This window comes from Cheilinus undulatus, linkage group 3, assembly GCF_018320785.1.
Source record: "Cheilinus undulatus linkage group 3, ASM1832078v1, whole genome shotgun sequence".
Classification (NCBI taxonomy): domain Eukaryota; kingdom Metazoa; phylum Chordata; class Actinopteri; order Labriformes; family Labridae; genus Cheilinus; species Cheilinus undulatus.
Genome location: NC_054867.1, coordinates 22978818 through 23050906, shown reverse-complemented (window position 1 = coordinate 23050906; position 72089 = coordinate 22978818). Strand labels below are relative to the sequence as shown.

The window sequence follows — 72089 nt, the reverse complement described above, 5'->3', positions numbered from 1 at the left end:
AAACAAATGTGTGGACACTCACTGACCACTTTATTAGGTACACCTTGCTGGTACCAGGTTGGACCCCCTCTTGCCTTCAGAACTGCCATAGCATAGTTTCAACAAGGTGTTGGAAACACTCCTCATAGATTTTGGTCCATACTAACATGATGGCATCATGCAGTTGCTGCAGATGTGTCAGCTGCACATCCATGATGCCAGAATGGTGGATAAAAAGCTTTTTTGATGAGCAATGACAAAGATGATGGCTGACAACTTATGATGATACTGTGGACCCGCTGACAAAAGCTCATTGTATGAGGAACATGTTTGAAGAGGAGGAGGATGGTCATAATTTTGATTTGGTTGTTTGATTATTTAAAAAATTATTAACAAAAATTAGGGCAAGGGCAAGGGCAAAGGCAAAGCGATTCTTTACAGTTAAAGCCGAGGGTCTGAGCTTTCAAAAGCGTCATATTATTATGGCTATATCTGCTACAGAGGCTGAGATACAAAGATTTAGTAGACAACACGGATGACAACACTTTGGTTTTAAAGGGCATCTTGTGGATTAGAGAAACAATTGCAGGTAATCTCTTTGATTCCACTTTCTACTCTTTGTTATCTCAACTCCTAAACATTAAGCAACAGTTAAATACATATTGACTTTACTCAGAAGGAAACCTAAACAACAAAATAACAGAATACCAGACACTGTTTTCAAGTCTAATGTATTCAGATTAAGTGGTCTCCTTAATTTGTTTAGACTGCTACAGTAATTGACTGCTACTTTTTAATTTTAGGGAAAGAACAAACCAACTGCTTTGTCAGCAACCAGTAACCCCCTTGAGGACTGTCAAGACCGAATCACCCAGTAATTACAGAAGCAGAGTGTTTGGCTTGTAGAGTTTGTGAAGAACAGCTTGTAAAGAAGAATGAAATAATTCACTGATGAATCAGTCTCAGCACACTGATTTTTCAGTGATTTCTGACCAAAAGTAAAAAAATCTGCTTCTTTTCAAGGCTTTCAGTGCCCATGAAAAGTATTTAACCACTTGGATGTTTTACCCTTTTATTAATTTAAAAAATCAATCATGGTCAATGTAATCTGCCTTTCTGACAAAAAAAACAACAACATTAATGTCAACGTGAGAACAGATTTCTACAAAGTCATGAATTTTGAAGTGATTAAACCCAGCCAGTTGGTACTAGAAGTCTCACAATTAGTGAACTAAGGATCACACGAGTGCAGTGAATGTGTTTAAAGTGATTGTTGTATACAGACACCTGTCTGGAAGGTCCAGTCCCTGGTTGATTAGTATTCCTGGCTACCGTTATGCCATGAAGACAAAAGAACACTCCAAGAAACTCAGGGACAAGGTTATTGAAAAGTTTAAGTCAGGGGATGGGTACAAAAATGTTTCCAAGGCACTGAACATCCCCCAGTGTTCAGTTAAATCCATCAAGAAATGAAGGAATATGGCGCATGTGTACATCTGCTTAGATCAGGCCGTCCTCAAAAACTGAGTGACCATGCAAGAAGGAGACTCCAAGACAACTTTGACTACTCCGGAGGAGTTACAAACTTCACCAGCTGAGATGGGAGAGACTCTGCATACAACAACTGTTGCCTGTGACTAATCCCGTAGTTTGTGAGATCAGGAAGGTGTGCAGTAGTATGTTGGCAAGCGAGCAGAAATGGATAAGGAACAGAGACTTCTGAATGACAAGTTCTGCTTTTTTCGTACAGTCTTGAAGTCTGAAGTTGGAATTTTTTTGGACATTATCTGTCAGTGTTTTGGGTTTTTGCCATGAATAAACATTTGCATAAAGAAATTCCACTCGTGTTAATAGCGGTATTTAAATATTTAGAAATATTCCTGTGTGGTACATTTAGAACAGATGAAAATAGTGTGATTAATTTGTGATTAATCATGAGTTAACTATGAAAGTTGTGAGATTAATCATGATTCAAAATGTTAATCTCTTGACAGCCCAAGTTTAAAGACAAGGTGAATGTTTTGGAGTTGCTGAGTCAAAGCCTAAACCTCAATTCAGTAGAGAGTTTGTGGACTTGAAAGAGGCTGTTCATGCCTGGTCTCTGTGCGACCGGAGAGTTTTACGAAGAAGAATGGAGTACAATGCAGTATCCAGATGTGCAAGCCTAATTGAGACTTATCCACACAGACTCAGTACTGTGATTGCAGCCAAAGGTGCATCTACTAAATACTGACTTGAAGGGGTTGAATATTTATGCAGTCACTTCAACTACATATTTTTATCTAATTGACATTACCTTGTAGAGATATCAGTTTTACTTTGTAGTTAAAAAAAGAAACACACAGATGAAAAGTTCAGAAGAATTTTAACATGCTGAAAACCTTGTAAATCATTAATGTCATTTTGAATAAATAAATGGTTACTGAATAAGGGTAGAGAGCCTAGATTAGCCAACTCATTGTATGAATAAGGCTATAAAGGAGGTCTCATCTCTCATTTTTCTGTCTTCTGACATTTTTTTGGTTTTGTGGTACAGCTGCAGCGTAAGAACTGGGTCAGCAGAGAATTATATCAGGGGCATCCAGGATACAAGGTTAAAGCAATTATGTTTAATGAAAACCTGTGGAAGATATTGCCTCTGACCAAATTGAAACCTTCTCAGGGAATATGAAAAAGAAAGCTAATATTCCTACATTGAATTGTTTCAAAATGGTCTCACAACTTATTCTCAGACTACATAAAACCTGTGGTGTATCACCTTTTGCATGAATGTACGGTCATTTAAAAAACAAGACAAATACATTAAAATATGCAGAAATAATGGGATAACAAAGGAACGAGAAGTATTCACTTTGGTGTAAGTTTTAGTTTCAAGGGTGTTATTTCCAATCCATCACTCAAAAATGGACCAAGGGAGACTGATGGAGTTGTCAATATGTGTGTTAAGTTTAATTTCACATTTAGGAGAGCAATGACTGATTTAGTCCTGTTTTTATTTCCCAAACTGGTGAGACGTCAAAGCTTAATGTAAAGGGAGCATATTAATGATGGTGCCACTGGGCTCAAGGGTTGTTATTCTGACATTTGAAGTTCTGTTTGGGTTGATTAAAGGTTTAATAAAAAGAGAAGACCGAGTGATCTGTGGCGAGGACTGACACTGCATCTTTACAAACCTTATGGTTTATTTAGAGCTTTTGAAACCAAAGTGCAAACTCATTAAAGTTATAAAGATGAGCGAGAGCAGCAACTTGGCATCCACTGGACGTTTTCTTTTTTTTCTTCCTTAATCTTGAGTGTGACTTTTTAGCCCTGAGGATGGGCTGAGCTGGCTGTTTTTCCAGCACTTTCTCTCCCTCTGTACTCCATCCCTTTGCTCAGAGCATGAAGAAAGTTCAAAGAAGGAATTTGAAAACAGACACCAGTCCTAAGACATTTCCTGATCTGCTGAAGAGTTGAGAGGTTCTGTGCTCTTTGACTTGTGGTACCTAGTAGAGCCACAGTTTTTATTCTTTTATTTAACCTTTATTTAACCAACTAAGACCCACTGACATAAAGACTTCTTTTACATGGGTGACCTGGCCTAGAGATGAGCAGCACACCTCAATTAAGCACATTTAACACAATTATTATATTAAACACAATTAAACGCTCTACCTTAGGTCAGACAGAGATAATAAATAATTGTTTAACAAATATTTTTTTCCTGGGTCTGTGTTGATTGCACAGTTTAATTAATAATATTAATCAGTCATTTAATTTCAGTTATTTATTTCCATAAATCTTGGTGGATGGTAAATGCTCAAATCTCATGTTTGATATAATCTAAATTAGGGATGGGAACCGAGAACCAGTTCCCGTTGAGAACCGGTTCTAATTGGCTTGATCCATCGACATCATTTACTCTTTATCTTAACAATTCCCTTATTGATGCCTCACCTCTGTGTGCCATAAAACACAGGCCTGGCATGTGACAGCCAGCTGAACAGAGAAACTGAGAAAATAAGCATTTACCGGGCTATACAGTATCTCCGCAAGGTGTTTATAAAACACATTTACAAGCACTTGTCGGCGTGCATGCATATGCACAACAAGCGGAGCGCATGCATCTGCAGCGCCTCATCTAATCCTTTATCCAAATGCTTCGAGTCTGAGAGGGACCCAACTGCAGTCAAGATGGCCGACATAGGCGTCACTATACATCCAATCCATGCCGGAAGTCCCAAGCGGAAGTTTCTTCTTCGTGTTGGACTCAGCTGCCAGTGTTTTTCAGTCTTTTTCACGCCTAAGCCTAACCCTTGGTACTAGATCTCAAATATTTCACCTGCCCCACTGCCTTACCCTGAACCTAACCACTCAGGTTAGGTAAGCCTTTTAATGCCTAAGGTACTCTTGTCGAGTCTAGAATAAAACAGGTTTATAAAAGACGCGTACAGGAGCGGGAGAAGTAAATTATACAAGTAAAACAGGTTAAATCATGTCAGGGGATCAAATGAAGTTTCTCTTTTTCTTCTTTCAATGATGCAGATGTGCCGCCGCCGCCGCCGCCAAATCTCTCTGTTATGATGCTTTTAATGGCCCATAGGCCACTGTCACTGATAGATTTAGGAAATGTATTTCACGTTGAACAAATTCTAGCATCTAGCTGGCTGTTAATTTTCAGTGAAGGTAGTGACATCAGCTAACAACACACTGTATTAGGATAAGCTGCTCAGTGATTTTATATCATTGTGACGTTATGGGGGCATGATAATTCACATAGCACCTGGTGATGTCATGGGGATATATATTTTGCCCTTCCCAAAGTTAAACCGTTAATGTCTAAATCCAAAATTCAGTCGCACATAAGTCTCAGTGTGCTTGTATGTTTACAGCAACCTTATTCTGACATATCTAGTGTGTTTTGACACAAATTTTGGATTTCGCTATACAGGGACTTTGCTGTATTCAGCTATATGATGAGTGGCGTATGAGGTCACACTGTGTCCACTTTTTTCTGTGAATACTTATCTGAAATTAATGTTATTTTGACAGGCTGATTTTAAAACAGTTTATGTTTTTAAAGAAGACATGCAGGTTCATCACTTCTCATGTGATCTGTTCAGTCTGTCCTGCCCCCGTCTGGAGGGCTAAAGGGACGTGTTACTCAGATAATGCCAGAGCTGAACAAATTGTCCTGTTGATAAATTCCCAGTGATGATGTGTGCTGTGTATTTTGATGAAACACTAAAAGAGGCGTTCATGTGGACACCTATCAGGCATCAAGACTTTTGATGCTTAAAAATCACTGCCTGTGTGTTTAAAGAATTGCCTCTCTCAGTCACTCCATATGCGCCTAGAATGTTATTCTCAACTAAAATGAATAGTAGCGGAGTGTCAACAGCGACACTTCCACCTTACACTGTAATGACTGATGTCATAATAATGCATGCAAAAGGTCTACAATTTAATGAATGATCATTTCAGAATCACTTTTTCTCAGTTGAGACTGCTCCTTTAATTCATTAATCCCTCCTCAAGGCAGGAGATTAGAGACTTTGACAAATCTGCAGCTTGTGGATGGAGAAGTGCTCTACCAGAGTGCAGTGCTGTAAAGCAAGGCCATCCATTGTGTTTATTTTGATTAGATTACATTGAAATGAAACCAGGCTACCAGAGAGATACCCATTTTAAACTGTGTAAAGCACTTTGAATGACGGTATAAATGGTGCCTTATAAATAAACGTGTATTGCCCACACAGCAGACTGTTCACTCACAAGTTTGTATTGTTATTTAAAGCGGAGTTATGCTAGTCCAGCAGCTCAGCAGTCACTGCCTCATGCCTATGTAGAGAAAGTAACATTTAATGCCTGTTTTTGAAATGCTTTACTGCCCAAACTTTTTGTCAGATTTTTACTACATGATGTAAACATTTATTTATTTCTGAAATGGTGTTGGATTGATGTGGTCGTATGAATAGTGGCATAAACATTTTTTATGCCTTTTCTCAGGGGATAGTTGAAGCCGAAGGGGGAGGGCATTTTCAGGAGACAACAGCCTGTACTTACATCTGTTACCTCCTGTTTATTTAACAAGATGTCTAACAAAGTCGTAGGATAATCTGAATTAAACTATTTCTACTTTCAATTTAACTTTATTTCTTGGGAACAAGAAAATAAAATCTCTAAAAAAAAGCAGATGCTGGACTGATGCACTGATTGTAATATCTTTGGCCAATTCTGATTTACACTCTAAGAAATGAAATGTTGATTTTACTTAACTAAGTAATGTCAACCAGTTAAAATAAAAAAGCAAAACACTATTAATGTGAACAACACAAATTAAGTAAATCTGACTTAATTATCTTACTTTAAAGCTACATGATATTACTAAATTGCATAACCACAACAACATTATGTTGGATTTATGGAGACTACATTAAGTTAACTTAATATGATCGAGTTCAACTAACTTAACACAAATGAGCATTATTAATGTGGTAGCTTTGTGTTAATGCAACACCTTTGTTGCACTGGTTAAATCACAAAGTTAAATTAATAAATTTAAATTGCATGGCTGCACAGTGCACTGAAAAAAATGTTTCGTCGATCCTACTTGATTTTATTAATTTTAGCAGTTGCACAAAAGAAACTTGCTTCGATTCCACAAATGTTTTCATGTTACCATTTCATCTAAGGTGGACTAACTTGTGCAGTCATTTGCAGCAATGACTGTCAGTCATCCACTACATCAGTAGGTGAAGTTTCACCAATGTCAATGTGCCATCTACCATTCATTGACAGTAACTAAAGTAACATTGCTCCCTAAAGGTGGGACCTCTTTAACTGAGACAGCAACTTCTCTCATGGTGCACTTTATTTAAATAAAGTTTCCGAGAATGGGTCATAGTAGAGGATCTTTGCATGCGTGTTTGATTTAAGTGAGATGGTTATGTTCATTTTAATCTCCTGTGTTTTGTAGCCTTGAAATCTCTTACTATTAAGTTATTCCAACGAAACCTTGTTAAGTTTTCTGTAAAAACTTAAAAGTTACATTAATTTTAACACAACAAAGGTACTGTTTTTTCCTGTTAAACCTGCTCATACTGAACTTTGGGCTGATACAGACTTCCTTTTATTCAGCACAGAAAAAAACAAATACTTTCTGAAACATTTTTAAGTTAAGTTCATCAAAACATAGTAACACACGTTGCCATGGCTCACAGGATTGCATACTCTCTTCTCCTTTCCTGTCTACGATGATACAACTGTTGTCTAATGAGGAAGCTCATAAGGTGAACTCAGGCTGGCAATATGTACTGCTCTTCCTGCTGGCGCTGTAGGTAGTAGTAAATCAACAAAAACTGAGCTCCTGAGAGCGACCCATTCTTTCACAAATGTTTGCAGAAACAGTCACTGCTCATGTGTGTTAATCTGAGGGTGGTACGAATTGGTCAGATTGAAGAGGACCAGTGTTCACTAATTTGAGCAGAGAGGGCTGAAAATCACCTGATTCCAGTCATCAGCAGTCTCACAAAGCACCCTCACTCAAGGGTAAACTGAATAGATTTTTCGGTAAATGGAAGACGTCAATGTCACCGTGACTCTATGTCTGTCCTGTTCACCTTATAACTCAGCAGTGTCATGATAAGTGAGCAATCTCCGCCTCCCTAGACTTGTTTACTGACAGGTTACATGATCAGAGGTGGTGAATAGCTTTCCATGAAATCAGTTTCCAAATAAATTAAATCTTGTGAAAATCTATTCATTGTAAAATGACCGCTCTTCATATAAAACAGGGTAGTGCTTTGCAAAGTATTTGCAGAATCATCATTGCAGAATGACATTACTAAGGCTGGTTTTATCCAACTAAAGAACAGCTTTGAGACTATTCTTAAATTAAATTAATGAACATATTTATGCCATATGTTTTGTCGTCATAAACATTCACACCTCTATCTCTCATATGTGCTCTCTCACGACTCTTATTTTTACAATGACCAGTTAAACCAGTCGCCAAAATCAACTGCCAGCTCCCAAATCCATTAGCATAATTATAACATGCAGGGCTTTTTGGAAAGAGCGTGCGACTCCTTCCAAAAGCGTTGTCACACTGCCTCACTTGTGGGATTCATCTTCAGTCACACTCAAGTCGCCTCCCATCTGCTCACTGAATTCTACAAACTGTGTCAGTGGGAGAACTTCTAATCCTCTTCCTCATGAAATTGCCCAACACTTTTCTAAAGGACTCTTATGTCTGTTGGCCTCTTTCCTCTCCAGCTCCATATCCTTTCTGCTGCATTTATGTAACAGAGCCTTTGAATAATCAGTGTTTGCCTGATAATGCACCTGCACATTGTGACCTTCAGGTCCTGCTGTAAATTGGATTTCATGGTTGAGAAGTGACGACAGGGGATTGTTTGATAGAGAGCTGATTACTTCCACTAGTTTGACTCCCATCCCTGCAATTTGTAATTAGTCTGGAAGAGATAGGTGCTATTACAATGACTGTTTGTTTCCAAGTGTATATTTGTTTGATTCACTTAGTTTAATTACTTACAATATTTTAAGTTCAACGTGAAGGTTTAGTCTGTTTTCACTTACTCTCTTGAGTTAAGTAGAAGTGCATCAAAAGTAGGAAATGACTAAAAAGATACACATTACATGTTTAAAATCATGATTTCATTGCTAGGTGAGATGAGCAAATTTACTGGAATAATAGAAATAATTACAAATTTTAAATTCAGGCACTTCAAAAATAGCTAATTAACAAGTACATTGTATGTTACCTTATATTTCTATTCCATTACATCTGAGAGGTTTCGCTGTTTAGCTAAAAACAAATGCAAAACCTTAAACAACTCTGAGAATGTTGATTCCCGTACCACGCTGTGGTCTCACACCCCTCACATTCATGATCCACTCCCCAGACACACACCTGCTCCTTCTTCTTGCTGTCAGGCAGTGCAACACACTACTCCACCTGATCTTCTATCTGTCCTTACATGACAGTGGCAAAACAGTAACAGATAGGAGTCTTTCAGAATCAACAGCATCTTAATAAAAGGTTTTTGGTTTTGTTTTGGTTTTTTTTTGCATGTCAAACTGATTTGTTTTCATGCTGATACTTTGCTTCCTTCCGACACTTTCACTGTCTGAGCAGGAACAAACAGAGTGAGCAGGTGGTGCTTAGAAGACGGCCCCACAGGTGACGGGATTGGGTGAGCCGACTGCTATTGAAAAAGTTCAGGTGATAGGCTGTTGTTTCTTCTTTTAAGGCTAGTGACTGGTCATTTAAACAAAAACAAAACCATACAGGCAGGCCTGAAAGTGCACAGACGCACAAGGAAAATGCCTGGAGTGTATCCAGTGTGTTGTCCTAATAGGATGATAGAAGAGATCCTGTTCAGGCTCTCAAGTATCAGTTGCTCTTTAGTCAGAAATTTTCTTTAAAATGCAGTCTCCAAATGAGTGAACTGCATCATTGCGTATTGTCCATGATGCAAACCAGTACAAGGTTTTCCTCTTATAATTGTTACTTTTATTTCATCTAACTTGTTTTTGTTAATGAACTAATCCCAACGTGACTGGAATAAAAATCTTTTGTAATGGGGCGCAGATGGCTTACCAGTTAGATCGCACATTATGCACGCAGACAGCCTTTGGCTTCTTTCCTGCATGTCATTCCCCACTCTCTCCCCCTTACTTCCACTCCACCCACTGTCCTCCTCAATGAAGAAAGGTATAAAAAACCCTAAAAGTCAAGTAATACCCTGGTATAGGAAATCTGATTTACAAAAATCCATCAGGTTCTTTGATGTTTAACAGTAAACTTGAAGTGAAATAACAGATTGTTTTACTACATTTTTAATGATTGAAAAGTGTTAGGATTCCAGATCTTTGCATCTGTTTGTACTTAGAAACAGAAGCTCTTTGAGTTAAAAGTAAAAGAATGACTCTACTCATAAACCAAAGCACTGGACAAAATATGACCTGATGATCAGCATTTTAGACCAATCCATCCAACAAGAGTTTACACAGTGCTTAAAAAACCCGTCAGAGTGTTGATGAACCTAGAAAAGGCATATTATCTCCCAAATCTGGAGGCTTTATATTCTAGGTTCGAAGGAAATAGCGAAGGAATTTTATGTTATCCTTTTTTAAGTTGTTAGATATATTTCAAGGACAAAACCAAAGTGGGATGTACGAATAAATCACTAGTTTTTACATGGGCACAACACAGACTTTTCTTTCATTTTAAGGAAACAAAGATTTCTTTATTTACAGCTCACAGAGTATTTCTCAGTAGCAAACAAACTTTGATGAGTGCTATACCCTATCATTCAATGAACTATCATCATAAACAGCAACAATAGTCAGTTTCACATATCATGTTCATTGCCCATAAATTCCTTTATAAAATGTCATCTTTTACCCAAATTGTTTTACTAATATTTTTTTTAATTTGTAAACAAGCCTGTCCTGCCAGGCATCTGTCCTTCCCAACATCTGCTGCAGTAAAAAGTAATCCTCACTCATCAATGCCCTCAATTTAGCTTCAAAATCCAAAACATTGCATCTAATGTAATTGTTTTACTCAATTGAGGCCAATTTCCATCAGTGAGAAAGCTTTTCCACAGCCACTAAACAGACATTTATAATGTATTCCCGAAATGAAGAGCCCAATCAGCAGCTCCCCCCGGCCTGATGCTTCAATCTGTTTCCCAATCTCATTTCTCATTTATCTCACTCTAACCCAGCAAACCTGGAGCACTGAAGTGCAGTTTGACATTTGTCCTTCGAATCTGCTGTGGGCAATGAAGTAGGAGAAGAGTGTTTTGGCATGCATCCCATTCCCATTTCAATCCCCTAAACTCCTTACAACGCCCTTCATTTGTCTTCTTCCTGGTTTAAGCTGTGCTTTTAGAACACACTTAAAATTGAGTGAGTTTCTGTACCACAGAGTGTAAGGCATCCTTAAGATTCCCTGATGTCTCCTTAAGTCTCAGTAAAAAAAGAACAAGTCATGTCTATTGTCACTCTATTTGTTCTCTCAGTTCAGTGATTTTTGTATACTGTAACTTTAAAATCGCTTACATTCTGCATGTTCTACAAGTGTAATCCGTACTGATAAATGTGATGTGGCAGAGTAAAGGAGGCTGAAGCGTTGAGAATGTACATCTCCTGGGCCAAAACAAAGATCCAGGCATTTGGGGATGCCTTGGACACTGCCATCTAATCTGTTTCTGTGAATGTTTAGCGTATGTAGAGCAGTTCACCTACCTTGGCTGAGTAATCCATTGATCCGCTGACTGCGAGGCTGAGATCAACTGCAGACTTGGACTTTGGCAGCAGGCGATGGCTTTGCTGAGCAAGACAGTGTGGGTCCGGGTGGATACCTGGAGAGATGGTGCAAGAACCTGGCACAGGACTGGAGGATGGCCATCAGGAGGCCAGAACAATACTAGGGTTCTGTATCATTGGGGTTTTTATGGTGCTGGTGCCTAAACGGTGCCTTAATCGATACTTTTCTGAGAAAAAAGTGGGTTGAAAGTCAGTGGGTGAATAAAAGCTGTCTGGGTGTTGTAAATGTTTTGCAGAAATATCTTTAAAAGATGCAAGTCGAACATGGGATAAGAAAATTAAACTGGGGTAACTTAACATATAACGTATTTCATTTGGGGTGGTAGGGCTTAGCATTGGGGTGGTGGGGTATCCAAAGGAAGCATCATTATCTGTGCTATAATTGGGACTGGTTGGCAGGGGCGTAGCACGGGGGGAAAAAGGGTACTGATTACCCGGACCTACAGTATTGAGGGGCCCTTGAGGAGCCTGCAAGGAAAAGTTTGTTTTTATCTATTTTTTTCTTAGAAATAAGTATCACTATTGATACAAAAACGACAAAATGAATTGGTCAACAGACTGAAATTTGTATCAAATAGAGTCAAATAAATACTAGGGGGGCCACTGCCCCTCCCTCAAAATGTCCAAATGGTATAGTCCAGCGCTGAAAATAATGCAAGTGAATTCAGTTTAACCATAGTAAAAATATTGCTCAAAAATAAGGAAATTATGCTTCAAAAATACATTAAAATGTATATATAAATTTGTTGCTTGGCTAGCCAGTTTTGGGGGGGGCTTGGTAATAGTCTTTCTGGGGCCCAAAATCACTAGCTACGCTCCTGCTGGTAGGTATCAGATGTGTTGGTAGCGGCACCATATCAGTACTGAATTTTGATACCCATCCCTAAGCAGTACAGGACCAAGGTTGACTGACCTGATATTAGCTTGTATTCTGGGTGTTTTTTGTTCGGATCTTTTTGTTTCCTTAACATTTATTTCCAAAGGTCATGGCACTTTAGGGATATGCATTTGTTGTATGCTTGTAAATCAAAGTCAAATACTGTGGTGAAATAGCTTTTAAAACTTTTATAATCATAATGGATGCTCAAAGCAAGGTCTCTCTGCATGGCTACAGCCAAAAAAAATCAATGTGATTGCCTCCATCTGTAAAGCTGGCTGAAAGGCAGCAGTTCATTCTGTTATCAAAGCCAAACAGCTAAACATTTCCCTGCTTTTAGCTTCATCCTGTATATACTGTATTCTTTATCATTTATAAGTCTGCTCAGGCTTGGTTTTTCTTTTATTTTCCCTTTTCTCTTATAGCTGCTATTCAGCAATTCCAAAAATCCATCACCTTGGGTGTCAAGGGGCTCCAACAACTACTTTTTGTCCAATGATGAACTTTATTTACAACAGTCTAATAATGGATGGATATGGGCCAGATTACATATGCTGCTTTGTTTGACATTAGCAGTTGGGGAGAAAGTTTAAGTCTGCAGAGAGAGTTAAAGCTGTGTTAAAAGGATAAACATCTTCTCCTCATGGAGAAGTATCATTTAAAAACAGGAACAGAGGCTCTTAATGTGGATACTGTCGTGTTCATGAATACTCCTGTTGTTTGTGCTTCATCCACCATCTTCATTATATTTGCATGTTTCCCATCATCAAAGTCTATGAACAGATGAGTGCCCGAAATATCAAAGAGAATTTGCAACAGTTTTCATGCTGTGAGTCGAATATGAGTTAGAGAATAAAACAGCAGCATAAAAACAGTGAACAGAGCAGCATTTGAATATTACATCAAGGTTATTTCTTTCTTCAGCACCGTGTATTTGAGTGATTGTGACACTGATGAACACACGTGCATTCTTTTTTTTCCAAGGAAATGATGAATGTAAAAATCAAACCTTTAAAGGGTTGCAGTTTGATCAGTGAGAATATAAGTTTTTCTCCCACAGTCTAGATGGTGGTAGTTAAGCTCTGGGCTGTTGTGGCTGACTCTGAGTAGCATAAACCTTGTCCCTGACAGTTTAATGATAAAGAGAAAATAAAGACAGTTTGTATTGTGTTTGACAAGGCTACTCTTGACAGAGACAACAAGAAAAAACTGAAATAAATCAAGCATAAAGTCACTCATATGTAAAAATGTGAAGATGTCCAAAGGCGCAGTGATGCACACACACACTATCTTGTGTCCGAGCACATGCCAAACTCTCCCATGCAGACTCTGTAGTGTTATCACACCAGACACATGGCGAGTGCTCGACTGTTTGCAGGGCCCTTGGGTGAAAAGAGCCCTGATCCAACATTGTCATAGCTTCTGTAGTGCTGCAGGAGTTATAAAAGCAACTGGAATATGGATGAGTGGGAGACTGCCGTGATTGAAATGTGCTAAAGCGAGTCGGTGCCTTTGTGCTACCCTCCGAGGTGTGGGAGCGGAGGAGGAGGAGGGAGAGAAAGTAGGGCAGAGAGGAACAGACAACAAGGTGGCGCTTATACTTTGCTGGTCTGGGCATGAAAACCAGTTGCCCTCAAGCACTGGTTCCCAATCAGATTATTTTACCTTATTTGCAATGCTGCATGGCAAAGCCTTATCCTCAGCACTGTGTAGTGTAACAATCTCTTTCCTCTTGTTTGCTAAAAAATAAAAAAATGATGAACCATCCTGGGTTCATTACAAAGTCATACTAACGTAGTTTTCCCTCTGTCTCTTTCAGGGAACATCTGAGTACTCAGATTGAGGCTTCTGAGAAATGAGCTTCCAATGTAAGTCCTTTGCCTGACCTCAGCACTGAAGTGGTAATGTTGCTTTTAAATTAATTAAACTGACACAAAGTTCTAGTAGAGAGCAAAAAAGCTGCACACTAACCTTTAACTTCCCTCCTCTGGCTAACCAGCAGGGACAGGACTCACCTCTGACTTCATTTATTAGCAGCTAATTGCTATTCCCTGCAAACACGCTGATGGGACTTCAAAGGAGGACTCACTGCAGGACACACCAGTCAAATTCAAATTTCAAACACAACCCATCCTTCAGTGCTACGCTACAGAGTTGACACTTCTAGTTTTAGTTTGTCATCCTCAGTCCAAGGAAGGCTTGGGGTGCTATTAATAATGGATGAGGATGTAAGACTTTTCAGCAACTTTTACAGAAGCATCTGTGCTTGCAGTTAAAACTAGCAGGACAGGCTCGCTCTGGAGGCAGTGTGGTTGGTCAGTGCCCCAAGTCATAAACATGGGTCGAACCAACAATTCTTTAGAGAGAGTACTTAACCATTAGTTCAAGACACACAGTGCCATAATCACGTCAATGACTTTGTATCAGCTACCTCTCATCTGTCAGTGAACAACTCAGAATTTGATGGCTTTTGTTCCTAGAAAATGGAAATAAAGTTGTACGTACTTGGCAAAGGGTTATACTCACATATAAAAACTCAACCAAAGTGGCAAGGCTCATTTATGCTCTACATTTGAAATGCATACAGATACAGACGGACCTTTCTGTCTGCACTCTGTATTTATTTTGTTTGTTCGTCCGTTCTCGATGCTTACAAATATTGACCAAAAGTTGCAATACCACCACCAATCATGGGGGCAGTGCTGAGTCATCTGACCATGGCTCAATCCAGAGAAGCAAAACAAAACAAAGAAGAATCGTTTGAAAAAGGGCAGAACTTAATTGAGTTTCCCGAGGAAATATCTCCAAATATTGAGTGAGTCAATGATATAAGCTTACCTGAGCACAAAGACGGACAGCTACAAGAGCACACCTGGACCATTCTTTCTAAAGTCTATGGGATGGACAGAGCAGCATCAAAGTAGTTGTGTAGCTCCAGATATCTTCTCTCTCCCCATGTGTCCTGTCTCTATTCAGCGGTCCTATCCAATTAAGACAAAATGCCTGAAAAATATGAATTAAAAAAAGTATGAGGGCAATTATGGTTGTAACGTTTTCAGATTTAATTTCATATGTGAGTATAGCATTAATGACATGTAAAGAGGAACGAAGGCTGGCAGAGCTAGCTGCAAACATATGCCGGACTCAACTCGGCATACCAGGCTCACATCATATACCCACTGACACAATGACCTGTGATGAATTTAACTGTTTTCTTAACATTTTCTCCACTTTAGACTAGTCGGTAAAATGCCATTTAAATGCATGTTTAGCTGAACAGGGAAATAATCACCTTGGAACACTGCTACTGAAAACAGTGCTGTGCTTTAGCAGAAGCTTTAGACTGAACAAATAAGTTGTTCATTTCAGTGAGAGTACAGGGAACATGGCATTGTATTTACAGATCAGTTCACATTGTTTCTGCAAGGCTATATTATGTAAATTGAGGTCTTTGACTTGTAAATATCAGTGAGCACAAGCTTTACAAATTAATGCTACAAACATAAAAAACGTATACACTGTAGAGTTTGAAGTAGAAAAGTGAAACTGCATGTTACTGCATACGATTCATTACTAGGATTATGTCTACAAGCATGACCTTTTTTACATGCAGGGATATATTCAGTGTCATGCATTGTCCTACATTCCTCTATACACGTTCTTTGTAGTTTCTCTCAAATATTTACACCTACACTTCCAACATCACACGCACCATCATGCACATTCAGGCATGCTTTTGCAAACAAATACAGCCCTTGGCATTCACATGCACATTTACACCTCTGATTTTTTTTTTCCTCACAAACATGAGTCCTGCCAGGCACACTGCTGTGGTTCGGAGATAACAGGAAGCTCCAATCACAGGGCTCCTCTCCATCCTTCCCATAAGGCCCCTGATGGGACTCTCCCTTGGGTTGGAGGATGAGAGGGTATTGCAGGCATCACACTCACAATGGGCCATGCTAGAGGTGTTAGAATTAGGTCTGGAGGCTGCATTTGACACCAGCAATTGTACAGTAACTGTGCACAAAAAGGTGAACTCCCGCTTGATAACAAATCACATCACACCACTTGCTCTGCAACGGATTAATTCATTCTTTCTACACTCAGGTCGAAGTAAGACATGCGGCCTTTGCCTGGGGATAATTAGATCAATGATAACACTGCAGGGGAAAGACAGAGAGGATACCAAAGAGCGCAGTATTGAAAGACTATGATCAAAGCTGAGCTCACTTTGTGAATGAGAATGTAGGGAGGAGAGTGAGGCTGCAGAGGACAGCTGTGATGGATGCATTTCTCTAACCTGGCTTTCTACACACAATCACAGAGCAGAACTTCTTTACCTCATCCCTCCTCTCTTTTCTCTTTCTTATTCTTCACTTTAAAGTGCAGTACAAAAAATGTTAGAAAGCCTCTTTCAAGTTTGTGTTGAAGTGCTTTTACACACTGGAAATAAACTAGGCTGTTTATTCAATTTGCAATAATATTTAGCATGTGACTGGAGCCATCCTATTTCCTACTCCTTTTGTCATACTTGATGCCTTAAAAGCACAGATGAATAGCTGGTTATCCCCAGAGATGAGATGTGCTGTTACCACTGAAATTGGTATTTTTACAGGAGTCACAGCAGAGAAAGTGTTTAAGTGGTGCATACTTAAATGACTTTCACACGCACAGCCTGCTCACACTGTAAACAGAACACGGAAGGAATTAAGCAATACATGTCACGCACTGTTACTATGACAAGGCCAGCACACTCTCTGACTCAGAAATCTTATCAGCAAACATCTACAGTACCTGCTTCAGAGCATCTCAACCCATTAATGAGTCTCAGTTGTGATACTGGAACCACAGCAGGAAGGATACTCTGAGGCGAAGGCTGATTAAAAAGACTTTTGTAAAATAGCCTCTTATTTACAATTTGAGCACACAGCACAACAGCAGACTTACAGTATATATCCTCTAACACAGCTTCTATGTTCCTTCATATATCAGAGTTTAGTTGTAAAGCCAAATATTGTTGTGTTAAGATAAAAAAAAATATATCTTGTCACAAGCCATAGTTCTCTTGCAGACCGAATAACATTGTCCTCCAAGATTTTCCTGCATTTTGCTGCATTCATTTTACCCTCTAACTTTACAAGCCTTCCAGGGCCAGCTGCCGAGAAGCATCCCACAGCATAATGCCGCCACCACTGTGCTTCACAGTGGGAATGGTGTGTTTGTGATATACAGTGTTTGGTGTCCACCAAACATAGCACCTTGTCTGATGACCAAAAAGCACCATTTTGGTCTCATCACACCAAAGAACTTTCTCCTAGTTGTCAATGGAGTCTCCAACATGCCTTTTGGAGAACGCTAGTCAAGATTTGACATAAGTTTTCCTCCACAGTGTCTTACTCTTTGCCACTCTCCCATAAATCTTTGACTGGGGAAAAACTTCGGCAACAGTGATTTATGCAGAGTCTCTCTCATCTCAGCTGCTGAAGCTTGTAACTCCTCCGGAGTAGTCATAGGTGGTCTCTCACAAGTCTCCCTTTTGCATGGTCACTTAGTTTTTAGGGACAGCCTGATCTAGGCAGAGCTACACATGTGCCATATTCCTTCCATTTCTTGATGATCGATTTAACCAAATTCTGGGGGATGTTCAGTGCCTTGGAAACTTTTTCTATCCATTCCCTGACTTAAACTTTTCAATCACCTTTTCTCTGAGTTGATTGAAGTGTTCTTTTGTCTTTGTGGTGTAATGGTAGCAAGGAATACCAGTTAACAAGTGACTGGTACTTCCAGACAGGTGTTTTTATTCCATAATCACTTGACTCTAGACCTGGGCAATATGGCCTAAAAATCATATCACGGTATTTTTCTTGCCTTTGGCGGTAATGGTATTATATCGCGGTATTACAAAATTAATAGGAGATAATGTTTTTCAATCCAAATTCAAGTGTTATTAACCCCCTTCTCCCCTTAAAACAAGCCTTTGATGGCATACTCAATTTATGTCAAAGCATAGGAATACAGGCATTTTATTTTTTTACTTCTAACTTCATTCCAAGTTTCACATTTCATCTCTATCCTGATGAGGTGTGCTAAGCTGCTAATGACTTGAACATGTTTCCTGGTGAAGGCGTTCACAATAAAAGCACTTCAGAAAAATAACAGCAGTGGACTTTTATTGTGAAGGTCTTGGCAGAGGTATTGTGTTTAGCATTAAGTTAGCCTAGCTTTAACTGCCATACGGGAGAGTTTTTGCAGCTAGCTCTCAGCAGCTTTTCTGACCTCATTTAACATCGCAGCCTGGATCTTTGACTAACTGCGGACTTAGAAAAGAAAGTCAAAAGTTAAAATAGACCTTTAAATAGTTGTTTAAGCTGTTGTAGGATGAAGTCCCGCTGCGCAAGGCTATCAACAAACTGAGACAAGCCAAAGCAGCACTTAGCTTTTGTTAAAGCCCCAGGCAGGCTGACAGAGATGGCACACTGGCTTTGTTGCGGTACAGGCGTCAAACTTTGAGAGGAAAAAAACTACTAACTGTGCTTTTTTTTTAACGGCAAGAGTGGATGACATTCGGTTAGTTACCTGGCTACACGTAATACTAGAGCTAAACGCACTATTGACTGGACTCAGCCTGAGCTGTCCGTCATAAATCACTTGCTCCACCAGCTGTGGGAGCAGACATGCCTCCTGCGTGCATCACAGCAAAACGTCTGCATTTAAACTGGTGATGACGGTGTTGCAGAAATCCATTCCGTGGCAAAAATTTTACCGGTGACGGTATTATTACTGGTTTACCGCCCACCTCTACTTGAGACACATTCACTGCTCTCAGGTGACCAGTTGGCTGGACCTCAGTTGAATTGGGTCAGTCACAAAACTTTTTTTACTTTACATATTATTGTTAAATTGACATTACTTAGTAGAAATCTGTTTTCACTTTGACATTAAAGAGGTTTGTTGCTACTTTCTTTTCATAAAAGAAAAATTATATTGACCATGATTGATTTAGAAAATCAATAAAAGGGTAAAACATCCAGGGGAGTGAATACTTTTTATAGGCCCTGTATCTGCAATAGGCCTTCAGGGTTTTATTTTTTACATTATGGCACAATGCACTTTTTTCAAGTTAATTTGTGTGCTTACAGCATGAATTTGATACTAGTTACATCATGCCTTGATGTAGAAAAACAGGAGAAAATAGTGAAATGATCAACCTGTAACTTTACCATTTGCATCAGGGTTTTAGTCGGAAGCAAAGTACACAAAAGTTAACATCAGTAAAAAATACAATCAAATGTTTTGGAAATGTCATAATTGAGTTTATATCGACTATGATCTTTGTATCTTGTCCACATACTCTTTTGTAGCTGTAGATGGAAGTCACATGCAGTTAATAGAAACATGTGACTTTAGCCGACAGCTGCATATTCTGAGAGTTACAGCCCCTGTCTCCTAAATGTCACTGCTCTGTGTGATATAAACCATATATATGCACCATCTCTGTCATCCTCTCTGGCTTTATGATTGTTGTCATGGCAACTGCTCATCCTTTTTTTGCTATGTACGGGTTGATAGGTTGACAGACGTCCATTAGGGTATTATTGTGACGTCATTTGGGGATTGTGAGGCATGAACACAGGGTTGACCCACTTGGCGTCCAGCAGGGACCCCGGTCCACTCGCCCCACGTCACATGACCCCCCACACACACACACACACACACATCTAGACAGGAACCTTTTTCCATATCACAACAGGAAAGCTCCTCGCTCTGCTGCTCCCCGAGTGTGTGTGTGTGTGGGGGGGGGGCAGGTCTGTGTGGATGTGTTAGGCCAAACTGTGGCTATTGTGTGTCAGCTCAAGGGCATTTTAAAGTGGGTGAGGTTTAAGGCTTATCCAGGCAGGATTTACAGCCATGCTGTGGTCGATCATAACAGGCTGTGGGTGACTGCTCGTAGCTTACATGTGTACAATGAAGGAACTCTCAGACGCTGCAGGACATCACTGAGCTGGAGCTTAGGAATAAGATTTGAGAGCTTTCATTAATGCTTTCAGGTTTTACTGAAGTCACTCATGAAAAAACATCACAAACCTCTTTTTAACCCTTCTTTTAATGAAGTCTTGATCTCTGGAGTCGACATCAGCTTTAGTTGTGCAAAAACATGAAAGACAGTTTTATACTGAACTAAACTTCAAGAAACTAATGCTCATTAATGCTCTCTGTGATTTTCAGCATTGCTTTTATATACAGAAACTACTCTGATTTGATATGAAATCAAAAACAGCATATGTTTATATTTAAGAACAGTTTCTACTGCCTGTAGTTTTAGAGATAAAGTGTTTCAGCTTTTGATCCTCTGTGTGTGTGTGTGTGTGTGTGTGTGTGTGTGGGAGACGGTGTGTTTGAATCCACTCAAGTGCCTGTTAACATTCATAAAAAGAAGCCAGTGTAATTGTGTGCATGCATACATTCACTTCTCTGTGTCACTTCTTCTGATTTGCTCTGAATCTAGAAATATACCCCAGCTGTAGCACACAACTCTCTCCTCCTCCGATGAGCTCCAGCTGTTCACAGGACCCAGTGAGACACTCCAATCTAAGTCTCATTACCAAAATATAAAACACACTCTGAAATAAAGTAGCACGGTCCAAGTCTGGCCACCATGCTTTCTGTCTGAAAATGGGTCCAGATAAGTTATATCATAGGGTTAGAGGATGATCCAGTTAGAGCTCTGGCAGTGCTTCCTGCAGATTTGCAGTTTTTTCCAATTGCTAACACACTAAATGCATGGCACAGTTATTTAAACTGACACACAGAGAGCAAAGCCTCTTCTCAAGTCTCCAAAACTCTAAACATATTTTCTGCTTTAAACACATTTTGCAATTCAAAATGGCGCTTTTTAAATGCATTGAACACAACAATCTGACATAAAGTCACGTTTGCCATTTCCAAACACTGCCATTCAAAATGACACTACATGAGCTTAATTGGCCAATATATATGTGTCACCTGGCTGAACACCTCAATGGTTAATTGTGAGCACTTCAATCAGGAAGTAAGCTCTATAAAAAGACCACAGGTTAGCACCTTTTTTTTTTTTTTACAATAATGGAAGACTTTGCAGAGAGAGGAAGAGGAAGAAGGAGGGTGAGGAAGAGTGAGAGGTAGGGGTAGAGCTGGTAGAGGAGTTCATGGCCAAAGAAGACAACAACTTTCAAATGAAATCAGAGCAACCTTAGTTGGCTTGTGCAGGCTATGGAAGAGGCATGCGATAAAATTGATGTGGGTGCAATTTTTCTTGCCTCTTTTTTTTTGTCTACATATTTTTTTCTGCACATTTTTACTGCAATTTATTTTTCAAGTTACTGCTTTTTGTGAGCATATTTTTGTTCACTCCAATGTAAATATATCTGCTGTGCATATGTTGCACAGACTTGTTTGGTGAAAAATAGAAAAATAAATGTTTCAACTGCATGTGTGTTTATGTGCAAATATTTCTGTGCAAGTGAGAAATCTCAAGAATTTTCTACAATTTGAACTATTTTAGTACTATAGCAAGGCATACTAAAGATGAGAGTGCTTTTCATTATGCCCAACAGTGTGTAGTTGGTTAGACAAAAATCTGGTGATATGGATGAAGTGTGTGCCATTTGGTGCAAAAGTTTGATTTTGATAATGTTATATGTAGTTTTGGTAGCAGTGCTTCATTTTGCGGATATATGAGGTATTTTGCAGTTTGGGTGAGTGGTTTTGTGAATTGTGTTACGTATTTTTGATAAAACCAGCCTAGTTTGCAAAATTGTGTTTTAGTAATTGGAAAAAAACTGTAATAAAAAAAAAAAAGATTAATATTTGATAAATGCAACTCAAGTCAATCATAACACAATAATTGCATGTTTTATTTGTTGCTTAAATCAATCTTATACAACAGAACAAATCAAGATAACCCTTGACTAAACAATTACAATGTACAAAACTTATTCAATAATCCTAAATGTGTGACTGAAGAATTAGGTTTGAACAGCAAACAAAGTGTGTATATTTGAAAGTTTTAGTCTTTATGAAATCCTCTCACTCCTCCATGACAACACTGTCTGTGGGCAGTTTCTTTTTGGAATATAGTATACATGGAAATACCCAAGGCCAGATTAGGGCAACTGCCCAGTGGACAAAAGAAAGCAAAAAAAGGAGCACACTCCCAACAATAAACTTCTTAAGGTGCACAACAAAAAACTAACTATAACTGAGAAGTCAGAACTCAGAAATTTTCATTTAAGCAGTTTTATTTAGGCAAGGCACAACTGACTTTTCAGTTTTAGCAATTGCCCAGTGGCACAAAGCAGTAGGTGCACAGGCTACAGCGCTCAAAAGTGTGGCTTTATTTCTCAACAGCGCTACATGCATTATCTTTTGATACTGTTACTTCATTAAAGGCATGCATCTTTTTGCACAAAAACATTAAATTTTGCACAAGATTTCAATTTATTTTTATATGTAATGACATCTAAGATCCAGAGACCAGTTTTAAATTTATTTTAAGGTTTTATCTTTCAAAAAAATGAGCAGTAGTATTGTATTCTAATGCAAGTTCAGAGATTGAAGATCCAGAGAGCAGTGTGTTAAAACTGAGCCATTTCCAACTAAGTATCATTTTATATATTTTAGCATGTTTCCTCTCCATCACTTGGTGTTAAAAAATTTTTGTTTTCGAAACTGTTATTATAACCTGTAGTGGAAGTGTGATTGTCTTTGACTCTTAGTGAAATGTGGTGTGAGTTTTGTTCAGTGTTCAAATTGAAGTTGTGAACAGTAAAAACTTATATCTACTAAGTCTACTTTTTCCAGGAATTAAAATCACAGGAATTGGTCGATAAGGGAATCAATAAAGAATTGAATTGATAAGAAGAACTGATAATGACATAGATATCAATAAACTTCATAAATTCCCATCCCTAGGGAGTATTAAATAGAATCTGACACTATAAACTGAAATACCTCCTCATTGGTCAGCTGTCGTGGGACAGATCAAATGCCAATTAACTTATCATGGTCAGAAACACTGCATTAGTGTCGTCACTATACCAAAATTTTAACTCCGATAGCGATACCAAGTTTGGTTTCGTGATACTAGATACTGAATAGCTGAAAATGAAACAATACTGATTTGATGCTGGATACCAAATGGATCAGAAACAAGATGTTCACAAGGGGATGGTCATGTTTTGGAAATGACAGTTTAACAACCTAAATAGTATAAAACACATTAAAATAAAGTTTTAGTTATTTAATATTAACTCCTCCTTTGACTATATTCAAGCATTTGATGTTCTATGTATCTGTTCAAATAAAGTATGCTTATCCAAAACTATGACCTCAGACACAGTAGTCTAAGGTCCGTCTAAATGGCCTTCCTGATAGTTTGCTATATTTTATAATGGACAGTTAAATTGACAATTTCAAGGTTAGAGGGCTGAAAATTGATGATTTATTGTTTGTAGGATCATGGCTGCCCCACAGATTAGAAGAGAAGGTCAAATGTGATTTTTTGTGTTAATTTGCCTAAAGGATGAAAAGGTTTTCACTGTCTTTTAGTTAGTTTTAGCATCATCTGTCTCTGTTTTATACAGATGAATGGTTTCACTCTGATTTGTAGTCAGTCTTTGCTTTGGACCACAGTGCAAACATTTAGAAATCGCTTCTGTTTTAGTTTACAGTCTGGATTATAAAGTAGATATAGTGACACAGTGTAGTCAGTGTGAATTTACACAAACATGCAGAGCATAATCTGTTATGAGCTGTTGAAAGTTGGATGTAAGTCATTCATATTCATGTCAGCGCTTGTAAATGTGTTTCCATGTACTTGTGCTAAATTTGTTCTAAAATACTGTTTATATGTATGATCTATTTATGTAATTCAAGTTTAAACACCAGAAGATGAGTGGCAAAATTCCTTTGAAAATCAGCATGCTTTTTGGCATGCAAGTTGCCCATGCACTATAAAAATGTGACCTTTTTTGTTGACCTCTTGTCTCTTTACTTGCTCTCCTCCTGGCAGATTAGAGGTCAGGAACAGTGTTAGCACAGCAAATACAAAACTGTGTCTAAACACTCACTGATGCTGCCATCCTCTGAGAACAGAGATCCCTTGAAGTCTCTAACCATTGCAAATATCTTCTAATAACCAGGACTTCATATTCATACCACAAATGTTCACCTATAAAGCAAAGAAGTGCCACTTCTCGGGCTGACGAAGTCAGCTCCCAAATGTATTCACAGTTTTCTGTAACCGAGCTTTCGTCATCCTTGAGAGGAAAAAAATGGCAGCCTACATCCTTTAAATACACAAACTTACAGACGCAGAAATAGTTTTTGAGGACATGGAAAGTTCCACAGCCGTCATCATAAGCTGTGAAGTGGTGCCACTGTCTTTTTACCCACTCCTTTTCTGGCTCAGTCTTCAGAGATGGGCTAAAATGAGTGGGTCATCTATCACAACAGAGGGGAGAGCGGTAAATTTATAGCTGCGAAAATAGGCCAGAGCACAGCACTGATGGAATAGATAGAGTGTAATTAGGACAAGGTTAGCCAGATTCACACACACACATGCACAGGCCTTCATGCACACACACACACACACACAAGCAATTTATTATTAATTATGTGACATGCAAGCATACGAGAGAGAGTTTCTGTGCCTGTGAACATTATTCAATTACTTCTCACTTGAACAAGCTTGAAAACTTAAAATAAAGATCTCTGGGACATTTCTTGGCATTTATTATTTTGCACACATATGCTTCACATAAATGCACTTATTCTCACCCTCACACCCCTTACAAGTTCAAATTTGTCAAACGCTTTTCTAGCTGATACACATTCCCCTCCTCCAGCAGCTCTTCAACGAAAAACTTGGCTTCTTTCGTAAACTGAACTCACTTGACTCTCACCTTTTCTGGTTCATCCTCCTCCATGCTATGTTTCTGTCACTCATCCCTCTGTGGTTTTCTATTTCTTTACCTTCTCCCAGTGCGCAATTTACAACACATTTACTCATTTTCACACCCTCTTATTCCCTTCAGATTGCTTTCATTTTCACCACAGTCGATACCCACACCTTTCTCCTCGCAGCTTTTTTCCTCACTTCCCTCTTTCCTTTTTCCTGTTGCAAGCATTTTGCCTTCCTTGCTGAATGCAACACAGTGCAATGGCACACACAAACACACACAGAGCTGCACCCTGTTTCAGGGGCAGAGCTGTAAGCTTACAGAGCAGATGGGCTTGCTGACAGACTGACTGCCTCTGTACAGTGCTGCTCAGATGAGGGGATGATGTCCTTTGCACAGTCTCTTCTCTTAATCTGGGCCGCCCACAGATTCGTCAATCTAGAAACTGGCAACCGAATGAAAAAAAGACCCTGGCAATTCAAGGGCTACAACAATCAAGCAACCAGTCTTAATATTTGATGGATGGCAAAGTTAAGGTGTATGAATGAATACTCTCACCTGGTCTTGCCTAGGAAAGATGTGAGTCTAGTAAATGTTTTTGGAATAAAAGGGAGGAAATTTTTGGGTTTTTTCACATTTTTATTGCCACATATTGTCAGACAGGAGTTTTAATGGATGCAAACGTAAGACTAGCAGGTAGTCCCTACACTCAGTATGTTTATATGCCGTTAGAAAAAGTGGAATTTTCAAGTGATATAGCCCAACAAAAAAATCGCTATTGAAATACATATAAATCAGGGATGCACCAATGCATGGTGCAATATCAGCCCAATCGACAGACATCGGCAAATAATTTCCCATGAAAAGATGTCCATATCAGATTTTTATCTGTTGTATAATATAATGTTGGTGTCTCGTACAGGGTTCCCACATACTTTTAAAAATCAGATTTAAGACCTGAACTGAGATAATTAATCAATAAAAATTAAAGGCATGCCCGATTTTTAAGTACAGTGACTGGAATAGGGCTGAATTTCCTGATTTCATACATGTTTCATGAAATGTGAAATAGTATAGGACAAAGACATTTTTTTGGTCATAAAGATTGAATGATTTCTGCAAATGTAATGCCTCTGTTCTGTCATTATACTACATAGTGATATCTACCAGAACACACTCTAGCAGGTTTGCTAGGCTGAATCTAAACAACACACAAAAAAGAATGATTAAAATCAAATAAATTTAGCCAGAAAAATAAGACTCCATAAAGACATGTCTTAGTAAGTGCCTTTTAAAATTTAAGACATCTCACTGGTGAAACTAAGTCCAGTTTAAGGCTTTTAAAAGAACCCTGTAGTACACCTACTGCTGATTTTTATCAAGAAGAAAACGTGACCAGTTGGACAAAGCATGATCTGTTTTGTGGTCAAACATGAGAATAAAAAAGGTCAGCATTCTGGGAGTCTTACACTGAATGAAGTACTGAAAAAGGACCAGCATTGGTTCCAGTAATCAACCAAGTGCTATTTCAGATTTCTTTAAGTCGGACTAACATACCTAGATAATGTGGTTGAAGACTGAGCTTTTTCTTGTCAGTGGGCATCTCAACCTGACCACACTGGACTGGACTGGACTATGTTCCATGGTTTCTGTAAAGTAGTGATCGGATTTTTGGCTTCTTTGTGATATGGATTGTTTAGCTCAGCTGTGTTAGGAGAGCTGGCTCCCAAGCAGTTTCTCATGTGGCATCATTTTAGTCTCATTAAATCAGCCAAATTTTAGCAATGTTTTGACCTATGATTTGCATGTGTGCATGAATTATACTCTCTCAAAATGGAAAGTGGATCCCATGGTTCACATAAAAGAATCAAAAGAGATAACTAGTGTGCACATTTCCAGCCAAATGGAGACAGGTGCATGGGAAAATCATCAATTGCAGAAAAAAGGGCTGTGTTGTTTAGCTTCCAATGGGTAACTTAAACCAGGGTATATACAGAAAATCTGATGATAAATTTAATACCTTTTAAGACCTTTTTCAAGTCTCTCTTCATTCAACTTAAGACCTGAGACCATCTTCATTTTCAAATGAGTTAAAAGGCAACATAGTTATGTGCATTTTTATGTAGAATATGAGGTAAAATGTGACAACATGGTAAATGTTGAAGATAGTATTTGTCATTGTTGTATTAAAGCTTTCTTTGCATTGCTAGCAGTGCTCACACTAAAAGACTCTGTGCTATTACACTAGGAAAAAGCTTCTCTGCAAAACTGCTTTACATATCAAGGCCTCAGCCTCTGCTCCAACACCTTCTCCTCCAACCTCTTTATGAAAACTTGCATTTATTACAGTTAAGTTAGTAGCTTGGGATACAGCGGAGCTCCAAGGATAACTGATAAACCAACAGGCCAGAACATGCAGACTGACATCGGCTCTGGTTAGGGGTGGGCGATATGGACTCAAAAATGTATCACAATATTTTCCTGTATTTATTGTGACAACGATATAAATCATGATAGAAAATAGCACTATTCAACCAAGCGGCAGCCTCCGGTCCTGAAAAATGAAGGCAATGCAGAAGTGCAAAAAATTGCAATACCGCGAGTGTCCACTTGAGGCTGGCTGCAGGAACACCGAAAGTCCTGTCTGGACACCTGTTAAACAGCCGGTTTTGACACTAGAAATAAACTGGTTTACAGCCTGGTTCAAAACACCAAACATGTCTCATTAGCTAGTGTCTTACTGTGCTCCCACTGTACGGGGGGTGAATTTTTTTGTCAGACATCACACAGGGTTTGTCCAGTTCTTTCTAGAGTCTATGTATTCAACACAACCTTTTAGGCTAGGTAAAATGTATCTTATGGGCTGCTTAACTACACCAGCTACATATATATTAGGGCTGGGTATTGTCACTGATTGTCTGAATTGATTCTATTCCAATTCTCAAGGCCAGTTCAGTTCAGTTCTCGATTCAATTCGATTCGGTTCAATATTGACTCATGGTGGTATGTTTTAGTTAAAAAAAAAAAAAATGCTTCTACATTTAAGAGATTCAAAGAGAAATTTAGTTGGAACTAGTACACAGAATGTTCCAACTTTGGTACATTATTAAAAATATCAGGACTTGCATTAAAAATTGACCTGAAACTAGAAGTATTTACATCACTATTTCACCTCCATGTGGCCCATCCTGGATGTGGCCTCTTTTGTCCACTTTGCCTCTGTCTTTGTAGTGTTTAAATCCAAAATGCAGTCTGATATCCTCTTTCAAGTCTGGAGGTTCCTTCAGGCTCCACCATGTTTGTTTTTACAGAGATAAGACACTTACTGCAAGTCCAAGTTCAAAATCTTGTTGTTAAATTAATGAAAATAAAAATAAGTAAATTGATACATTATTTTTAATTAAGTTTGATTACGTCCATGATGTATAATTACACCAACCCCACAGACACCCTGTACTCTGAAAAGGAAACTTTTCAGTCTATGAGATCGGCATATACTGTAACTGCTTGATTGAGCTTAAGCTCAACTGTGAGCTCTAATTTCCGATAATTATAAACGTACTGACTGTTGACTTGTTAACTTGATAGTACAACAATTCACATGTTTTTTGCAAAATAAGTCAAAAATAATCATAGATATTCTTTCAAAATCATTCAGCTATACGTAAAATCCAAACTGCCTCTGTCATCCTTTCTCTCATGCTTTTAAAAAAAATATCACTTCTACCTCCACCCAGCAAACCCACATCACCACTCAGATTTTCTGAATGAAAACAGAGTGAGAAATGAGACCTAAACACAGTTCAGCTTGTATTGAGCGTTATCGCCCTCCTCTGGTCAGTACAGTGTACTGCTTGCCTGTAGCTCTGAGGCTGTGGCTGCTCAGAGAATGAGTAAGGTCATGAGTCGGACTCGGTGCCAAACGCCCCATTTCCCGGTGGAGGAGCAGATGGCAGCTCCCCAGTGCACGAGGCAGGGAGATTCTGCCACCAGACGCTCGGAGCAGGGTGTAAAAGCACACACAAAAACAGACACATTCACGTTCTTGTGTTCATTCTGTACTTAGCAAAGTGTTCTCTATGAGCAGAGTAAGATGCCCACACACATTCGTCTGTCCAGAAAAGAGCTAATGAATGAAGAAGCTTGACCTACATTCTGTTGGTTTTCTTCTGGGAGAGTTAAAGAGCCTTTTTTTTTAAAGAGATTTTTTTTTTTATTTAGAAAAAACTTTTCACTTGCCTTAAGGATACACTGTACATTGCAAATTTGTCTGTTAATTTGAGCTGGGTATGAAAATGAAAAAAACAGCAGTATATAATAATAAATCACCTGCTTCTTTGGCATGCAACATAATACAGTTTCTCATTTAGGTTTATCTCAAGCTATGGACTGCGGTTTGATGACAAATTACATTTAATATTGAAAATTCTGTACATTAATTACAGAAATTTAACAAAGACGTTCTGAAAAATATAAATACATTTGGTGCTGCAATGTAATGGAGTTTGTCTTTATGGAGCTATAATTCAGCACTTTGGATTGCTCTGAGTTCATATTAAAGCCAGTGTCCAGGAACGGTCAAACACTTAATAATGTTTAATAAGCAGGAGTGAGAGTGATTGAGGTTGTACTGAATATCAGCACTGCTTTTAGGGATTTATTGTTGTGTCTTACTACAGATGTATTTTTTATTCTTCTTGTATCTCCAGGACAGAGTCCAAGGCAAATTTGAATATACGAGCATTGAAGTGCATCTTATCTGTTTTCATGTATTATCAGGGAAATAAATAGGAGTGTGGTTTGTGATTCAAAGGTGCTAGCTGGACTAATGGAGACAAACTCCATCTGCTATAAAGTTAACATACAGTAGTAAGAGCACTGGGCTCAGGTGAAGAGATGCACATGGTTAACACAACTGTTGATGTTGTTGTAGTACGACACCTTTGTTCATCTTTTGACCGTTAATTTTAGTGTACTGATTTATTGTGGTTCTAGATGGATGTTTACTTGATAAACAAGTGTCGAAATGTTAAACTTCTATCAAATACAGTTTCCAGATAAACTTGCCTGGGGATTTTATTGTTTAGACAGAAACTGTCAGTGCCACCTGGTCTTCCCAGGACAACGTAGTACTTTTTTTAAGTTACTTTAGGAATGCAAGACAGTCCAAACACTGGACTGTTGATCACTGGAAGAAGGTACTCTGGACGGACCAGTCCAAGTTTGAACTCTTCAGTCAGCATCGTCGTGTTTATGTCTGCTGAAAAGCTGGAGAACGTTTTGATGCCAGATGCATTGCACCCACAGTGAAACACGGTAGAGATTCCATTATGGTATGGGGTTCCATTTGTGGATACGGCGTGGGCAAATGAGTGAAAATGGACGGTATCATGAACAAGAATGTCTACCACAACATCTTAGTGCATCATGGAATCCCTTCTGGACTGAATCTGATTGGCCCTGGGTTCATATACCAACAAGACAATGACCCCAAGCATACTTCAAAGCTGTGCAGAGACTATTTGACCAAGAAAAAGGAATCTGGAGTACTGGAACTGATGGACTGGCCAAGTCAAAGTCTGGACTTGAATCCTAATGAACAAATTTGGGATTTAGTAGATACAAAGATTGATGGCACAAAAGTTTCATCTAAAGCAAGTCTGTGGGAACAGCTAGAAACTATTTGGAACTCAATAACAAAAGAGACTGTGGAAAAGTACATAAAAACAATGCCAGCGAGAATGCAAACTGTTATCAAGGCCAAAGGAGGCCATACAAAATATTACGATTTTTTGGTTATTATGTGTGAAAAGGACTATTTAGTTGTTTCAGTTTGTTATTTTCCAAATAAAAAACATTAACATTTTTAGTTTTAAACAAGTTTTTGAAGATTTCTAAAATATTTATGTTGTCTTGTTTTTAATGACAGGTGGTCTAATAAATTTGTTAAGCACCTATATCAACATGACAAAGAGCACAAAACAACAATAGAAGGAGCAGGAAAATATGGAGTGATGTAATATGTTCACTGTGTTAGTGGTGCCCAGACTTAAGTGTTGATTGGATAGTGTTCATGTGGCATCAAGCCAAACAGACTGTGTTGAATAAAGGACATTTGTTGAGATTGTTGAGAGTGAAAATGAAGCCAGGGGAGAGGACACACTTGTAGTGGAACCAAAGTAGTCAACCTTTGGTTTATTAATTTTGTTGATTGTCAGTCAAAAAAAATGCTGATACCAGTAAAAGGCCAAAGGCTAAATGCCGAATATCAGCATTAAGACCAAAGTACAGTGTGACCTCAGATCCTTAGTTAGAACCATCAAAATGTGTTGTTTGATAAGAACAAGCATAATTAAATGAATATAGAGTAGAGTCTACAGCCATTGAGGCTGGAAAGATAACATGTATGGGCCAAAGTTTTTAAAATCCTTGGACTGGCAGTGTACCGTTTACATTCCAGCTTTATCTTAGCTTGTCATTTCGAGTCATGCTGTATAGACACATTGAGGAGGGTATGCTAAGCTTAGCTGAGTGGCGTGTCACTTGCTGGGATATGAGGCAGTTAGCTAATGTGGTGTAAAAGGATTTAGAGGATTTGACCCTATCAGCAGAGATGACACTCAGAGACGCTCTGTTAATGACACTAAATGAGTCTGTGCCTGCAGCATGCTAATGGTGGTGGCATGAAAGCCAGGCTTATAATTATATGGAGACTTCTTTTTTCAAAAAGCTAATTGCTCGAGGTGTACTGAGGACATGCTAAGTGAGCACATAGTAAAAGCAAGGTAACACATAATACATTTCAGTATCTTTTGTGTAACAGAGAATCAAAATCAGTTCACACTGCTCTGAATGGGGATGTACTTTTACAGCATCACTTCTATTCAGCCAGCAGTACAATAAAACTTGTAATTATCACTTTTTCTGCAGGTTTACCTTTGTGAAGGTAAATATCCAAAGAGACGGAAAAACACCTTTCCCTTTGTTAGCGATTAAATCTTTCCTTTTTGTCATTTTAAAGCACTCATCACATAGCAAGTCTGCTGTTGTGGAGCAGTAACACGTAAATGCATCAATTTCACCCGACTGCAGAAATTGTAAATGTGCAGAAGATGCAAAAGAGGAGGTTGACTTTTTAACAATTTTATCATCTTGTGTTGTACATCTGCTGTAGCGCATGTACTACAAGACAAAGTAAATCAGTGGTTCCAAAAGTGGCCCGAATCTACTACAGGAGAGACTTCACAAGATGCCCCAACTACTAGAACAAAGACATCAAACATGATGAAACTGGGGCGCAGATGGCCTAGTGGTTAGGTCGTGCCCCATGTACGCACCTGGGTTCAAGTCCGGCCTGTAGCTGCTTCCCTGAATGTCTCTCCCCCACGCTCTCATCCCTGTTTTCAGTTCCATCCACTATTATCCTCTATCAAAGAAGGCATAAAAAGCACAAAAATCAATCTTTATATATAAATATTAATCTATTTTATATATAGAGAGAGACTCATATCTCGCCTTTTGCTTCACCTGTCAAAAGGTGGGTAATGAGGAGAGCCACACTCCTTTTGCCACAACCTACCTGTGTGCAGGTTTTTTGTGTTGATAGCAATCTATGTTTACACATAGATTGTAATGGTTGGGAGGAGGGGGCTTGAAATTTGTGAACCACTGTTGTTAAAGATTCATCTTGTTTTTACTCCAACTGATCTGATGTACCTGATATCATGCATTACAATCTATTTTATCAGTTTCATTAAAGAATTTGGTCAAAAAGTATGGTATGATTGCATAATGTTCACCTGAATAAGAAAGAAATTATGTGAATATTCAACATTTCAGTTATATGTAGTGATTTAAATAGGTCACCCAGCTACATCTGCCAAAACTAATAAGAAATGAAGGACAGATTCATGTATTTTTGAAGCCAAGAGAATAAATAAATGCCCTCAATATGCCTTCCTGGTTAGGTACGCAGGTTTAAGCAAAGATAAATTAAGTTCTGGGGCTTCGGGTGACTTATTGACTTAATGCAAAATAGAGACAATGATATTTTCAGGGTTTTATAATAATGACCATGCCTTTCATGTTTGAAAAAGACATTTGATAACCTACTGGTAATTGTTTTCTCTAGAATAGGGAATCTACTCTTTACTGATGCATATCAGTAAAGAGTAGATTCCCTTTAAAGTGCCTTCTCAACATAGACCTTATCTGTTATCGGCTGATATCTTCTGTTACATGAAGTACTAGCATCCTCATGTTCATGCCAGGCTTTGGCATAGCTTGCCAAGACCGTTTGTCTGCCAGCTCCTGCAACAGAACACTCACTGGTCAAAGCCGCTGTATTGGTTTCAGTATGAGAGTCTGCCTGCCTTTGGCTCGACGTGCAAAAACAGGACAAGAAGCTTGGTGACTGCCCCAGGACAATCCGATGGAGAAAGGAAGAGACATAAAGAAAAGCTGGTGGACTACAAGGCAAAGAAAGAGCACAGCGAGCAAAGTAGGGCTTTCTCAACCAGTCTGGCAGCTTTGTTAAAATTAACTTTAATGCAGTTGAGGCACTGGCTAGGCAGGTGCAAATAATTTATGGTGAATCAACAATTAAAATATCGGTAAACCCATTCAGTTAGAAAGTGACAGGACCAATCAGTGACAAGGCGCAGTACTTTCAGGCGCAGCTGAGTCGTGACCAAGTGGCAACCTCCGGTCCTGAAAAATGAAGCCAATGCAAAGTGCAAAAAATTGCTATACCCCGAGTGTCCACTTGAGGCTGGCTGCAGGAACACCGAAAGTCCTGTCTGGACACATGTTAAACAGCCGGTTTTGACACTAAAAATAAACTGATTTACACCCTGGTTCAAAACACCAAACATGTCTCATTAGCTAGTGTTTTATTGTGCTCCCACTACGAATTTTGTGGGTGAATTTTTTTTGTACCACAATCATTTGGATTATATTAAGGATGAAAGCTGATTGGCGTGTCTCATTTGATTGACAGATAGCTCGGCAGGCAGAGGTTTCGTTTCTGTCAACCAGAATGCTAGTTAGCAGGCTGACAGGAAGTTGCGCTTAGTGGGCAGGCCATTAGGTTGATCCAAAGTTCGGTTGAGACTGCAATTTCAATATGGAAGCCTTCACGGATTGGCTTCAAGAGCCCTTTGAGTCTGCCTATTGTAAGCAGACTGACGTCACACGGGGTTTGTCCAATTCTTTCTACAGTCTATGGTCAAGCAGCAGCAAGAGCTGGTGCAGTTATGGAGGAAGAGATTAGTGTGGATGGTGCTAAAGTGCCAGTTTTATCAGAACTTGAACATGAAACGACATTTCTTCGTTAGAAGAACAAAGAACAGCAGTGAGTTGTTTTCTTTTCAAAAACCAAAAAAGTCGGGTACTTACATGTCTATAGTCGCCATGTTTCACATTGTTCCTCAGTAGCTGCGCACGCACAGCTCACTAGCGGCTACGTCACATGCTTTGTTGCTCTGATTGGCCCGTAGAGATGTGACAGACAGAACGTTCACCCAATCATACTCTGAGGATTTTTCAAAGCCTCTGCCTTTTCTCAAACTTTTCCTATTGAAGCTTTCCCAGATGGCGTGTCAGGTTACGAAATGATAAGAAAAGACGTCGAAATTATGTGATAAAAATTATGAGATAAAAAAGTCATAATTATGACTTAATAGTTATCTCATAATTTCAACTTTTATCTCATGATGTCCACTTTGTATCTCATAATTATCACCTTTTATCTCATTATTTCAACTTTTTATCTTATAATTTCCACTTTTTATCTGATAATTATGACTTTTTATCATATAATTTATACTTTATATCTCATAATTTGGGCTTTGTATCTCACAAATATGACTTTTTATCTTATAATTTTGACTTTTTAATCTCATGACTTTGACTTTTTATCTCCTAATTAGGTCTTTGTATCTCTAAATAATGACTTTTTGTCTCATAATTTCGACTTTTTAACTCATAATTATGACTTAGGATTTTTTTTTTAAATTGCCTTACTTCCACTTTTTTCTTTTTGAAGTGGCAGAAATGGGCCTCCATAACTAATTTGCCTGACACCAAAACCGTAGAAAACGTATGGAAAAGGATTGGAAGAGAAATGACCAGAGGTGAGGAAAAAACAACATCATAATGCTCTGCACATAGACGACAAGGTCAAAACGACGAGGAAAAAAGTCAGAATTTCGAGAATAAAGCTGAAATACAATTTTGGGAAAAAAAAATGTATTATTAAGTCATTGGTTTACATTGACTTTGTTTATCTCCCACACTTTACACTGAGGTTTCTGGGCAATTCATGAATTATCAGAGGTCAGATAATATTAATCCCTGCAAGAAGTACTTCAGACAGTAACAAACTTGACTGTTCTGGCAAACCACCTTGTACCATGAACACGTGAAACTTTACTTTAGATTTGTCTATGATTTGCTGTTTGTTATAGTAATAGGCTTTGACTTTATTCTTAAAATTTTTTACTTTTTTCTAAATATATTGTTATTCAACTGTATTCTCAAAATTTTGACTTTATTCTTTTCAACATTGATCTTGAAGTGCACAGCATTATTTTTCCCTAACCTCTGGCCCTAATCCTCCATAAAAACCTTAATTTATTGTACACCTATTTTTATCAGATTAGCTTCCTGTAGTTTCTCCAACTGGAAACTATTAGAATACAGTGTGTTTACGACGATGAATAATGAGCAAATATATTAAAATACAACTAGATCCCAAGACAGCTGCAAGGTCAGTGGATGGCTAATCATCATGGGCTTTACCTGACTACCCTAGCTATCTTAAGTAACCTATGAATTTAGCTGAAATACCTTCTTATGGCTGTGTACTGTGTTGCTTTATTAATTTCTTTTTTAAAAATTCTTAGCCTTAAGGGTACAATGTGTAAAATTTGGCAGCATTTTGCTGAACAGAAATGGTGTACATGGGATATAATGTTTATATATTTATGTGAAGTATGTTAAAATTAGTGCACAATCATCCCCTTTAAACTTTCGTTTTCTTTTCACAATATTAGAAAAAAGCTTTTTAAATTTACATTACCGCGGGTCGCCGTCACGGAGGCTGACATAACGAACCGCCATATTATCTACGGCAACGTTTTGGGGACAGAAAAAGCGAAACGCGATTTTTAAATACGAACCCGCCCGCCGGTCCTGAAAGCTACCTGGAAGGCAGGTGGAGAAGAAGACTGACCTATAATCTATAAAAATAATGGTTACAAAAATGAATGAATAAACCCTCACCTCGTCACTGCTGTAATTGATGTCCGGCTCACGATCCTTTTTGGTCTTCACAGGCTCTCGTCGCTAGTGATGTGATGTTTTGGTAACAGATCGGCTCGTTCTAAAATCTGAACGCTAGATGTCGCTAAAATGCCAAATTTTACACATTGTACCTTTAACCTCCTGCGGCCATCGGCTGTAGAGGAGATGTCCACAGTATTTTTTATTGATTTATTTATTTTCAATTTATGACAGAGTTCACGATTCAGTGTCTTCGCCAGCACAAAGTTTGATTTGTTGAAACACTGTGTGTCTAATCATCCCTATATTTCCTTTTTTTTAATGGAACAAGACAGGGGGAAAATGAGATATCTATGGCTCCACATAGCTGTGGAGGTGCCTGGAGTTACAGATGACTGCCAGTACTTGTTCTTTTTCTCATAATGTATGCTCCAGCCCACTGGCTACAGCTCATCATTGTTCCACATGTTGTTTTCACTTCCACTTCCAGCATTATAACACAGATGTTTGCTGTGGGAAGCAAATGAAAGCTGGCCTATTCATTGCATAGTATTCCTCTCAAAGCCCTACAGCCAGCCTGTTTGTAGTCTGCTTTGGCTTATGAGTGAGTGGGAGCATTTGTGCTGCTGCACTGACTGACATTTGTAGAGTGTGAGTGCAGATGTCCATGTTTGTTTGTTTTTCACTGGATTGTTCTAACCAGTTGAAAACCTCTTCCTTTCTTCTTTTTGTGTTCATCTTCTAGGAATCGTCTCAGAGCTCATCAGTGGTCTTTACTTGGCTTGGAGGTCTGCTAGAAGGTTGGACCTCCTGCCAGCATGAAAGGGTTGGGGACCAACCGTAACAGACACCTGTCTGATTCCTGTGAACCTTCACCAGGCCATCCAGACGCCCTGTACAACCAGAGGACCAGCACCCTGCCGCGTAGCCCTTACCTGCTGAGCCCCACGATGGACCACTACGGCACCATGGACCCTCACATGTATCAGACAGCAAATCCAGGCTCCCTCCCACCAGACTGCATGCTGCCCCTCAACAACCAGCTGTCCAACAGCAGCACCTTCCCCAGAATTCACTACAACTCCTACGACCAGTCAGACTTCTCCCCACCTGGGGACAGCATTGGCGGGATAAGTACTGGCACCATGGGCACCTCCATGTCCATGGGCATGGGAGCAGGCATGGGAATGACAGGGCTGAGTGCTCGAACACCTATGATTACAAGTGGCTCAGCAACTATATCACATCACATGACCAAGAACCAGGCACCTCCCAGCCTGCTAGAGTTTGATAAACAGCTACCTGGAGGCCGTGATGGTTTCAGCACTTTGCAGTTTAGTAGAACGTCTGCTGTTACAGCAGCCAAGCAGCGTACAGACAGTCCAGGCCGTATCCGTTACATGCTGCACTCTGTTCAGAAGCTCTTTGCAAAGTCCCAGTCCCTGGAGAGCCAGCACATGAAAGGAAATGTCAACGGACGCTCCACTGGCAGTGGTGGAGGCTCCTCCGGCACAGAAGATGGAGGGAAGCACAATCGCAGATCCAAAAGCAAAGACAGGGGTACAAAATCAGAGGGGACTGCCAAACGACGGCCACGCTCCAACATGTCAGGTTATTGGAGCTCAGACGATTTGGACAGCAGTGATTTAAGCAGCTATCATAACACCATGGCCATGATGACTCTGGGACGTCCAACTGGTCAGGACAACCAGGGAGGGCAGAGTAGATACATCCACAGTGGCTACAACACTATCAGCACCTCCAAAAGCAGTAGTGACATGAAGTATCCAGCACTTCCAATGCCAGGAGGTGGGGGAGGTGGAGGATTTGGTGATTCAGGGAGATTAATGATGAATGATAACGAATATATGAAAGGAGGGTCATGGTCCACACTGACCATGGGCCAGCCAAGACAAGTGATCCAAAAGGGTTCGGCTACTCTGGACAGGTCAATGCTCAAGTCCAAGTCCTGCCAACAGGAGCTAACCTGCAACTACCTGCAGGTTGGACGAAGGGTTAGTACAACATTAGGTGGTAATGTGTATTAGGGGTATTAGGTGAATAATAACACTTTATATTTTATGAAAATATTCAAACTCATATAAAAGTCCATATACATAGAAAGGTTAAAATACCTATTAAATACCTCTTTTAAGAACCATGTTCATGCTGATGTTATTCATTTGATGATGCCTGCAGGGTGACTGGAGTAGCTCATTAGGACGCAACATTGGTGCCAATGAAATCCCGTGCCGGCGGATGCGCAGTGGCAGCTATGTGAAAGCCATGGGAGACATGGAAGACAGTGACGACTCAGAGGGAAGCCCCAAACCCTCGCCAAAAACTGCTGCTCGTCGCCAGAGCTATCTCAGAGCTACGCAGCATTCTCTGAGCGACCAGTTACCCCCGCGCAAGTAAGACAACAACTAGCAGTAATACTTCTTATTATTTTCCTGCAAATGATGATACAGGTTGTGCAACTATTAAGTATTGCTTTCCCTTATCAATTTAATTTGTGTCTTGAAACCTGCAGATACTGATTGGACAACCCATAAGCATAGAAAAATGATATATGGTACTATTTTCTGTGCATACAGGGAGAAAATCTGTCACAGTCATCCTTGCTATAGCAGCATGAACACAAACACTCATGTACACACAATCCACACTGTGTCTACTCACACTTTGAATTAAGTGGTGTCAGACTCCCTGTTGTTCTCCACATGGCAGCCTTACTACCAAACCTTGTCTGTGATGCATTTTTCTTCTGTTAGACCTGCAAAACTTTAGCCTGCTAATGTGATACACACAATAGTAGTAAAGTTTACATTATGACAGTGGCTTTTGATCCACTTCAGCTGAAAATTCTCCATAAATCTACTTTAAAAAATGGAATCATCTTTGATTGTGTGTTTTCTAGAGCAAAGATGCTATTCAGAACCAATGGGACTACGCTAAGTTGAATTTGCAGCAGAACTGAAAATGTATTCATACTCCAACATCTGTATCAAGGGTGTTTTTAAGGAAATTTAACCAAAGAGACAACTACTGTGTTTTATAATGTTTACTAGGATTCAGGGCCAAGAGTTTATTCTGCACAGTTTTAAAGAGACTACCAACATGCCCTGAAGTGAAAATATTTTTGCAGAAGATATATCTGCAGTCTGAGAAATCTGTCTCTGTGGATTTCGGTTTGTATCTGACTGTCCATGGGGAATTGCTTAAGAAATGTAGGAACTAAATAGTTGAATTCATTGGGATTGACCAGGCTTTTTAACTAGATGCATTAAACATTTCATGGCTACAATGTATTGCAGAGCCATTTGTTCTTCTGTCATTTTAAGGAAGTTGTAAGGCTAAGGTTTGTATGAAGGCTAGAGGCTGCAGGGATTGTGTGTTCCTGCTCTTAAAACTGTTAGATAACCTCAAGACTGTGTAATGTATCTGTTTAGAAACTTAAGGATGTATTCTTCCCTTAAGACTTCTTGAATTTCTAACCCCCTGATAATCCCTGACCATCCAACCCCACTCTTTTCCGCTCTGCTCCACCCTGCTCGCCGTTAGCAGCAGAACCCTGGATTACTCCTTGTTGCAGGGGGAGCTGGATGCCCTGTGGTCTCCTCTCCACAGTGTGTCCTCTCTGCACCAGCTGGGCAGGTCAATGAGCAGGTCAGTGGTAGATGTGTAAGCCACGTCTCAGGGGTGTGGTGCAAAACGCTTAAGTCTCTTTGGATCATTCACAATCAATGATTCTGCACCACACCCCTCAGATTTCTTTAAAGTCAATGGCAAGGGCAACTGCCAAAATCATGCTCTGCTGCCAACTACTGCCAACCTGCTTTAAGCTTGTAAAACCATCTGCCCAGTGCTTTCAGGTGAAAAATGAGTTTGACACTACTCCAAAGGAATAAGGAGAACTTCTGCGTCCATATAGAGTACTGCATGGCAGCACACTGCCATGTTACTGTCACTGTGTGCCAACAAAGAGGGAAACTTCAGAGCAGCTGATCAAAACAAACCGTTCTTTGCCCTGGCACCATGATGGAAGAGAGAGCTGTGCACATGCTGCACCTGACATTACTAGCTTTGCATGCCAAGATGCTACAAATGAGATGTAATCCAATACAATCCATTTTGGATTTTAATGGTCCATAAATGAAAGAGGAAATGAAAAACATTTCTTGATCAGCAACTTTTATTTTCAATTTTTGTTAATTTTCTTCCCATTTTCTCCTCTGCTTCCTTGAAATCATACAACATATTAACTCCAACCATCCTTATATCCTCTACTGGCTTTAGTTTGTCATATCCTTAACACATACCTTTTATCTTTTTTTTCTCCTGTCTTAGCTGTCTTCCATCTCTCAGAGAGCTCTCCAACAATCGCAGCCTGGACAACCTAGACTGCATTGGTGGTACAGTGTCATCTCTGCCACCCTGGGATGACGATGACTTTAGCCAGGCCTGCAGCACCCTGGGCAGACGTAGCTGTATGGGACAGGTCAGTGCCATCCTAGTCAGAACAGATAAAAATAATGATGAATTCCTGTGCACTTACCCCCTTCCTAATGAGTTCAAAAATACATTTGAACTTGTTGGAAATCTGTATTACTGAGCTTCCAGCAAGCTTTCCCACTTTTACATCTGGTACAAAGAGGCCTTTGTCAACCTTAAGCCACTAATGCTCATTTCCATAGTGTAATTTGCATATTTACTGATAGAGCTTGATTGACTGAAAAAAAATGTGCTTCCACTGAACAAAAAATCTTGAATTTGTCTCATATGAATGTTATGAATGTTAAAGCCAAATGAGTGTCATTGGTAGTGTGGTTTCTATTCAGCATTTACATAAGAGCTTTTAGCCTCCCATTGACAAGGTTACTGAAATGATGAAATACTATGCGAAGTGGTGTCGATCATTTTCAATGAACCTGTCAAAAGAGGCAGCATATTCTATTAGAACCAGATTCTCACCCAGTCTCTGACAGTTCACCCCTTTCATTGAATGCATTATATGAATGTATCGCTTTTAATTTGCATGTACAGCCGCACACAGCAGAAAGTTGATATGCATTTATATCCATACATACAGTTTGAATCAGAACAACAGAAAATCATTCAAACCTAATTTTATGCAGAGATCATAACTGTATGATCATAAGGACCACGTTCTTTCTTTCCATAGTCTTTGAGCTGCCTTCTCTAAAGTGTTGTATCTCTTAAATAACTTAAACTACTCTAAAATAACTGCTCAAAACACGTGTTGAATATGGTGCATGAAAACTTGAGACCTATTACTTGCAAGGCGGCTTCCCATCCTCCCATATGAGTCTGAGCAATTACTGTAAGGGTCCCTGAGTTGGCGAGGCTGTCTTTCTTCTTCCATTAGGTGGCATGGCTAATGGTTAAAACGAGAGGGGTTCATGTGCCAAAAAACATGTATGAAACATGACTGAGCCTCTGAATAACACATAAGCAAGCTGAAAGAAGCACCATCATGTCAGTGTGAACAGAGAACCAAGAACAACAAACCCAGAGGGAGTTTGATTTCACTTTTTTTCTGAAAGTCACCGCTCAACCACATATCTAATGAGTTTATATTTGATATCTGCTTTGTTGATGTTTACAGTGTTGCATATGTAATTTTATCATATCCAGCACATTGTGTTTCTCACAGTTGTGTTCTAATTTACAGTTACAGTATGTGGTAAAAACCTCACTCACATTGTACTGTTTTTCTTCTTCATCTTCATACAACTCTTTTCCTTTATTTCTTTCAGCTACGGGACCTAGATATGAGTCATTACGAGGATCGCAGCTCCGAGTCCACATTCAGAGATTCCCGTTCCCACTCTCAGGACAACCCAGAGCCTCCAGACCTTCCCATGCCGACATGCTTCCGATCCCGTAGCCACAGCTACCTGAGAGCCATTCAGGCTGGCTGTTCCCAAGATGACGACACAGCATCCATGGACTCAGGCTGTTCACCACCTCCAACCGACCCCACTGTTCGCACCTACAGCACCAGCACTGGTGAGTCACCAGCTGAAAATCAGATGATGAAATTTGTTACTGTTGCTTCATTTTAAGGAGGGCAAAATCAAAAGTTCTTACCATGATTTTTTTGTGTGCAGCCAAATTTACATCTGATTTTTTTATAACACAGAGAATGTCTATAGAATGCATCTATCTGAGTTACATTTCATGGTTAAAACTTGATCATTTTTTGGGTACTTCCAAGAGTGATATACTCCTCTTACCTTTAGTGCTTGTCCTTTTTGTACTTTTCATAACTTTACTTTGAATGCTTTCATGTTTTTGGTCCTGGGTGTGACATTTCTCCAACATGCACACACCAGCATTTTTTTTATTTTTATTTTTTAAGCTCAAATGCAGCCTTTTTTGCCCATGCTAGACGACCTTTCTACACATTTGAGGACATGGAAAGAACAGTTTGCCTCTTACCTAAAAGCAACTGGCTTGGACAAAGCCCCAAAGGAGAAACAACTTGCAATTTTTCTTCAGCGTTTTGGGACTAACAGACCACGCCTCCTACACGCACACACAGGTAATAAATTGAAACGTTACCCTGATTTTTTTTTTTTTTTTCATGAATGTAACCCATCAAGATCTACAAAATGAAAAAGTCTTTGTCAGTACAAGCTGCTCTTCAAGCTTGCATAGCTCCAGCTGAATTTTCAAACTTCTATCCTGTCAGAAGTTGGGCAAGCTTTCCTCTGAGAATTAGTGTGATGAAGAATAGTCTAATGAAGGTTTAAACTCATTGACTTTTTGGCTTTATTCTAAGCTCATTGGTTTACCAGGGGTAGGAAGTAACAAAATACCTTTACTCAAATTACTGTAATTGAGTAGTTTTTGGGGGTACTTGTACTTTTTTGAATACATTTTAAAATCAGTACTCTCACTTCTTCTTAAGTAAGTTTTCACCAGAGTAACTATACTTTTACTTAAGAACAATACACTTGTACTTAATCTGCAGACGTACATAGCAAGTGAATGATTCCACATCACATCCTAAAACAGCTGTTGTTCATGGCAAAAACTGGAGTGATGATATCACAGCCTTAAACAGAGTGAACTGCAGAGTTATTTGACAGTGTTCATCCACCAGTGTTAGTTTAACTCAGTAAAGAGTCGATGGATCTAAACTCTGCCCTTTGCAGTTTAAATTCTGGGGTTCCCCATACCCTTGGCCAGAGTGTTTAGATGTGTTTTATATGTGTTTAGTTGTGTTTGGATGTTGTCTGTTCTACAGTGATCCCTGCTTGGGTTCTCTTGGCCATGTCACTGGTGGATTGTTGTTTTTATCTGAGACACATTTGCACCATGAGTGAAGTTACCAACTGAGTTGGGGTGACATAAGCTGTTTCTAAAGGAAAGTATGAATAGTGCCTGTTCTTCATCAGTCTGCACTACCCTGCTTGGAGGTTGACAATGCTTTGTTCTTGACTGAGGTGATTTACCTTGCCACAGATTTTCAAGAGTTACTGCAGTTCTGTCAAATAGTAAAATAACTCACACTTTCAAAGGTTTAGTTTAACTATATGTAGTGTGGACCAATATAGACACTTTTAAAGTATAACATTTAAATCTACATGAGTTTAATTAACACTTTCAGTTTTTAAATTTATTATGGTGGCTTGCTTTACCTAAACAAGCTGGTTGGAGCTTTATTCTCTTTTTGTTTGTGCCAATAGAGAGAGATCATATTTTATTATATTACTTATCAGAAGTTACTTTGTTCTCAGTTCTTAAGTAATTTGAAATTAGATACTATAGTACAGCAGTCGTGTATTTTTCTGCCTCTGGGGTTTAGCAACATCTGTTTGAATATCATTATCAATACCATGGAGCATCCACTTTGTGGCGCTCTTTGTCACGGTCTTGACAGATCATAAAGCTTGTGCTGCCTTCAGGCAAATCTTATTTTAGCGCTCTGGCTTCTTTGTGCTACCGACTCAAAATTCAAGATTTTCAATCCGATTGTTTCTACTTTATTCACATATTTCAACAACCGTTTTGTGCTTTTCTTGCTGTGTGTTAGTTTACTTTCTGCAATGTTTGAGATAATAAGAACACAAGTAAAATAATTTCCCCATTTAACCGATAGAGACAACAACTGGAGTTTCCCTTTTCCAAAACCCGTAAAGACATAAAGGATTTCTGCTGCCCGTGACAGACACAGTTAACGACGTTTGAAATGAGCGTATGCAATGCACTTAACGTACATAAAATCAACGTTAAAGTCGAGAGCTCGAGTGTCCGAGGCGTCCCTGAAGGCATCAGCAGACACGCCTCCCTTGGGCTTTAGACACAAACAAAAAGCACAGCACCTGGCATTTCATTCCCATTTCCATTGCTTTGATAAAAGCTGTGAAATTTGTTCAACTCACCTGGAAATAATACGAAGAGTAGATTCAACCGACTGTTCTTCTTTCTGCTGTACTGACCGCAGGGTAAGTTTTTACGGGTTACGGTTGTTACCACAACAGTTGCGGTTACTAGTAACTACACTTTAATTATTTTAAGTTTACCGCCAGCCTAACTTGTTTAGTACGTTTTCACCTCAACTACTTATATCTTCTCTTGTTTCAACAATATTCACAGCTTATAGGTTAGTTGCGTCGGAGACGGGGTTGAAGATTAAATGTGCGTGTTATCGATGAATGAGACAGTATAAATTTGAACAGGTGTAACTGCCATGGTCAGAAGCGTTGCTATGCAAAAATTTCTTGTGACTCCAACCGCTCAACAAGTCAAGTCAACCCCCCTCTCTTTGACCCGCTTTGTATTCCCTCTGTCTTTGACCTTCTGTGTAGAAAATGCGGCTCAGTCATGTTTGAGAGCCATCCCTGCTAAATGAACGATCAGATGTCAGTCTGAACTTAAACATTGTTTTCTCTTCAGCTGTCCACATCATTTATGAATTTAATGGTTAACATGCATATAGAGGTGATGTTTGATTGTCTTTTTCCACATATTAATAATTGAGTTTCCCTGCTGTGTGTTCAGCATTGAGTGTCATGCTGCTGACATCAGAAAAACACCCTACTTGCCTGCTTATGATGTGCAACTACAGCATGGGCTTCAAACATGTGGAGTGCTCTAACAAGTCAAGGACATGTTACAGTATACGAACAACTAAACCGGGTGGTCCTTTAGCTTGTATGCTGAAATGTGATCATGTGCCTTTGTAAAATAATGTTTTCTTATTGGTTGCCTGGATGGAAAATTGGCTTCTGCAGGCGATTATTTGAGGGCTGCCTCGCTTTGGTACCACAGGGTTTTCCTATGTGTTGCAAAAATCATTAAACCCCACTTTAAGGGCCCATTTAATGTAATAGGGTGTGCAGCTTTGAAGCCATATTGTTATCAGAAGCATTTAATACAACAAGGCATTAAAGTAATGGATCTGGTTATAGGGGATTGGTGAAAGCTGCATGCTGGGTTTGTCTGTATCAAGTATGTTTGTTATGCAGGCAACAAGAAATTCCAATCTTCTAGAGCATCATAATTGACCTTTTGTCTCTTATTGTCTTGCTTCAACAGACAACACAAAAGCTCTGCTTTGACAAATCAGCTTAAAATGTCATGTTGATGGTCAAGTATTTAACAGACTCAGAGAAACAACTGCAAAAACATTCTTTCCAGTATATTACATATGCTTTAAAGATTCACAGATGGATTGTTTTTTTTGGTCATTCACCCTCACTTTTTCCTACAAATAAGCAAGACCATCCAACCCTATTTCTCAGTTTGATTATTTATAACCTTACTGTCAGTACAGGAAAATTGTACTTGATCCCATAAAATATGCTTAATTTATAGTTTAAACAATAAGATGGATTCCAGGTAGAAAACTCTGCTACCAACAGTGCTGTCATTGTAGGAACTGTGGTCACTGAATTCTCCTCCACAGTTTTTCCATTAAAACACTGTGACTGATGTGTGGATTCGACCACACTGAAAAACATTTAATTTGTCTTCTATTTTCATGCTCATTTTTTAAGTTTTTGAGTTGTAAGGAAAGATGAAAAGCCCATACTGCTGCTGGAGTACTGAAAAAGTGATAACATTTAGTTGAATTTCTTGCCCTCTGATAGAAAGCAGTCATGGGGTTGTTAGTATTTGTTTCCCACTGCTGCAGGTCTTGCAACTAATTGTTTCCCAGCCTGAAAATCACATCTTGAACTGAGGCTTTCTGCGGACAACAGAACCAGTGTCCAGATGGCATGAAAACAGCAGTGCTCAGCACCCACTCCAGATTCCATTCAAGCATTTTGGCACAAAGCGTCTGCTTGTTTCAGTTGTTAAATTCCCCTCTGTAAAACAACCACGAAAGTTACACTGAGCAGCTCCTGGCCTCGTGTCCATTTTCAAAGCGCTTTTCTGTGTTTCTAAGATGTTTAGGTTTAGGAAAAGCTTTGTAAGCAAATGTGAAACTATTGTCAATCACTGTTACATTCAAGGATGTGTTTTATGCTTGCACAGCTGTGAATGTTTGTGTGGCCAAGTCCTGTGGAATATACAGGAAATAGTCCTATTTAGAGCGTCTGCTAGTTACTACCCGTACATAATTTCTCCATGGGAAGTTTATGCTATGGCTGTATTGTCTGGCTTATAAAACGCATCCATCAGGAATCTTCCAGATTATGTTTATGCTGCAAAGTGAAAATCAGTTTTCTAAAAACTTCATTTTTAAAGTGCTTTTGCAAGGCTTTTTACTATGACCAGTTACTCAAGAAGACTAGACGTATGAATTTGTTTTCAAATAAGATGCAGGGTAAACAAAACTGTTATTGTTGATATAAGTCATTTTAAAAGTACATAACAGGTCTAATTCACTCCCTTTACTCACTAGTTTGGCCACTGAGATCTTGGTTGTGCTTCAAAAGCAGAAGAATCACACATGAACAGTAAACACTAAGGTTAAAGCTCAAACCTCTGTGAAACCTGTCTATCACTGATATGGTTGTTGTGTCACATTTCTGCTCAGCTGTCTGTAGTCCAGTGATTTAATGTTTTTGTTGTTGTTTTTTGACAAAAAAAATGGCTGTCTTTTCTAACAGGGCCCTTCAAATAAAAAAATATTCAGTGTATTGTTTGGAAACAGTAACCTTGCAAAGAAGATGGATACGCCCGTTTCCTTTTTTTTTTTTTTTTTTTTTTCACTGGTGAATCCATCTTGCAAAGCTCCCATCTGAACCATTTGGGCCCAGTTAGAAAGTGACAGGACCAATCAGCAATGAGGGGCAGTACTTTCAGGCTCAGCAGAGTTGTGACATTAACAAGCAGCAGCAGGAGCTTGTGCAATTATGGAGGAAGAGATTAGTGTGGATGTTGCTAAAGCACCAGTTTTATCAGAACTTGACAACATTTCTTTGTTGAAAGAAGAACAAAGAACAGCAGTGAGTTGTTTTCTTTTCAAAAACAACAAAAGTCGAGTACTTACATGTCTGTAATCGCCATGTTTCGCATTATTCCCATAGGATATTCCTTAGTAGCTGCGCATGCGCAGCTTGATAGCGGCTACGTCACTTGTTTTGTTGCTCTGATTGGCCCGTAGAGATGTGACAGACAGAATGTGCATCCAATCACCCTCCGAGTTTTTTTTCAAAGCCTCTGCCTTTTCTCAAACGTTTCCTTTTGAAGCTTTCCCAGATGGATGTGTGAAACACATCCATCTGGCGTGTCAGGTTAGGGAAACAGTTGAATAAGGCTGTAAAGCTGCATCTATGTTAGCTCTGTGAGACTTTTCAGTGGCAGACAAACGTGCTGCAAAATTCTGACAAACTGCCACTTTGTAAGTCTTAAAATGAGGGGCCCTATAAAATCCGTTTTATTTTTTTGCCAAATTCTGTTTTTTGTTTTGTTTTTTGTTTTTTTTTTTTGTTTATTTATTTATTTATTTTGCCAAATTCCGTTTTTTACGTTTTAATTTTTTTTTTTAATTTTTTTTTTTGTTTGTTTTGTTTTTTTTGGAATTCCGTTTTTTGACCTTTGAACTAATTTTACCATAAAAAAGAGTCTCTTGTTTATGTAAATGAGTTAAATGTTCACTAATCAAATAGAAATAACTTTAAATTTATAGAAAAAGGGCCACAGTTGGCCCAGGAGCCGTTGTTTGGATAACCCTGATATAAAATAAATATAACCAGTGTAACAGTCAGATATTTGCAACATTTTAAGACACATCCACGTGTATAATAATCACAGTGTGTCCTAACTGATGTTTATAATGTAAATGAAGAAATCCTTCTGTTCTCTCATACACAGGGTGATAGTAACTTAATAAGAAAGTAACATTAAAGTTAAATAGTTAAAAGAAAACCTGTTACCTTAACTTTTCTTTACTCTCACAGTCTGTAACAGTCCATGCAGTTTGATGCTGCATTGTTCTACTCGATTCTTTCCTCATCTCCCTCCATCCTCACTGTCTGTCCATTTGCCTCATATTGAACCGGTACGTACGTACATTAATGAAGACACGTATTGTCTGGTTAAGCTACCAAAGGGAACTACAGTATCTAGGGGAGGAATTATTAAATTTATAAAATCTCAAGTCTATGCGACTCGAGTTTGAAGCCTCCGAGGGGTGAGCAGGTCCTCAAGCTTTGACTTCAGTTGTGAGCCTCGCACTCAGACACATCTCTCTCTCTCCATGACTCTCTGGTGTGGTAAAGTAAAATCACTCGAAGCACAGATGAGTTTTCTTAAAAGTGCAGCAAAGTTGCACTGTACTGCCCCGTGTTGAGCGACGTGATGTTTGCCAGTGTTTCGTGCAGCTGCTTTGACACGCTGTTATTGTTTAGGAGGGGGCGGGTGAGTGTTTGTGAAGTGGGGCACAAGTTGTGCCCTGCTTTAGTGATACCCGGAACATATTCCCCGATATACGTTCCTCTTTTTAAACCCAGAGCATTTTCAGTCAAATTTATTCAATTTCCACGATTTTCCACATTAAATTGTAAATTCCGTTTTTATTGCCCAGTTCCGCGATTCCGTCCGCGATTCCGTTAACATGGAAATCATAGGGCCCTAAAAATGGGTAGGCCAAGGTTGGGCCATGACAAACAAAGTCAGTGTGATCTACTCTGGCCAGTTTTGATACAGAAAATACAACAGCTATGTTGAAGTTATCTTGATAGATTTGGCTCCTCAGATGTTCCTTCTGTAAGACCTGCCACCACAGAAGGTAGCTGCTGAATGATACCCAGCCTTTTACGCTTACTCTCCCATCACCAGTTTGTCTTGTGGCCCTTTTTACAATTTTTACCATCTTACTTTGGCATGTAAATATTTTATTATTAATCATAGGCCTGAGCAATAATATGTTTGGTGGTGTGTAGGAATGGGCGGTACGGTAATAGCCACGGATTTGCTTTATCTACAGTCATGAAGACAGTGCTGCGTAATACCAGCAGCACCACTGTCTCTGTGTGAAGGTGCTTTAAAAGTGATGAAAGAACTCCTGCTAATGATGCTGGGACAACTTGGCAAATGTCAAAAGCGCACATACATACTGGATCATAAAAACTTTGTGCGCAGTGGCCCTGGCACAGCGCTGCATGGAACCACGATCTGGTCTTCTTTAAAGTCCGCTGTGAAAAATGAACTCCTGGCTGTAATGTGATCCACAACAATATGAGTTAAAGAACACCTACTTCTGGGTGTAGATCTGTGATAAAATGATGAAGCTTATTAATAGCCACACGCGCTTCGTCCTGCAGGAGCAACAACACCAGGCACAATTAAAACCATTGAAGGTTTTCAAAAACTCTAAACTTATTTTTACCCCATTTCATTTTACATAGATGAAGTTTTCAGTGCTTGTTGGTTATTTTAGATACTGAAGTAGCCTGTGACTTATAAATTTCCTATAACAGGAACTCACGGCGAGACATATCTCGGCATTGTTGCGCTACAGGGGAATAATATTTAAGGCCAGTTGTGTAAAATATACAGAACATTACTTAACATTCGCAGATCCTACCTGATAGTAGTTGATTATTATTTCTCATATTATCAGGAAAAGAGTCCCTATGTGATGGAGAGAAAAAAGAGAGTAACTCATTTGGCACATCTGTCCTGAAGTAACTGTCTACTTTTGTTATAACACTGTAATATACTCCTAGCACTTCTATAAACGTCGCCCTGTAAATGAATGTTTTTTTAGCTGAATAAAGAATTAAATCAAGCTCTGTAGAGTTTGCACTCTGCTTGAAATGCTTGCACGTGCACACCAACAGGGGCTTGTAGGATGTGTTGAGTTTTTGGGGGTTTTTTAACACCTGGCGGTAATACCTTATACCCCGGTAAAATCTGGGGAGTATATTAGGGGTGGGAATCACTAGTGGCCCCACGACACGATATTATCACGATACTTGGGTCGCGATTCAATATTATTGCGATTTTAAACATTTTGCAATACAGTGAGTACTGGGATACGATATATTGCCATATATTACGATCTATACCATTTTGTCAACTGTTTAGCTGATTTAGCATTAGTCTTGCCCTCATGTTTTTCGTCTTTCCACAGTATTTTATTTTCATGTAGCACTTCTTGCAAACCTCACGTGTCATTTCCATCTCTTTTGTGTCCTTCCCCTGGTGCTGCCATGGTTGTACCAACTTTGTCCTGCTGTATGACCATCACTCTGTCAACCTCACAGGACAAACATATTTTTCCATTAGTTAAAAAAAAATCGATACTTGGTGGTCGACACGATACGATATATAGCCAGACAAAATATTGCGATACTATACTGTATCGATTTTTTCTCCCACCCCTAGAGAGTATGACAGTATTACAAAATGAATACCACCCAGTCCTAGCGATGTGGCTGTTCTGGGAGTTTGGATGTGCATGATGAATGGACATTGATTACAGCTACATCTCAAAAAATTAGAATATTATCATAAAGTTCAATATTTTTTGTCACTCATTTTCAGAAAGTGAAACCCACTTATTATATAGAGTCATTACACATAGAGTGAAATATTTCAAGCTTTTATTTCTTGAAATGTTGATGATTATAGCTTACAGATAATGAAAACCCAAAATTCAGTGTCTAAAGTTAAGACTTATGTTAGAAACTTTGATTATGACATCTTACAGCTTACGTCTTTTGTGCTTACGTCTTTTACACAGTTAATCACAAATACAAAAACAAGTAATGTTCTTGTGATATTTGTGATGTTGGATTTTATTTTAGTTTCTTCAGCAGATTAAAAATTCCAGAAACCTGAGTGTTAATGTAAATAAAAACCCTTCCCTCAAACTACACAATTCAGTTTTAAAGACGAGTTCACAGCTTAAACTTTAATCCCAAAAGGGAAGTTGCATTGAGTTTTGACAATTGTTATAGAAAATAAGTTATATTTTTTGTATTCATTTTTTTCCTTATTTGTAGTTATTAAGTAGGAAAGGAAATACATTAAAATTGTTTGAAATAAATAAAATTTGATGTGAAAGAACCTGAAGTTTTATGTTTAGGCCAGCACTTATTAGTAGAAGCAAGTTGTGCTTTTGGGTGGGGAAACTGTACAAGGACAAGACTGTTTAAAAATATGTATATATAGCATCCATGGACTGCAGTTTCTTTATCTCCATCAGCTCATACACAGCATCTATTTGTGCATAGCTAAAAATCAGATGATGATATTGACCCAAACCATTTATTGTATCCAGCTCTGCTACTTTATCTCCTGCCTAATCTCACAGCAGCTGTCAGATATGATTTTAGGGCTTGTTTTGGAGGGTAAAGCAGATTCTGTGGTATTAAGACTTAAGGGGGGAATTCTGTTCAAAATGACGAAAGCAGGATGGGACATTAGGAGAACTGCAGTGTGGGACTCCAAACACACACACACACGTCTATGCCCTCTTATTCCCACTCTGTGGCGGCTATCCTGCACTCTGGGCTGCAGGATTAAGCTGGTGCAGTGCGTAACTGAAGCATCAGTGATAATTGCGCTGTTCCCAACATCTTTCTCAGACACGAGAGGGATCATGGGCATTTTAAAGCTACCTCAGCAGGTTTTTTCTGATGGCCAGAGGTTAGTGGATAATCAATGTCTCAGGGCATGTGCTGCTCAGCTATGAGGGATGCTATACTGAGTTCCTCCCTGGGGATTAATAAAGGGTTTGTGATTCTGAGGCTATTTTTGTTATTGATTTCATGGATTGCATTTTTAATCAAACTGACTTCAAATATTTAAATATTAAACATTTGATGCAGTACACTTAGCTAAGGCACTGGTATTTGTCTGATGTGGAGAAACGTTTGTATTGGCAGTTTATTATTTACCCTGAAGACTGGAAATGTAAAAGAATGAGAGTCCACGTTCTTCTCTTGGTGTACATACATTCTAACGAATTGCTGTAAATTTACGAGAAAATTTCAATGGTAAGATCCTGTTATGTTTAAATACAGGAGAACCCTGCATAATAACGGTTTATAACATTATTTTACTGTAATACTGCTTCAAGGAAAGAAAACAGTAATTTCTTGTATTTTTTGCATTTTGGGAACAAGAAGGTGAGAGAACATGCTCGGAAGGAGGGTGAAGTTAGAAATCACATTGTTATCCAACTCCATCCTAACAACAAACAGGTGAGTGCCTTACTGCTTTGCTAGCTAGAATAGGTAAAAACCATCACTTACTAAGTTTGAGGTCATTTGTAAGATTAGCATTAGCTAGAGTTTGACATGACGCACAAACACCACAGGCACAAAGAGTGAGTAAATTCTTTGCCAGCTAACATTAGCTTGATCTTAACAGTTGCTGAAAATTGAATTCAGATAACTCATTAAATGTATTATTGCTTTTGTTCTAATGTTGTTTATTCCCTTCACAGAACCCTTGCAGTTCCTGTCCAGCAAGGAAATTCAGACGGACCTACAGTAAAAATGTCTCTAGCTCAGGATATCCTACAGTACCTCTAATGATGTTTCCATGCCAGATCTGTGGACATCAATGTAGTACTGTAGTGGCTTATGGGAAAATGAAGTTTATAGTGATGCAAGTTTTTTACAACCAAATTTATTGATATTTATTGTTTGTGTTATAATCTTCTTAGACAGCAACGCTTGAAGCAGACTGCTGTTGTCAGTCCGAAACCAACTTATTTTTGTTTTGTTACTTTAGTGTTTTAAGTAGAATTGAAGTTTCAAGTTATTCTCTATGTTATGAGAAAGTTTGATGATCCTAAGAACCATCAAAGTCATTGAAAACCCACTATATAAACAAATTAAAAATTTGCCAGTTTTTGTTAAACCTTGAAAAGTTGACCTTTTTGCAGAAGGTTTTGGCATGACAGCAGTGATACTTAATGCATACCTGTATGTATGTTCAATTTTAATAAAGAGACATGATTTGAGAAGACACTTTGAAGTTTTATTATTTGACTTGACATTTTAAGTTGCCGTTTCAACGGCTATGTTTATTATGGAGCTATTATTATTGCAAAAGTATTTGTAAATGCGTACAAAGATCTGTGCACAAATCCACAAATGTGTGTACAGATCTGCAAATGCATGTGAAGATCTGCAAATGTTTGCAAAGTTTTGCAAATTTGTACAAAGATCCACAAATGCATGCACTAATCTGCAAATATACAGACCAATTTGTAATTGTGAACTTAGTTCATTTTGGTTCAGAATCTGCCTCTCAATTGGCTGTCATACACACGTGACTTTTGCAACACTTGTACCGTGCATGATTTGTACTCAGATCCGTAAGCATGTACTTAGATCTGTAAGCGTAAAGGTTGGGTCTGTTGCCCTCAGCGCAGGCTCACAGGCAAGGCTGCCTTTCTCATCACATCGGCATCACACAGGAAGCAGCAGTTAAGACTTAGTAACGGCTCAATATAATGTCAGTGTGAGAGGAGAAATGTTATCATATTATACTGTTATTCATATTTTCATTGAAAGAGTGAAGAAAATAATGACTTCCTTATCTCCAAAATTGTATCACAGCGGTGGTTGAATTGCCATCTCTACAAGACAGGGGTTCATTGTGTTGTATTTAACAGAAATCCCTGTTATGACACTGATGTTAGCAATAAGATCGATGGAGTGGTCTGTATCATTTATATTTATATTAATAACAGGGGAAGGGAAAGATTGTCATTTTTGCACAGATACGCTAAATGGCACCGACCAGTGTTGACATTTAAATTATATCATGACGCTATAAGTGGATGTGTTGATGAAGTGGCTGAATGGCAGTGTTGTGGTCCCTCAATCAGGAAGTCCAGGGTTTGAATCTTGCCATGTCCTGAAAATGTATTTCTTATTACCTGTTTTTTTTTTGCTGGTAACTTTTATGCACTGCTCATAAATTTAATCACTCAGGCCAGGAGATACATAGGACTTGAAAATTTGCTTCAATGTGTGAGCAAAAAGACCGGCCTGATGAAATATTCATTTTGAGTCCATTAGATTTCGCACTAAACAGTCGTTTTAATATTTTGATTATTTTCTCTGACATCACATCGATAGTTCAGTTTTCAAGTATCTGTACACGCATTTGTGGATTTGTGCACAGATCTTTGTACGAATTTGAAAATACTTTTGCAACAATAATAGCTTCATAGTTTATCACATTAAAACATGGTGTTTATAACATGACATGCAAGGAGTAATTTATCAAATCACTAGGTTTAGAAAAATGAATATTTCGTCAGTTTTGCTAGAGGAAAATGAATTCACAGTAAGGTGTAGTATTTTGCTATAATCACAGTAAAAATCTGCCAATATACCTGTAAATAAACGATAATAAACTGCTAATCTTTCAACAGCATTTTCCTGTTAAGGTTTAAGATTACAGCTTTTTGCTGTATTTATAAAAACAGTAGCAAACTGTAAATTTCAGCAACAGCAATATATTGTTAATTTTACAGTAACTTCCTGGCAACCCTACTGCCAGTTGTTTAATGTTTTTTAACAGGGAATTTCTAAGAGTGTATGTTGGATTTGATAGTGCAAGCCCTGGTTGTTGTCTAACTTGGGTGTGGTTGAGGTGTCATCTTGGCTAATGTCACTGTTGTGACCTGATGGGATGTGACTCGAAGTGTTCATCGGAGCAATTTTCAGTCTTTCATCTCAGCTGGGACGGATTGAAGCCAGGACATCCAAAACTGAGTTGATGTCTCTACCCTTGAAAAAGTCAGATATAGGATGTCAGCTTGAAGGTAATGATAAATAAGTAATAAAGATCAGTGATAGATAATTCATCAATAGCAGACAGAACTTTTTCTCAGAGCAAGGAAAGAAGAATGGGTTATCAAGGTTTTTTAGTTGAGAAAAGGTGACCTCAAACTGTGCAGGGCTCACTGAAGCCTTCATTAAACCTATCTAGAATGGTCTGCATGGTCCCTGAGCTTCACATAAGCTAACAGTAAACAACAAATACAGTGCAGTAGTCTGCTTACTGAAAAAAAAAACACTGAACACAAACCAAAATCAACATCTGAGAGGAGTCTGCAGTCAGTCTCTGTGCAGTAACTCTTTTTCATAGGTGATCATATGAGTTTTATTCTCATTAGGAAAAAATAAGCAGCAGATTACAAGAAACAACAGTTGGTTTGTCTAAGTGTTCTTTTCAGGGTCTCACGTGTCGTCTGAAAGGCTTTTCACAATCCTGGATGACTTGTTTAGATTTTCAACTGTAATCTTAAGTGAACTAGAAGCATAAAAAAAGTTCATAGAAAAGCCAGCAGGTTCTGTAGTTTCCTCTCAGGTCTGTTTGGAAGTCAAAGCTTGAAACTGTGATCATTTAACTCTTAGAATTGGTGTTTATTGTTGTTGTTACCAGGTGGTGTATAGCCACATTCACACTGCAGGCATTATGGCTCAATTCTGACCTTTTGCTCGATTCTGATTTTTTTGTTTGTAAGTTCCCACTGCAGTTTAATTCCAAAAACATCAGATATGTATCTAATGTGGTACCATATGTAAAAGTAGCCTGATTCTGATATGAAAAGATCAGATTAAATATGACTTGTGATGTGTTCATGGTCAGAAAAAAAATCACACATATGAGCAAAGAAAAAACAGATTTGAGTCACTTTTACCTGCAGTGTGAACTTAGCAGAAGACTAGGGCTCTTAGGAAGATGTTCTTACTGTTCACTGCTGCTCTGCAGACTTTCACTTGTTTTGCAGCAGCTTTTTAACACAATGACTGAGGTTTCTATGAGACAAAGCTAGACAATTATTGCCAAAGGGTATCCTGATTGGATAGTTGTAAGCAAAGCATCTAAAATGCCAAAAAGATCATTCAGCACCACATTCAAAAAGATTCAAATTACTCCATCTACATATACAGTAAGTCAATTTTCCAACAGAAAACAACTTATTTTTCTTTTAGTCTATAAAAACAGTCTGTTCTTCTCTTAACTGATCCTTCTCTTTGGTCTTGTTGCAGTTCCGTCAGCTTTCCACTGTTTTTACACTATGGTATCAAATAAAGCATCTGTTTAAGGGATCAAGTAGTAGCCACAAAAAATTCCCTGCTTTGATTATAGGTTTAAGTGGCCCAGCGTCACACTCAGCCTTTAATATGTACGTGCCATTATGGGATTTCTGTGGATTCATGGTGGAAGACATCAGAGGCTCTTTGAACTATTTATAGGGGACTGAGAAGTTTTGGATTTTCTTATATATCATTTTTCTGCATCAGGTCTGTCTTTTTCTGTTTTGTTTTTATATTCTCTTGCCTTTTTGATGAATGATATAAACAGAGTCCTGTAAAGTCATGCAGCCTATTAACTTGATCTCTTTTAGTACACTGTTTACATCAGTGGAAGAATTCCTGCTCACTGACTGTCACATATCTGCTTTCCCCTGTAGTCTGAACTGTTTTCATTGACCAGATAAGTGCATGAGAGGATCTCCTGGTCATGACAAGCAGACAGGGAGATGTTCGACTAAAGTGTTTGTGGTCAAATGAAATTTGCTTTGTATGCTGGGTGCTGGACTTAGGTGAGCCCAGCACACATGAAAGTTCCCTTTGTAAGGAGTGCAGCTTTATATTTTTATTTGTGTATATTATGCTTTGTTACTAAGGATCTTAGCTGTGCAAAAATCAAACATTCAAGCAGTGCAGCCATCAGTGTCAGACTCTGTCTGTCTGTCTGAAGTATGAAATCAAGCAGCAAAAATCAAGTCAGCCAGGGTTGTTTATCTCCCTTACTAGACAGATTTGTCTAAGTGCTTTCTCTCCGGCTTCTGTCTGTGTGGTTAATGTACCTGTTCATTATTTCAGTCTTAGCCAAAAGGGCAAGTTTAGACTGGGAATAGGGAGTGGAGCAGATAAGTGTCAATCCTCGTCTTTTAAACCTTATTTGGTCAAAATTGCTCTACTCATCATCTGTCTCGTGATCAAGGCTTTTAAGTGTGATTTAATTTAGTCACCTGTGTGGAATGGTATATTTCTTCAGCTCCCTCTCTGATTTGATTTAAAGCTTTTTAGGAGGCTCCCGTGATTCTGCCATTCTTAATGTTTCCTACAACAATATCCCTGTGATCACATGCAGTGTGAGGTATTCTGCTCTGGACACGCTGTAAAAAATGCCCCCCGTCTCATTGAATTACCCTCTAAATCTGACAAGGCCTCAAACGTGCTAAAACATCGTTGTAATACGTTTTCTTATATCCCTCTCTTCTCTCTAACAGTCTCTACATGCATAACCACCTGTAAGAAGGCTGCTCCTCCACCAGTACCGCCCCGCACAACCTCCAAGCCCTACATCTCTGTCACCGTACAGAGCAGCACAGAGTCAGCCCAGGACAACTACCTGGATCAGCAGGACAGGAGATCTGAGGTCAACAGCCAGTCAAGCCACGCCCACAGCAACTCCTCCGACAGCCTCGACAGCACCCGTGCCAACAGCTTGGCCCGGGGTATCCCCCGCCCTCCTCACATCATCCCCACACCCATCGCAATTCCAAGAGAGCCAATCATACCCACCACCTCCAACGCTTCCACTGAGACGAGTGATGCAGTCATCCAGAATGAATCTGTGAAACCAGGATCAAATAAAGGGAATTTAGTAGCAGAGGAGCCTCTCGAGGCACCTGTACCCAGGCGGAAACTGTCCTCCATCGGCATACAGGTACGTGGAGGGACTCTGCCAGTATGCAAATGGTGAAACCATAGTCAGAGTAAAACAGTCAATGTAGATTTACTATGAGTGTTTTTAAGTGTAGCACATTCCTCCTGCTGAGATTGAATCCAGGGGAAAAAAGATCATTTGTTATAGTAATACTCTGCGGTGTTTTCACATGTCAGAGTATGTCACTTATAGCTCTAAAATGTGCTTACTAGTAAAAGGTCTCATTAGGGTGAGCAGCCCCCCTGTCATTACAGTTGGCACTGTGCTGAAGTAGGGACAGAAAAATGCATTTTTGTGTGTCCATGTAACCAAAAATCACAGTTGTGCTGTGAAACGCTCTTTTCCCCAGTTTTCCAGACCCTGCACATGAATTTTCCAAATAAATGGTACTTTTTAATCATAAACTTTAACTGAAAACAAAACATAAAATTATGCTTTTTTATTTTGATATTACTTTTATTCCTTAGAACAGGGGCCTTTATTTAAAATACTACCAGGTCTGGTTGGACAAAATTGTCTTAATCGAAGGTCTAGAGTGACATTTCATCTAACCTGTAATATGAATCAGCCCAGTTTATAGAAAAACATAAAAAAAAACAATATTCTTATGAACTGGAGATAATTACTAAATTCTAATACTAAGACAGTACTAATAAGATATTCTGTTTGTTTTCTTATTTCAAGTAAAAAGAAGCATTGTAGCCTAAAAGTATTTCTTGGAAAGGGCCTAATTCAAATCAAAAGCCCTAATTTCAAGAAATGTGGGGGGAAAGATGAAATGTTGGTAAACCTTGTTTTTCTCAGATGTAAATGTTCAGTGCCAATCTCTGAATAAAAAATGAATCTTAACACATTAAAAATTGAACAGCTTTAGCATGTGTCTTTCTCTGTCTTTCTTTCCTGCCACTTTTCTCACATTAAGTGAGAGAAATAATCATCCTGCTGACATTTCAAATTTGAGCTAAAATCAGGTCTACACCAGACAACTCAGGATTCATGAAAGGATTTACATGATGACTAAAGTTAAAGTGACTTCAAAAGAACATTGTTGGTCAGAGGATGACCCATTATTGGTCATATCGTGTTCTAATTTAATGCATTTTCAGTGTCTGTAAATCAGATTTCGGTCAGCATGGTCTCTCAAAGACATGCTTTTATTTGTCATATTGTTTGACATTACCTCATTTAATGACTGAAACATACAAGGCATGCTGGTTTTAGTGTGCCTGTGAAAAGAATGAACATAGCAGTTTGTCCATTCTTAATTAAAAAGTATTTATGCTGTCATCTCTGAGACTTCTCTGTGTGTCTCTGCAGCTGCAGGCACAGTGCCTCATCTGAGTGAAGCATCTGATTGGCTTAGTAACGTCACAAGTAGCTACCGTAAAATAGATTGGAATCAAAATAGTTCAAAATAGATTTCTGTAAATGTCAAAGAATGCATAGGTCATCAGAATTATATAACAGGTGTGCACCTGGGTCTGCTGATAAGTAGCCTCAGCCTTAGAAAATTAAAAAACAGCTTTACTGATGTAACTATTTTCTATTTGGGTTGTATGTTCCCAAATGGGTCACTGATTAGTTCTGTTGTCGTTTTATGATTTTTCTCAAAGGTTGACTGTATTCAGGAAGTTCCACGCGAGGAGACACCGCCGTTGGCCAAATTTCAGTCAATCGGAGTACAGGTGGAGGACGGGTGGCAGTAAGTCCTCTTCCTGTCCTTGTAACAAACGTGAGGAATTTATATTATAGCCACACACACTGCTCTGACTTTCTTTCCCCTTTACAGAACCTTTCAGATGTAACAGTAAAGTGAATGTGTGATCCTGTCTTTGTGTGTAGTTTAACTGTTCTTAGAGTATGTAAGTGATTTGATTTTGCCTATTAAACATTTGACCTATTTCTATTTTGCTTGTGGTGCTTGCAGTGTTTTGAAAATTCTTTTTGGTTGTTGTCTGTAGCAGCCGTTCTGACTTTTATTAACAAAAACAGCAGAACAAGAGGTCCTCTGTTTTTTTGTGCACAGTTTTTTCAATGTTTTTATTGATACATTGTGAACTCCAGATTTTTTTCAGTAATTGGCCAAATATGACTTTGCCTGGGCTTTGACTGATGCTTCTCTCCTCTGATACCTGTTAAGATTTCTCAGTCAAGCAATAATACTGACTAATATGCCACATGGAATAAGTTGATTCAGACAACATTTATTAGCAAAAGTTCATCTATTTTCAAATGAAAACAAGGAGCTAGACTCAAAGTAATAAGAGGTCAGATGATGCCAGACTGAGAGGACTCTTAACATGTATACACACCCCTGCCTCTGGTTGATCCTGTGTATTTATATCTATATTGACCAACAGGAAGCACTCAGAGCCAAAAGTTGGCAATGGGTGTTTGTTCCAGTAATGGAGACATCATGTTGAATAATTTATTGCTTACTTCATTCACTGCTCTGCACACAAAAGAGTATTTGAAAAATCTGCAAAGTTAGATAATCTGTTGTATCACAGGCCGATCTATAACAATCTAACCCTGTTTGTTTCAGGAACAGTCGCTCCAGTAGCATGGCCTCAAAACAAGAAACAGACTCAGACACACAGGACATCCTCGTCATCACTCATATCAATAACACAAAACCCCCTGAGAAGAAAGTCATGGTCAATAGTGGCAGCCAATCCATGTGCTCCCCTCCTGGACAAGACTCTTTAGACAATGGTGACACCGCTGGTGATACGTCCTCACCTCCACTACCAAGACAGATCCTAAACCGCTCCACCACACGAAGTAGCTCTTCCTCCTTCTCAGAAAGCCTGGACCCCGCTCTTGACCCCTCATCTCTGCCACCTCCGGACCCCTGGCTGGAGAGCGGGAACGGGAGTAACAGCAGTGTTCCCCAGGGTGGAGGAGGGGGGACTCTGTGTCGGAGAGATGGACACTGGTTTCTAAAGCTGCTGCAGGCTGAGACTGGACGGATGGAGGGCTGGTGCCAGCAGATGGAACAGGAGACCAAAGACAACCAGCTCTCGGAGGAAGGTAAGGCTACAGTCACTGATATTTCTTGGTTAACTACCTTAACAGTTCCAATTGTCCTCCAGCAAAGTTGGATTGAGGCCTTGTCCACACAGAGACAAAAATGATATATATCCGTTTCATTTTGAAAACGTTTTCCATAAACGTGGGATCATTGCAGGAAATGTCAGCGTAAGCATTGAATGCTATGCTATGTATGATGTAATCGTTTCAAGAACGATGTGGTTGGCTGTCCACACAGAGACGAAATTGTTTCAAAGAGTAGTGATTACGGCCTCCCAAAACGGCATTTCCGTGTGGATGAAACGCCAATATGACCAAAAACTTTTTCGTATACTCCTGAATTCATCTCCGTATGGACAGGGCCTGAGAGGCAGTGAAGAAGAAGTCCACACTCCCTCCCAAGTACACCTGGCCAGTTTGGACAGGTCCCTTGCCTAATCTATCTTTTTTCCCCTAAATTAATCCAATAAGATTTTTTTCCAATTCAAAGGCATAGATACCATGGGAAACAGTGTGTTACAATATGACACAAGGTGATACCCTGTGATTTGATGTGATGCCCTTTAATATCTCCTAATGGAGATTTTCCCTGGGATTCAAGTGCTGTACTCATGAACTGTTTTCAGATTTACTGTACATTCTTCATTTCCTCAGCAGCTAAGATGGAAATTCTGGTTTTGTTATTGTTAATTAGTCTTGGTGGGAACAGGCCAGCACCCCTAGCAAGCAATGGGATGGATGGGGTCTCAGGAGGCAGGAGATGACGCAGAATGAAAAGCATAAAAACGATGGAAGAAGCAGTAGAGCCACATGCTCTGCAGACAGTTTTTGCCTATGTCAATGCATTGTGTAGTTAGACACATTTTGGCGTCAATAATGGAACAGAGATACTGTTAAACAGTAACCCTGATGAAACTAGATCATCATCACCTCCACCCAGTTACTCAGTGAATTTTCCTGAATATTCCAGCTGTGTTCTTGCAAAGCTCACCCTAAATTCAAAAGGAAAAAAATCTGTTAAAGTCAGTGGTGGACAGTAACAGAGTACATTTACTTGAGTACTGTACTTAGGTACTTTTTGTCAGTATTTGTACTTTACTTGAGCATTTGTTTTTTGGAAACTTATGACTTTCACTCCACTACATTTTAAAGACAAATATTGTTACTTTGGACTCCACTACATTTCTAGGAAGCTTGTCATTACTCGTTCCTTTTAGGTTCAGCATAACTTTGTAGTCAGATGTTGGTGTTTTTCTTTTCTAAAATGCAATTGGCCACACACTGTGCTCCTCACAGAAGGGAACCAATCACAGTCACCGCTCACACCTGGGATGGATTTGGAAATAGGCTACATCATCCTCGCTCTGTGTAGCAAGCTCTCCCACCTTCATTCAAACAAAACTCGGCAATGGAGATGGCAGGAGAAACTCAAGCTGAAACACCAGCGCACCCATGGCCATAACTCAGCTCGATGTTTGAGATTTCAGAAATGAGGACTGATTCATATCATACTCATATACACCTTTTTGAAGCAGAGTGGTTCTACATGCAAGTCAGTACATCATTAGGAGGTTTCAGAGAGTTACAAGGTTCTGTTAAAGCACTGAGAAAACAATACAGCAATGTACTGAGATAAGAAAATGTAATTTGTACTTTTGAATACTGAAGTATTTTTAAAAGTAAGCACTTTAGTACTTTAACTTTAGTAAAATTTCACCAAGCAACTTTTTCTTGTACTTGAGTAAGATTTGACCACGAGTATCACTACTTTGACTCAAGTACTGGAGTTGAATACTTTGTCCACCACTGGTTAAAGTCAGTCTGGAAAAATTAATCTGTTTGCATTCACATATTTAAGTCATCTTTAAATTTCTAGGAGTTTTGTGTAAAAGTGAAAGCACTAAAAGAGGGTGTTTACTAAGTGAGTTGAAGATGGTAGTAAGTGATAAGTTAGTTGGTCCTGAAATAGCACAGCAAAGTCTAGTACAGTCGCACTGAGCAGGCCCTCTGAATGAACCCAGCATCCTGAGCCTCTTTCAAAGGTCACTCTGCTGCCATCTGAGTCACATACCCTATAACGGAGCTCTGATGTAGGGTTGTGTCTCAGCCCTTACAATCACTCTGTCAGACACACACAGCATGGAGGGGCTGAGGCGGTAATACCTGGGGTTACCACACACAAGCAGGCCTGTAATCCCCAGAATTACACAAATCTACTCTGCAACTGATTAAACCTCCAGATTAGATTAGTACTTCAACATCAGCAGTGAACACACACACACATACACACAAACATTGTGAGGTGGGCTGTGGATGCTCAGTTCATATCAAAAGCCCACTGTGCCTTAGTGAGTGCATACGTTTTTTTTGTTTGCGTGTGACCTCATACAGTAACAGTCAGCATTAAAACTAAAGCACATCTGTCCTCAGCTTGGTCTCAATACATAATAATCACATTGCCATAATAGTGAAATCCAGTGATCAGATAGGAGTCCCAATTTAGTCGGGGCAGATGTTTGTCCTAGTTAAGACAGAGCACAGTGATCAGTGACTCCCAAACTGCCAGTGTGTCTATATAAGCTCAGATGCATTTAAAGAGGATACTATAGTCCAATACACTATAATACCCCTCATGCAACCCTGTAGAGCTGGTTGGGCATTTCATTGCAAAACCAACAGACACAGCAAGCCTCAACTGTGCATCAATTCTGAGTCATACATATAAGCCAGGGAACATTTGGTGTATTTAAGGCTTTTTCTTTTCAGGTCCTTTGAGTACATGGTGTGTGTTTTTACTGAAGTTGAAAAAATGTCTCTGAGATAAGCAGTTCCCAAAATAATTTTCTCACAAAGTCATGTGTTTGATTTCTGCTCTTTCTTCAGTGCTGGGGAAGGTTCGCAGTGCAGTAGGAAGTGCTCAGCTCCTGATATCCAAGAAGTTCAAGCAATTCAGAGGACTGTGTGATCAGAACTTGGTGTGTATCAAACTTTTCTGTCACATTTCTTGTCTACAAGACTGCTAACTGGGTTCCCAAAGTCATGTTTCATGGGGCAGAGAAAAATCAATGTTACATTTAGCCTTTTCTGTCTCAGTGAACTCAAAAGTCTTTCACTGAACCAAGTACTGTCTAATTGACAGATTGATTGTACTTTATCTGTCATGTGCACAGTGTTCCCAACCGTCATGGGTTTGTAAGACAACAGAGATACTGCTGAGTTACATATTCCCTTTACAGCTCAGTATTAATTAGTATGTTCTGCCTTTCCTCACAGGCTTTAGGGCCCCTTTAGGAAAAAAATGTTTGAAAATCGTCATGAATGTAAGACATTTTCCTAAAAGTAGGCCCCTATATACAGTCAGTAAGTCGTCATAAATAGGGCTGTATAACAGAAAATTAATCTCATTCTCAGTTTTCCCAAACTTACACAACAAAAAACCTGGCCTCCTTTGGAGGGACATTAAACCTTTCAGTCTCTAAGGTTAAAAGTACAGGGAGTAAGGGCTCATAATAGTCTTTGTCTTTTTGTTAGATTATACTGGTTTCATACCGGAGGTCTGTGACCCCCCCAGGTAGGGGCACCAAAGATTTCAGGGGGGTCAGACTGCTTTGTCTTTGGGATAGTCAAAACTGGATTTGCACCAATGAACAAAATCGTGATAAAACACTTATGAAATACTTTATACCAAGTCCTCTGCTAAGAGAAATGTTTAGGCCTACTTTCTGAGGGGTTTTATCAATTAATCATTTAAAATCAATGTTGATTTCTGACAGCAACTTACCACCTTTTCTTTTTTTGTGTGGGTCTTGGTTGGGGGCTCAGCTCTTCTTAGATACAATTGGGGTAATATGTGAAGAAACAAAGTTTGGAACCAGTGCTTTTCAGGACAGCAAGTTTGTATGTTTGGGATACACCATATATCAACAAACCATTTTTGTCTGTAGATAAGAAACGCAGTTCCCTAAATCTCCCGCAAATCACAAAGTAAACTACTTTGTAAAATAAATGATATGATATTTAAACAAAATATAGATTGTAGTTGCAGTTGGACATTAGATTTAACTAAACATGTTATTGAACAAAGGATAAAACAAGTTTAGAAATAGAGCATCATAAAAAAAGCCCTGGGAAGTCGCATGCATTTTATTTTACTCCAATTCTGGGATAGCATGACAAAAAATATTTTATTTATCAAGCAATTATCCTGTTATCTTGGGAAAACTAGTATTTTATACTAAAATAAATAAGTCAGATTTTTTTCTGGATTATTTTGTGGGCTTTTTACCTTTATTTGATTGCACAGCTGAAGAGAGACAGGTTATATCGGGAGAGAGAGAGGGTGAAGGCATTCACTAAACAGTGCCAAGACAAGGAATGGATCCCGTGACCAGGGCATCGAGGACTATAGCCTTGTCATATGGGTGCCTGGCACCTGTAAATAGGTCAAACTCGTAAGAAAACAACTGACATTTACTCATTATTATGGGAAAATTGAGTAATATAAAACATATGGATGGATCCTTTTGGGGCTTTCATACATGATAGACTTTTTGCCACTGTCTTCTTTTTCCAAGCTCACATTTGTTACCTCCTGAAAACAGCTGCAGACAACTTTTGGGTCCTGAACCACCAGTTGTGAACCTGGTATGCTGCACCCACAAAGACATGGCAAGGTGGCCCACCAACACAAAATACAAGGAGCTTATAATAAGCCAATAAGCCATTCCTCACAGGCGACTTGTTTTACAGGATGGCTCTATACAAATTGTGCAACCACCAGCAAATCACATGGCCAGACAAATATGGCTGCTTGATTAAGAATGTCTTTGATTGCTTAACTGAACAAAAGATCTTAATCCTGAACAGTTAGAAACATTTTTAATGTGGCATGCTGCTACTTGCAACAAACAGGGAGGGTTAGGAAATGTGAAGTCTATATATTTAAGGCATAAAGCCTGACACTTAGACAAGATTTTATAGGAACAATACACTAAAAGAGAAAATCAATATTAAATGTTTATTATGCATCATAAAGTACAGTGCAATATTTGCTGACCAAATGCTGCAGTTTTCATCAATTCTTTTGTAGTGACTAGACGTCATTGCTCTTCTATTTCTTTAACTTCACTCATACATCAGTGTGACAACATGAAAGCAGCATAGCATTCTTGTTTTGAAATGTGTGAACAAAAGAGCCTGAACAAACAAAAGCCAGTCTGCCTGGAGCATTGCACACAGTAGGCCTGGTAGAGTAAAATAAGTCAAAGCAGGATTTCCTTTATATCTGTTGACAATCTGTGCTGGCTTCGAACAAGCACCAAACACAAACAGTGCTGTTTGTTAACAAGTGAGAGGTTTAACTTGTTGATACATTTAAGCCTCACGTGATATCAGCATTCCTGTCAAAGCCTTAAAGCATGTTTCAGTACTTTACAACTACCAAGAATATTAGGTTCTGCTGTCTTCTTTATTTTGGTCTGCAGTTTAGTTGACTATATTGAGCTGTAACTTGGCTCCCTCTAGTGGTGAAAATGGAAAAAGCGACATAGGAAACAGTATGTAACAGAGTGCAGGGATGTGTCATAACAATAGTTTAATGAGATAGGACATTCTTTTTGAGGGCACCCATAGGGCTGGAATGTGAGACAGTTGACAACTTCCTTGCCCTCTGTCTGGCCCAGACTTTTTTCCATGTTTTTCCCCATCTGCCTCTAGCTGTTTAATGCTGTCTCTCGACTCTCAGCTGTCTTATAAAGTCACAGAATGCCTTCTAAAATAGCAATAGCAGTGCAACACGAGGGCCACTACTTAAATACCATTTAAAGTGTAGCATAGAAACAGTGAAGATGTTTTAAACAAGCCATGTCAGACCATTTGAGATCAAGAGACATATAAATGAAAGTATTAAGTATTTGTAATATACAGTGGCTTGAAACTCCTGCATGGAGTCACTTTTGGTCTGATTTTGCTTCTTTCTCTGTTTTCAACTATCATTTTCACTATTTTCAACCAGGTCCACAAAAATTGGGATGGGTGTTGGTAATTTCACACATCATGTAAACATAAAAGTCCAAATATTCTTACATTTATTGCATAATTAGTGTAACCTTTTAAGAAACTCAAGAATAAAATTGATTTTAGGCTTATTCAATTATAAAGTGTAATTCTGTTGTGTATCTGATCCATCTCTGTTGCTAAGGCCCATTGATCAATTAACAGGAGACTTTTTCTCTTTGCTTTTATCGGACATATTTTAGACTAAGAAATCGATCCTGTCTCCCCATCCTTCATCGATTCTTCCATAACTTCCCTCCTCTTGTGTTCAGAATGTGAATGCCAACCCTCGGCCCACAGACCAGGACCTGGCTGGTTTCTGGGACCTGCTGCAGCTCTCTATCGAGGACATCAGCCTCAAGTTCGACGAGCTCTACCACCTCAAGTCTAATGACTGGCAGCCTATTCAGTCTGCGGCTGCCCAGTCGCCCCCTGAGCGGAAGGTACTTCCCACCCCTGCTGCCCAGTGCCCTGGCTGGGGTAGGAAAGCCGCCGAAACCGGCCTCTCTCCTCCCACCACCACCACCATTTCTCCCACTCTTTTTTACCTTCCCTTTTTTCGACTTCCCCCGTCCCTGCGTGGGATGGACTCTAACAGGGCCTCCCTGTCCAATACAAAGGGGCCGGAGAGATCCCTTTAGGCATGCATGGGAAACTTCATCTCAAAGAGGGCTGTCGTTTGTGTGTTCTTTGATGTAAAGCCCTACTTTGAGCATGCATGTGTCACTTACTGTGTTGCATTGGAGCATGGCTAAGATGCACTAGCTCATGTGTCTTAATGCAGTCTTGCTGCTGCCACTTCTGCATTAGCGTCTTATCTTCTTTGTTTGTTTGTGTCTTTTTTGGTTTGTCTAACTCTCTCTGTCTCTGTCCTGTGATGTCTTTGTGTCTCTGTGTTGTACATTTGTGGTCCTACTGCTGTTGCAGAGGTGCTCTTGCTTCATGTTGCTTTGCAATGCAGATGCATTGACTGTGTGTCTTGTGATTTATTGTGCTTTAAGTTTAATCCAATGTGCCCATCAATTCATGTAACCATTTCATGTCTGAAAATGTCATAAAAATGACTGTTTGTCCTAATGTTTTCCTATGTGTACACGTTGTCAGTCTGTTTTCTGTTAACACGTTGAAAAACAAGGCTAAGAAAAACAATCAGCACTGGTTTTATGTCTTTGTCTGTCAAAGTCCTGTCTGCAAAACCTGCTTAAACAAACAAGACCTCTTGAAGTCAGTTTGCTTATTACACCCTCTCACTGTCTTGTATCTGTCTTTTTCTTCCTCTCACACTCTGCCCTCTCCCTCTGTCCTTCTCCTGTCTGTCACATTTAACTCTTGACACTCCAGGACGAGGAGAAGGTGGACCCTCCAACGTCAAAGAAGCCCGGTAAGGGGCGACCGTTGTTGAGCCGCGAGAAGAGTGCCGACTCCTCATCCACGTCTTCTTCGGCTTCAGCAGAGAAGCAGAGGCAAGAGGCTCGCAAGCGTCTGCTGGCTGCCAAAAAGGCTGCATCATTTCGCCAGAACTCTGCCACAGAGAGTGCAGACAGCATTGAAATCTTCGTCCCCGAGGCCCAGACTCGCCTCTGAGAGAGACAGTGAGGGGGGGTGAGGATGTGGGGTTGGACGACAGATAAGTGTCACTTGAAGAGGAAAACTTTTGCATTGCAAATGAGCTACTCTGAATTGAGATAAATGGAGGTGGGGGAAGGAGAACTCAAACTCCTAGAGATATAAGGTGGTGGTGGGGGGTGGATTTGGGCATTTTTGACATGCGCACAGTGATAGGCTGGTCCTGATGGAATCAAACACTCATTATTAGACATTAAATAAAATTAAACCAGAACTTTCTTTGACTGGACAGACTATGAAGCAGGAGACTCCTCATTTGAGGCTGCCATTGAAAACCTCAGCTGAAGAACTGTCATTTCTTGTTCCTACTCTTGATATAATAAACTTGTTAATGAAGATATTATTACTATGATGATTATATCCAAAAGAATCTATATGAAGACTGTTTTAAATTCTCCTTTATCTTGGCTATAAGATGTATTAAGAAGACAGAAGACAAACATTAATGCTTCTGTCCCTCATTGTCCTCCTTTCTCTTCCCAGATCATTGGCCATCTTGTAGCTTTGCACAACACCACCTTGTGGCCATCGAACACACTGCACACACTACATCCACAACACTCACATACGAATCAAACCCATGTACGTCTTCCTTGTATTAGTTTAACCCTGCTCACCTTTTGTTTTGTATGGAAAAATCAGTCTAGGTCTGCTTCTTCTGAATATTTTTGGTATGAGAAAACTCAGATTTGAATGGGTATTTATATAGATCTTAGCTATTAACTCTTATGTGTGTGTCCTTCTAACTTTTGTTGTGTCAAAGATTTTAAACACTGGTGAGAAGAAGTGCGTCAACAGTTTTGAATGAGAGCACATTCCTATAGAAAACATCACCGAGCATGAGGATCTAACAGTGGCCACAATATTCCTGTCTTCTTTGTAAGGGAGACGGCTTCCCCCTCTGTTTACGTCTCCTTTGCTTTTTTCTGTCCCATTATTTTTATTCCCATGTCTGTGTTGCATCTGCAGATCTGTGATTATTTCAATCAGGATGAGTTTTTTTACTCCATCTGTCTGTTCAATGCTTCTTTAAGTGCTTTTAATAACCTCACTAATTATTCAGCGTATACAGGACATTTGAAATGAGTCTAGGGCTTTTACTGAAGTCATACATCAGGCTGAATATGCAGGGTAATACATATGAACGTGTTATTTTATACTGTCTTCATTAATCAAACAAATCAAGTTTTTTGTTACCATTCTCGTTTCCCCTTTATTGAACATCATCCAAAGTACCTGCACTTTTTTATTCAAAGAAAAAAATATTTAATTAAAAGCATTACATACATTATCCATTGTGTTTTCATCATTTATTAAACGCTGCTTGTTTTTCTTTCTGTTTCAAGGAAGACTTCATAAGCCAAAGATGAATTCACTGTTTCAGATTCATCACATGGAATAAAGCATCAGCAGCAGGGAACTCAACAGTAACAAAGCGTGCTGTTAAATAGGAGATCAACCACAGCATTGTTTGGATCACAGGTTTGATATGCACAGGTCAGGAAGCTTAAACAGAAAGGCCCCTCATGAAAGCAATTTTCTCCTTCCCTTGTCTCTCTGTTAAAAGTTTCATGTCTGATCTCTAGAGGGCAACAGTGGTTGAAATCTATCCCGCAATATAGCACATTGTCATGTACTGTTCAATGAAAAGAGAATTACTCCACAAGGCAGTGGACCCCAAACTTTTAATGCAGGACCCCTGTGGCAGATAATATTTGTATTTATTTTTATTCTACCTACAAATTTATTTCATTCATTAAAAGAAAACAATTTATATCCGATGTAAAATCTTTGACTTTAAATTATACGGAGCATAAAGAAGAATAATTTTATATTGTGACTAAACATTAACAATAATAAAGTATACATATGTAATAAAAGAAAATTGAAATAATATATGCTGCAGGCCAAAACAGCATGACACAAAACAAAATATATCTTGTTTCACTGAACTATTTCATGAAATTTCAACAGTTTTAACTGAATAAATAACAGGTTGGACGGATCCCTATATTGACTTTCATTATTCTTGCAGCTCTTTTTTGGAAAATAAAATTGAAAAAGTAAATGTTTTGCAAGCACTACCACAAACGTAAACACAGTAGGTCAGATATGAAACAACCAATGAGGTATGTAAAAGGTAAAATGCTTTATTATCTAATGAATCCTTCACTATTGTTTCCAGTATTTTCACATTTAAGTTGTCTATGGGATTTCCAGCTCAGGTTTTCATCATAACGCCTGAAAATTAAAAGTTTAATTTACTTGATGAATTTCAACACCTTCTAGATTATTTGAAGCACTCATACTTTTTTTCTGTTACTGAAAACCACAAAGGATTATCAATGAACCTTCATTGATAATTTGTTGACATCAAACCACTGTTTCATTTTTTTCAGTTCTTTTTTAACCACATCTAACACGTGTGTTTGACTGTTACCAGCATTAAAGAGAGTATATATAAAAGTAGTATCATCTGCAGATAGAAAACACTTGAGCAATATGAAAACATTTACAATATCATTAACATGCCAGATAAAATGTGGTGGTCCAAGGACGGACCCCTGAGGTACACCACATTTTCTACTTTATGCTTCTGATCTTGTTGCATTTATCTGAACAAATTGTTTCCTAAATAACATGCCATCCATAAGTACCATATTTGCTGTTTGTTAAGAATAGTATGATTAATGGCAGTAGTTCTCAAGTGGTCCCTCCGCAGGACCCACTACCAACTCCTTAATGAGCAATTGCAACCCAGATTTCTGAAATGCATTCAATGAAACATTATGCTTTTTGGACACCAGGCC

General features: G+C 39.0%; 1 protein-coding gene across 1 annotated transcript; it reads left to right on the top strand.

Annotated features, from left to right (window-relative positions):
- Positions 1-37238: 37238 nt before the first annotated feature.
- On the top strand, positions 37239-70558 carry dlgap4b (discs, large (Drosophila) homolog-associated protein 4b). Its single transcript, XM_041816317.1, has 10 exons — positions 37239-38459; positions 38620-38834; positions 40771-40921; positions 42201-42453; positions 58127-58566; positions 60180-60268; positions 61112-61599; positions 64483-64574; positions 67926-68096; positions 68995-70558. The coding sequence occupies exons 1-10, from the start codon at positions 37239-37241 to the stop codon at positions 69235-69237; spliced, it is 3363 nt and encodes a 1120-aa protein (XP_041672251.1). The 3' UTR covers positions 69238-70558.
- The last annotated feature ends 1531 nt before the right edge of the window (positions 70559-72089 follow it).

Excerpts from the sequence above, each read along its gene's own strand:
- dlgap4b (XM_041816317.1), top strand. The coding sequence starts at position 37,239 with ATGAAAGGGTTGGGGACCAACCGTAACAGACACCTGTCTGATTCCTGT. Across the intron at positions 38,835-40,770 it reads GACCAGTTACCCCCGCGCAA|CTGTCTTCCATCTCTCAGAG; the intron begins GTAAGACAACAA and ends CTCCTGTCTTAG. Across the intron at positions 42,454-58,126 it reads CACCTACAGCACCAGCACTG|TCTCTACATGCATAACCACC; the intron begins GTGAGTCACCAG and ends TCTCTCTAACAG.